Source organism: Arachis ipaensis, chromosome B09 (assembly GCF_000816755.2).
Source record: "Arachis ipaensis cultivar K30076 chromosome B09, Araip1.1, whole genome shotgun sequence".
NCBI classification, from domain to species: Eukaryota; Viridiplantae; Streptophyta; class Magnoliopsida; order Fabales; family Fabaceae; genus Arachis; species Arachis ipaensis.
The window spans coordinates 77,205,501-77,266,761 of record NC_029793.2 but is presented as its reverse complement, the minus strand read 5'-3'; the positions used below and the strand labels follow the sequence as shown (position 1 = coordinate 77,266,761).

The 61,261-nt window shown below is 37.4% G+C and overlaps 1 protein-coding gene and 2 pseudogenes across 3 annotated transcripts; all 3 read right to left on the bottom strand.

Annotated features, from left to right (window-relative positions):
- On the bottom strand, positions 5,585–10,688 carry LOC107619224 (inositol phosphorylceramide glucuronosyltransferase 1). Of its 3 annotated transcripts, none has more exons than XM_016321473.2 (10): positions 10,277–10,688; positions 9,545–9,665; positions 9,208–9,393; positions 8,904–9,067; positions 7,986–8,093; positions 7,766–7,903; positions 7,553–7,687; positions 7,019–7,286; positions 6,767–6,890; positions 5,585–5,949 (listed from the first exon to the last, which is right to left on the bottom strand). In XM_016321473.2, the coding sequence occupies exons 1-10, from the start codon at positions 10,511–10,513 to the stop codon at positions 5,820–5,822; spliced, it is 1,611 nt and encodes a 536-aa protein (XP_016176959.1). In that variant the 5' UTR covers positions 10,514–10,688; the 3' UTR covers positions 5,585–5,819. The 3 variants fall into 3 exon arrangements, with proteins under 3 accessions (XP_016176959.1, XP_016176960.1, XP_020966816.1); XM_016321474.2 differs by having other exon boundaries at positions 5,765–5,949; positions 9,208–9,288; XM_021111157.1 differs by lacking the exon at positions 7,986–8,093 and having other exon boundaries at positions 5,765–5,949.
- On the bottom strand, positions 16,735–20,070 carry LOC110266871 (annotated as a pseudogene).
- On the bottom strand, positions 21,110–23,280 carry LOC110266870 (annotated as a pseudogene).

The following is a 61,261-nucleotide window of genomic DNA, read 5'->3' as shown; positions in this document are numbered from 1 at the left end:
ACTCTAAGCTTGCTCAACTTTTGAGGTGGAAAGAATTTGGCCAAGAAAGCATTGACTAACTTTTCCCAAGAGTTCAAGCTTTCTTTAGGTTGTGAGTCTAACCATATCCTAGCTCTGTCTCTTATAGCAAAGGGAAAAAGCATAAGTCTGTTGACCTCAGGATTCACACCATTGGTCTTAACAGTGTCACAGATTTGCAATAATTCAGATAGGAATTGATGTGGATTTTCCAGTGGAAGTCCATGGAACTTGCAATTCTGTTGCAAAAGAGAGACTAACTGAGCCTTAGGCTCAAAATTGTTAGCTCCAATGGTAGGTACAGAGATGCTTCTGCCATAAAAATCAGAGGTAGGCATGGTAAAGTCACCAAGAACCTTTCTTGCCTCTCCTTCATGATTAGGCTTAGCTGCCATGTCTTCACCTTCCTGTTCGAAATTTTCTGAAAGGTTTCTTCCGGAGTGTTGATAAACCCCATTTGTAGGGTTTATCTTGTATTGATTTTATGGGATTTTATCACCTTTTACCCACATTTATTCAATGAAATAGCATGGTTTCATGATTGTCTCCCAAGTTGTGCTTAAGTGTGAAAACATGCTTTTTAGGCTTTTAATTGTTAATTTTAATTCACCTTTGATTCCACTAGATGCCTTGATTTGTTTGTTAAGTGATTTCAGATTGAAAAGGCTAGGAATGGATCAAAGGAGTGAAGAGGAAAGCATGCAAAGTGGAGGAATCATGGAAAAAGCCAAAGATTTGAGAAACATCATCCACGCGCACGCGCACGGTACGCGCACGTGTGGATCGCAAGAAATTCAAGGGACGCGTGTAACGACCCAACTCCCAGTATGCCATGGTCATACAAGAAGCTAAGTGTTACTAACTTATCCCTCTTAATTATTAACTATTATTTACTATATGAGCCTGTTCCTTGTTAGAGCGATGCCAATTTTACGGGTAACTTTTTTTTTTATATCGTATCGTTGCGGATAACAAGGTAAAATAAACAAGCATACATTGAGAGTAATAGAAAAGCGGCATAAAGAAACATAGAAACAAAACTGATAATATACATCAGGTACACTATAACAAAACATGCAGCGTTTACACAAGATCAAGTCAGTTTACATCCTCGTCATCCTACGTAGCTAATATATACACGACACTCCCAGGGCCTAGGCCCATACAAAAAGCCACTAAACTGGCACCCAGGCTAGCCTAACCACTATATAGCTCCTAGCTCTCGGGTGTACTAACACAAGTGAGAGACTAACTAACAGATAATGTCAGACTAGAGTGTCATCAAAAGAATGCCCCTTCCGCAGTCAAGCTATATCTACACGTGGCCGTTCGGAGAATCGCCGTGAGGCTCGTCCATCTCCTCATCCTGCTCTATCTCTCTCTCAGGATCCTCCTCCTCCTCATCGTCCATAGCTACAACTATGTCTTCAGATCCACCAAAAATACTGCTGTCACTATGTACAAAACCATTCGCGAGCACAGGTCCGTTCGCGTATATAGGAGCTACCCCACCGTCTGGTAGTGCCAGCTCATCAGGCTGTGGAAAGTCGGGGATCGGCTCAGGGGGAAAATTCCACTCTGGTGGTATCACAGGTACGTAGTCATCAGCTAACTCAGGCTCATCAGGAATGATAGGCTCAGGTACCGCCTCATTCAAAGGTTGAGCTGGTATAGAGTGCCCGGGATTATCAGGAAAAGGATGTCCAGGTGCATCAGGATGTAACCAGGATAAGGGAAAGTCGTAAGGAGCATCGGGGTCAAAATGCGGGCTAGACAGAGGATGTTGAAAAGCTCGATTAGGTAACGCATATCGTCTAATACGAGGCTCCAAACCCATAATGAAGTAACTGTGATGTACCGGATCCTCGTAGACGTAAGGGTCCTCGAACTCATAGAAGATCACGCCCGTCTCCATCTGAGGGGGAAGGAAGGGAGAGAAGGGGTAAGAACTGGGGAGTTCTTAGTAGGGTCGGGGTTATTAGTTACGTTCATTTATTTGATTCCGATTAGTAGATAGATATTAGAATACAGTAAAGTAGTAAACAGTAGTTAAAATAGATAGGAAAACAGAAAACAGAACACAAACAGAAGAACACAAGGAAATAAAGCACAGACATAACACTCAAGCAGACAAACATAAAGAAATAGTTCACTCACAAGAAGGAAAACAACAGAGAATGATGGGCAGACAAGAATGATGCATGTCTAGCCCTAGTACAGGCCATGAGCTCATGTGTCGGTTAGCACCTGCACTTAAAGTTGTCTTTCTAAAGCTTTTACAGAAAACTGCCTTTTTCGTATTATTTTATTATTTTTATTAAAATATTATCAGCCAAATTATACAACATTCACACATATCAAACACAAATAATCAAGATTAATTTCGTGGCACCCTACCTGGTTTTGCTGCCCCTAATTCAGTTAGATTTTCAGGTGGTCCTTAAGCACTTTTTCCTCCTAAATCACATCAAGAAAACACATATTTAAGCATGTTTCCTTGAAACTGAATCAAAAGAGAGATGGTGCAGCCAACTCACCTTGATCCCAGCCTTGATAAATCATACAATCATGTAGAGAAAGAAGAGAGGATCATTTTGGTCGGATTGGAATTTTGATTTGAGTTTTAGTTCAGCAGAAATCAAGCTTTGAAGATTTAGAACTAAGAACATTTCTCTCTTTTTCTCTCTTCCTATTCTCGTCCACAAGGTGAAAATTAGCCAGCCTTGGGGGTTTTGGGGGTGTAGGGTGAGTTGTGATTGGTTGGCTTGGAGGTGGATTAAAATAATATTAAAATATCTCAGATGTATAACTACTAAAACTAGGTGTATCGGAACACTTGTGAAAATATCTCTAAAAATTATTTTCTGAGCTACTAGCATAAATGACACTAGTAACATATTTATTATGAGAATAAAACATGTATAATGAGGCCTTAGCATTGCTAAAGTCATCAGAGAGTGCTGGTGCTAAGCTGCACCAGTAAATTGTGTACCCGGTTAAACCGGTTTTCTATTTTTAACTAAAACTGACCAGGTAACCTTATAATATTATTCAAGAAGCTTCTAATAATAATATAAGGATAATATCATCCTGTTATCTCTCTTCTCTCATAAATCGATTCCGGTTTGTCAAACTGAGACTATTTACGAAAAACCGAATTAAAACTCCTAACCGATACGGTTCAAAAACTAGGTTCTTCGCGACTGCATCATCGAGCTTGCCTCGGGAAAGGTTCTAACTTAAAGATGACATAATGACAATGAAGATTGAGATACTTGCTGATATATCAAAGGTTTTCCCCTTACTAATCTTCCGGAGAAATTCGTACTTTCTGAAAAGATCTCGCGTACTCGAAAATCGGGGTTGTTACAACGCGCACGCGTGCTGTACGCGTACGTGTCGGTCTCCGCACGTGATTTTTTAATAGAAAACGTGCCCAGCAATTTTTGAGAGTTGTGGGGCCCAATTTGCAACCAACTTTGGCGCCAAAATGCATAAAAGGACCAAGGATTGAAGGGAAAATCATCATTCACATCTAGTCATCATTAGTTTAGTTTGATTTTTTGAGGAAAAGTTAGTTTTAGAGAGAGAAGCTCTCACTTCTCTCTAGGATTAGGATTAGGTTAGACCTAGCTTAGAATTTCTTAGATCTAGGTTTAATTCATGCTTTGATTTACTTTTTCTTTTGTAATTATTCTTCTTCTACCTTTCCTCTCTCTAGTTTTGCATTTAATTCATGTAATTCTCTACTTTTATATTGATGCACTTTTGTTTCTTCTATTTTCATTTCAATGCAATTTATGATTCTTGTTCTTTTATTGTTGAATTGCTTAGTTCATTTTACTTTCCTTTTATGCCTTCTAAGTGTTTGATGAAATACTTAGTTAGATTATAGTATAGAATTTTATGCTCTTGGCTTGAGATGGTAATTTAGGAACTCTTGAGTTACTAATGTCCAAGTGATTGATGATTGGGAGCTATTAACTCTAGTTCTCACTAATTGAATTAGTGGAGAGTTAGGACTTATGGACTTGGATTGATATGGCTCACTTGACTTTCCTTTACTATTAGTTAGGGGATGACTTAGTGGGATTGATCCTTGCCAATTCTCATGTTGTGGTTAGTGATAGGGATAGAGATCCTTGACCACCAAACCTTACCAAGACCTTTTTAGATATTAGTTTACTTCCTTGCCATTTATATTTCATGCCTCTTATCCCAAAAACCCCAAAACATACCTCATAACCAATAACAAGACACTTTGTTGCAATTCCTAGGGAGAACGACCCGAGGTTCCAATACTTCGGTTTATTAAACATCCATATTACAAATGTCATAATAATATTATTAATCATAATAAATTTTAGTTACAAATATTCAAATTCCATACTATTTGAACTACTTATATAAGTCTCTTATTACTATTCTTTCAAATAACATCAAATTTAGCACAAAAATTTATTTCTGAACTACACACCATCTCAAACTTACTCAATGGAGATAATTACGCTGAATGTGAAAAGTGTAAGAAGAAAGCATATGAAAAAGGAGATAACTACATTTGTGACATATGTAATCAAACACCACATTATCCAACAATAAGGTAACTCTATATATTTTTCATAATCCCATCTATCAAATTATTAGTTACTAACTCAAAACTTATTTTAGGTTCGAAATTCAATTAAAGGTTTCAGATCAAAGTAGTACAACAACTTTTGTACTATTTGATGGCGAAGTAAAAAAATTGTTGGGTACAACTGTTTCAAATCTAATGGCACTCCAGAAAAGTAATGACATTGAAACACCACCCTAATTAAAAAATTTGTGCAACCTCACTTATATTTGAAGTCAATGTAAATGATTTTAATCTTAAAGAAAGTTCTAAACAATACACTCTTACCAAGACATTTGTTCCAACAAAAAACACTGAACCTCAACACTCATTACAACAAATAAAATAGGTAATACTACAAAAAATCACTTATTTTAGTTATTTTAGACATCATTTTTATTTCTAATTTAAATTATTCGTTGATTATAGGAACTAACTTCGACAACACTAATATCATTAGATGAAGATCACATACCATCAAGAGATTAAGGAGAAAGAAAACTATATAAATTCAAAACACATATTCGGAAGAAGAACATACTTGCAAAGATGGAAAAAACAACACAATAAATAGTACATATAACTCAACAATTCATAAAGAACATGTCTTCACAAGAATCTACACAGAAAGAAGAAAGTAACAACTCTAACAACAACCAATAAAAAAAAGGAGGACGAGCGCCACATCAGAAGACTAAGTTCATCAACTAAAACAAATGCAAAAATCAAACCACCAAATAAAAATGTCATTTTGTACATACAACTCTGATATCCAAATTTTTTGTACTACAAATTATTTTAAATAAAATACCTTTTAAATTTAACTTTAGTTTACACATTTAATTTAATTCTACAAAATATGACAATTTTTAATATTTATTATATACTATCATTAATTTACCGTCCTGCGCGTCGCGCGGGTCTCATTCGAGTTTTAATTAAACTTGCCACTAGAGTAAACACTACGTGTACTTTACAACAAAATCTAAACATCCACCAAGCTTGAGCATAATTAAGTTACATGAACCAATTGTCATGGGACTTTGCCAAAAATGACTTGAATTTTATCTTGGTGTTTTCTACGGCTAAATATCGCACTTTGTCGCGAATCTTTGCATAGCCAGTCCCGAATCCAAACAAAAGTAACGATTGTCTACGGCAATTTCACTAGTCCTTATAATACAGATCAAGGATGCACATCTTTTGCAATATCATATTCTTCAATGCCCTTCAAAAATGATCTAATAGCAAGATGTTCGGAAGCGTATGTCATGAAAGATGCTAATATTATTACCCCGACAACAATCAAACCTAACCTGTTTACAAATAAGAATCAATAAAAAGAGGAAAACCAAAGATAGACTGAGGGCAATTTATTTTTCATGAATAAAATTAAAATTACAGGACAGAAATGTGGGTAAATAATCCACTTCAAGCTTAATGCAAATTAAAGAAAGCAGCAAACTACAGCACAAACGATAGAAATTGAGAATCCGTTGTCTAGGAATACACACTATCATTTTTGAACAGTTACTAGTCTCCCTTTACTGTAAGAAAAGAACAGCGAAGAAATGCACCTCTTTCTAACCACCACTTCAGTTAAATGTGATAAAAGTGAGAAGAAATGAAAATCGTGAGCCACAAAATAAGTAAAAAGATGACTACTTTAGATGGTAATAACCTTACAGTAATGTTCCTCCTTTCATTTCTTAATAATGGTAATGAATGATACATATTAGGGGTTTCACATTTCAAGTTTATTGGATGTACGTAATTTATTCAACAAACCAAATAATATAACAGATGTTAGTTTGAGAATTACTCCCTTTGTCTAAAAATACAAGTCACTTTTGGATTAGACACATCACTTTGTGATGTATTTATGTGTCTAAAAATACATTCTCCAAACTGAGTCTTATTTTTATTTCAATTTTGACATTTTTTAATTACTTAATAGACAATGATAACGAAAACACAATGGGAACAAAAACTATTTTCAAAAATATAAAGATGGAAGATGAAAACTAACCGAAAAAATAAATTAAAATTCAATAACTAGGCTAGTCATGTTCCTTCCAACTTTAGATTCAGCAGTAAGATATCTTTATTAGTAAATTGTAATGAAAATCTTACCTTAAAAATAAAGCAGTTACCCCAAAAAGAAAAGGCATGGATGGACCAGCAATAGCCAAGATGGTCATCCCTAATCCATAGAACCATGTGGCACCGTCACACGATGACATATGTCGCTGATTGCCTGTGAATATAGATGAGTTTAAATTAATGATAACAATGAAATAGAAAAGAATGAGTACCTTGAGGACACAGCTAATCACATGAACAAAGATGACAACCCAAAATAAGTTTCAGTGCCAAAGAATATACCTTTTCCCAAATCACCATCAGAAACTTCAGCATGAGATGACGAAGAAGGTAGTCGTGATGCCATGGTCTTTCCCCAGTTAGAAATCAAATGGAGATAACCTCCAAATAATATAATGAAGATTGTGAATGTCCATTCGTACATCAAAAGCAAACCAGTCCATGGAGTCACTTGTCGAGGTACTAATAAGAAAGCTAGTCCAAGAGACACCACTGTAGCCATAAAGCAGACACAGACTGAAACGCCACCCAAGTAAGCAGGAACTTTGTACTGAGCACCATTAAAGAGTTGTTTAACACAATAAAAAAAATGGTATATAAGTAAACATACATAAGGATTATAATTGTGCACATCTAAGCAAGGACTAGGTTCCTCTTACGTGAGACCATCATGTGACCAATTTATCAGATGAGAAAAACAGATCATGTGGAGCATCCAAAATTTTTATGCCTACTCATAGGGTCCACATGAAAGGCTTCACATGACAGGTTCCGAATACCGAAAACTAACACAATAGAGTAGAAAAAGAAACTAACCTCATGGGTGGAACTGATGGTTGAAGTAGAAATGCTAATATATGCAACTGATCCACCTGATTTTATTTTATGATAATGGTGTCTGACATGATCAAATAGTGAAGTTCTACAAAAGGAACCAAAGCAACATGGATTCTGCAGAAAGATTCAAGATTCTAAGACTAATATGAATTCCTAAAGCTAGGAGAGTGGTAACAAACTATGATGACTGACCTTCTGATATGAATGATAGCAGCAAAAGAGTACAACACATATTGGAAATAGAAAAAGAAACTTCACAATAAGACTATCTTTAGGATTTTGGCCCCCTCTAGTTCCGGGAAGGGATTCCTCAAGCTTTTCCCTTATGTTCTGCACCATCAATGGCAAAAAAAAAAGCAAATATTTCAGCATGCTTTTTTCATAAGAAAAATTATCAACATGATTAATCTACCTGCCACACATCAACAGGTTTCACAAGCCAAGATGCCCACCAATCCCAAGGCTTGATAGGGCCGAGCGTATAGTGAATCACCCGGAGTTCATTCTCATCTACCATCCACTGAATATATTTGACTATAATAAGATGGCTATACCAAAAGATGAAATGCAAAGGAACTTAAGCATTTAACTACATATATTTTGATGTGTATGAAATATTCTAGCATCTAATTTGAGCCAAGTGTTAAATATTTAAAATAATAACACATAAGAACCTGAGGTATTCAATTCTTAATAAAAACATGTTCATCCACCTCTTAAATGCTGTAAAATACAAAAAAAAAATGAGCAAGAATATTTTGAATTGGTCAAAAGCTAGTGTTCCTTACAGACCATACATGCAGGAAACCAAGTTTCTAGCAAGAAGTGAAACAAGATGAAAAATGTCAAGACATGAAGACAAAGGAAAACCTAAGAATTATTAGTGGATCATTATAAATAATTCCTATATCATTATTAATATCATTCACTACAATGCATAGCTTATAAAGTGTAGCTTCAGCATTTATTCTAATTTCCATCATTAACTCCAAGAGATAGCAAAAGAAATCCCTCTAAACACAATGAAAACTCTTCAGTTATTTTAGTGGAGGCAGTTTCATGTCTTCAAGAAATTTTCGGATTTAAAAATTAAATAAAAGAGTTCTCATCTTCCTTTAAATTATTCAGACAATCATTAAATTTTATAATTTCATTAAAAATGATAATATTAAGCATCAAACAAGTAGACGAGTAGAACTCTTTTAGACCAGTTAGGCATTGATCCAATAAGGGCAAATGGTGTTTATGTTGTCATCTTATGCAGTAATATTTCACTATTCCTCATTAATTGAAAGGAAAAGTACTATCCTCATTACCTATATTCTAGTACCTTATTAGCCAACATGTAAAGACCTACGTCTGCATTATAAACAGTGGAAAGTCGCTCCATTTCAGGAACTTTTCTATTATTTAATGACTCTGAAGGCATATTTGGCTCAAAAACATGTGCATTAGGAAATTCCAAGTAATACGAATTGAGAAATCCCTGATCTCCTGTACAAATAGAACAACAATTTAAGAAAAATGTTCAACCTAAGGATCAGAGCCACATATATTCTTCGGAGTTCGAAAAAGAAATGAAAACGAACAAAACAAAAATCATTTTTTACATTAGCAAAACAAAAAACTTTTACCTCCAGTATAAGATGGCAGAGTATTCACTTTGTTCATCATGTCATTAAAAAGTGAGATAGACGGTTCTACCACCATGACACCTGAATTCATCCTCTCAGAATGCTTCAAATTACCACAAAATCTTGCACATTTGAAAAGTTCTTCAATATTTTTAACCACAATTGTGTCCGCATCAAGATATACAACTACAATAATGTATCAAACATGCATAAACCTTAGGAGTTTCATCAAATTAATATAAATGAAAATTTTACAATGACCTCCAAAGTTTCCAATATGTATATGCAAAACCAACACCAAATGGAATATCGACAACAATAACAACAATTATGCTACCTTTCTTGTAGTCAGTCATGTTAAATATTTTTAGCTTCGTATATACACCCCAAAATCTCGATGGACGTATTTTATTTGGATTTGATAGTAAACTAATCTTCTCAACTATCCACCCATCAGCCTACACAAAAAAATCAATCATAAACACCTGATACACCAAACTCCAAATATAAAAACTTAACACACGAACACAGAGTATAAAATTTTTATGCACTCAAAATGTAAGAAAACTTTACTCTCTCCTAATTACAAAAAACTAGAAAACTATATATGTACTCCTGACCTCCACAAATAAATTTCCTTTTACCAGCTTATAAAAAATATATTAAGAAAGTATTTAAGTTAAAAGACTCTAAAAAAAATATATTGTTGAGTGACAGAAATTATACATAAACTATCTCACTATAAACATGGTAGGGCACAATGGTGTATCAATGTAGTCAATCTGAGATAAGGCTTTGTTGTTGTTTGTTTTTGTTGAGTGACAAAATGTCTTAGTAAATTGTGCAATAATTATTAGAAATTGGAAAGAACTAAATCTCTAAGATGAAATATATTATTGGACTGGACAAAAATGTTACAATTAATGTCAAATGAGGCATAATGCCGACATTTAACGTCAAAATTTCGATAGCATCAATCTCAACCATCCTGAGCAGCAATATTTTCCTTCCTCTAATAACAACATAAATGCAAATCGTAGTAAATGCAAATAATAAAGGATAGTGTTACCTGGAGGAGGTTGCAAGCATAATCAGAGACTCCATCGGAGACCAAAACAACCATGTCCTTCTTGGATCCAGTGTCACGAATCGATTTCCCGAGAACTCGAACGCCAAGCGAAAATTTGTCACCATACAACAGAGTAGCGTATGCCTCGTTCGTCTTGCGATGTCCATCGGAAGCTCCCAATCGAATGAAGAGTAACAGAATTAACAAACACAACCACGATGTATTGAGTGCTTTCATGGTGAGACGATTTTCGCTGGTGGCAAAATTTTCTGAGAAAATGTTGAAATACTTTTTTTCTAAATTTTCTCGAGAAAAAAAAGGTTTCTCGTGTCTGGAGTTCTTATGCGAAGTTCAAACGGTTGGAAAGCAACTGAATTTTTCTTCTTTTTGGATGCACTTATTTCTGAACCATTGATTCATATTACGATTTTAAATTAATATTCATTTTTTTATGGAATGTCATTGTAAAAATAATTTTAATGTATATATATTATATACAACAAATGATTTTTCCTTAGATGGAAAGATAACATAATTTTTTGCAATTTGTAGAGGGACTAATTTATATTTTGTAATTATTAGAATATTTTGCACATTAAATTAAACAAAATTCATTAGCATGAGAAATGTTACCTATTTCGCATGCTAGTCTAAATCTAAAAACCTAAAAAGTTTACGTAATCAACTCTCATCCTATTTTTTGATATGTTAGGAAAAATTTTTGAAAATATAGAAAAGAGAACATTCAAAGGCATACAATAAAAAAAATCTAAAAAATAGGAAAAAAAACACACGAAATCATATAATAAAAAATATCTAAAGATATAGAGAAAAAAATCTGAAATCATACAATAAAAATCATTCGAAAGTAAATAAAAAAATATATCAAAGTTTATTTTTGTTAATATATCTATAAAAAAATCCAAAATTCTAGAAAAAGAACGGTAGAAAATATAGAAAAAAAACAACTGAAACCACACAATAAGAATTATTCGAAAGCATAGTTATTAAACTTGGATCGAACCAATCAGTTTGATCGAAAAACTAATGAACCAAATCTCAAACTGGTTTGATTCATGTCGAAGATTGTTTGTGCTATTAAACCGGTCAAATCTAATCAAACTCAAAAAAATCGGTTAAATCTAGGTTGAATCGAATCAACCGACCTAGCAGGCTACCAAAATGCGCACGCATATACCATTCACTTGTAGCCTATTTGTCCGTTATGCACCAACCTTTTGATCCACCATATAGCCTTTTGAAAAAATTCAACATGTTTTCAAAAATAGGTAGCACATGGGGTATGAACCATTATCTCCCTTTGTACGGTTCCGGCTTTTTTGGCTACTTTGCGACTTATCTTGTAAAATTTGAGAATCACGATTCATCATGATTTAGTGAAGCAAGTCCACATAAAAAAATAAGTGAAAATAAATAGTAAAACGGGCAATAAATAGGTCAAACTTACTGCAGAGGCCTATTCACACTCATTTTTTGTCCACATTATTCTAAAGACATTTTTAGAGTCGAGACTGCAATTAGTGGTGATTTTACGCATGCTGAGATAGAAGTTAGCATACCGAAGACCGTCAAATTGGTGATAATATAATTACCACCTTGGTAATTATCTTTTTAGGACTAACCTCAGCCGTTTATTATTTTACCACGTGGTAACATTCAATCCAAGGGTGAACTTCAACCTAGTATTCTGCAAATACCTCCTAGAGATCCCAAATTCTCTTTATTCTCTCTTAAGTAACACGGTCTCCTTTACCTCCAGAGTGAACGAATTCCCTCTCTCTTTTATCCTTTCTATAGTATTTTAAACCCCAAGTAACTAAACTATGGTTATTTGTGGATAAATTCAACACGCAAGCGCTGACCAAACTTCCTAGTTTTCATGTTGTTTCTTTCCTCATTCTTTAGCCTCTTGACCATTGGGTTTCAGCACCTTTTACCATCATTAATATATGTTTTACTTCAGCCTTTACTTAAATAGAAACACTAAGTTAAAGTTAGAAAAAGTTAGTAAAAGTAAAGAAAAAGATAATCGAGCTTTAGAGAGAGAGAAAGAGTGCATCTTCAACCAAGTTTATCATTTTTTTAGCACATAGTCATAGCATTCATCCATTGTTCTTGGTTGGTTCTTTAAGGATTCAAGCATTCTAAGTCCAAATTCTTGTTTTTCTTTGCTTTTCTTGTTTCATCATACAAATTCTAACATAGATAATCATCATTCCCCACCCTTTTCTTTCTGTTTTGAACCTGAAGCTAAGGGGGTTATGTTGTTCTCTTCCATCTGTAGAAAATTACTCTTGAAGAACTTAAGGGAGCACCCCAAAAGCTCTCAAAAATTCAAACTCAAATTGGTTGAAATTCATTACTTTTTCCAGCATGATTTGGCCAAAAGGACCTAATTTTTATTAATTGTCTTCTTGCTTTTGTTTAGTGACTTTTGGTGTTTAAAGTGTTTAAAGACTGATTTGAACAAGAGGTAAGGGTTAGGATTGTACGATCCAGAACTTTTGAAATGTCTTATTATAAACTAATTTCAAATTATATTTTTATTTACAGTTTTTATTTCAGAAATTATTTTATTAAAGATAATTAAAGGCAGTTTTGATTGATTGAATTTGAAATAAATTGAGGTTTTTATCCAATTTTACAGTTATTGGATTATTTTCTATATTCAACTTATAAAGTTGGTAGTTGTGAAATAATAAGGATTTCTATATGATTTAGATTAAATAATTAATATTTTAAATATATAAATAATATTTTAAAGTAATTTTTAGAAATTTAACTTGGATTTCAAATTAATACTCTATGTTCCAATTTTATTAAAATTATCCTACTCAAATTAAATCCAAAATTCGTAAATCAAAACCCTAATTTTTTACCTAACCCTAACCCTAGCTACCTAACCCCCACACACTCACACAACACATATGCACACACCCAACACACATAAAACGCAGCAGCTACTGCAAGGAAAAGAAAGAAAGAATAAAAGAAAGCAAGAGGGAAAGAAGGAAGGAAGAGAGGGAGATTCGAGGGTGAGGGAGAACCGATGGAAGGGCGCCGGAGCTAATGGGCCGCGCTGTCGTGTCGCCTTGGCCGTCGTTAGGAAGCAGAGACGCGCGTAAGGGAGGAGAAGCCGCCATTGCCTCGTGTCTATCGTCATCTTCGCAAGGTCCTTGTCGCCGCCATTGTCCTCGCCGTGAAGCACGTCGCTGCTACTACAGCTGTCCGCGCCGCCGTCGTCGCCGAGGGGAGCTAGCATTGCCGTCATCCATGAGTGAAGCAGAGGAGAGAGGTTTGCGAGGAAGGGAGGGCCGCGACTTGTCCAACTGCCACCCCCAGTTGCCTTTCGTGTCGCCGGCATCATCTTCGTTTAAAACGCCGCCGTCGCTGCCAGCTTCCACCTCCGTCGAGGCTAGTCATGGATGAGAGAGGACGAAGCTGCCTCCGCAGCCGGCAAACGCCACTGCTGCCATCAGATCCACTGCCGGTATGGGTTTTGAGTTTTGTTTTCATTTCTTTTGAGTTTCCGAGAGGTTTATCTTCTCTGCATGTTTGTTACAGTTGCAATCACTGGAGTTCTGGTCACTACTGTTGCTTGGGATGGCTGCCGGGACTATCGCCAAACTGGTTCAATGATCGCCGCTGTTTTGTTTTCTTATTACAGTAAGTGTTTATGTTTCGAAAACCCTTTCGTTAGTATTCTGTTATGTTTGGTTATAAACTCAACGGTTCAGGTAACGTAGGGTCCTGCTCTAAATGTTGCATGTAGCGTTAATGTTGTTGTGGTGGCTGCGAAAATGGTTTGAACTGAGGTTGTAGCTTCTGCTGACCACGGGCTGAGAGAACAGATTTTCTATTATGCGTTTGATTTATAGGTTTGCTTATCGAGGTAGGGGCTTTTTCTAAAAACTTACTCTTGTAATTGAAATTGATATAAATTGATATGGATGTGCAAAAAGTATTTTTAGTGATTATATAAGTCTTATGAATTGTCTGGTTTGTCTTGGATAAATATGGTTGTTTATTGGTTAAATTATTGCCTGATTTTGTTAAAGTGGAGGTTGCTGAAATTGGTTTGATTTTGAAATGATTTTAATATTTGAAAATCTAAATTTTGCTTTATTGGAAACTGATTTAGTCTTGAACCTGTTGGAAAGGGTTAAAGATTGGTTTGGTTGAGACCCGAAAAGGGTGGCAAAGTCCAAGTTTTAAGGGAGGTGATGCCGAAATTTCTATAAAATCTAAGACTTTGTTTGAAACGTTATATTGAAAATAATGAATTATGCTTGAATTGAATTATTGATAAATGAATTATGTTTGAACTTATTTTATTAAGAAAATTATTATATTTTGAATGTAATTTATTTAAAAAAATTATGTTTTAAAGTAGATTTAAAGATGAAAATACTTATGCTTTGGAATTTGACTGAGTAAGCAGAATTGGAGGAGTTTTAGTAGATTTAAAAGAAATTTGAATAAGTCACCAAAAAAAAAGAAACTTGAATTTCGATTAACTAATTTCAATTATTGACGTTTTAGGAAAAGTTTGAAGTATTCTTTAAAATTTTGATTTAACAAAATTGAAACAATTTCTAAGCATTTGGAAATGCTTTAGATTTAAGAATGAAATTGAAATTGGTTTTCGGTTTCAAGGACTGGGTTTTGGTTTAAGTAAGTTGAATTTGAAACTAGTTCGGAATATTTGGATACATGACTTGGTTTTGGTTTAAATTCTATTTTATTTATTCAAGTCAAGAAGCTAAGGTTTTAGAGGTTTTCAATGAATTTAAGGAAATGGATTAGGTTATTCTCCCCTAAAGTCTTGAGACTCTGCTGAGGAATTTTATGACCAAATCCTGATTTAGAATGAATGATTTTGAGTCTTTCAAAAGATATTTTAAATTTGGCATGGTTTTGAAGTTGTTTGGGAGTTTTGGAAAGATGTTGCAGAAAGTAGCTCTATTTTGAAAGAAAATTGAATTGAGAAAAAGTGCTCCTTAAATATGTTTGTTATGTAAAACTCACAAAATTAGTAGATAATTAGCCAATAAGTTAATCATTAATAAAAAATTAAAAATGGAATTTTATAGTTTATTGAGGTAGAATTAATTAAAACATAAATTTTGACATTAATTTTAAAAGATTTGGCCCAAAATTGGGTCGAATAGGCCAAACCGGTTGAACTGGGTCCATATTGGGCCCAAGGCCCAACCCATTCACCATATATAAGTGGCTTCAACCACTTTTCCCCTCAAGCAAAAAGGAAACACGCTGCAAGAGAGAGAAAGAGGGGCACGGATTCCATGTGCCGAAGGTGTTTGGCACACCAGTGCATATAGCACTTTTCTTCGGCTAACTGGTGCACCTTTGGATGTTGTCCGTCGGATCTCTCTCATTTTTTTACTCCAATGGTAGAGGTCACCCTTCCTCTTCCCTCCTTTGATTGGTTAGTGGATATCTTGTGTCAGAGGGGATATTTTACAAATATATTTTGTTGCTGGCTATTTTTGTTAGATCTGAAAACTATCTGGGTTTATATAGAATTAGTTAACGATTTTTAAGATTAAATTATTTGCAGTTAATGATTCTACGTTACGTTTAAGCAGAGACGATGGAGTTGGGCTGGGAAGGAAGAAGTTTCATCGTTGACCTCGTTTGACGCATACTAGAATCGTGTGGATGTTTACGTTTCTGTCACTGACCATCAATAGAGTTGCAGGAAGTTCCCCCCACCCCACGCCCTCGCAGAATTACACTGCAAAGCTGCCTACTCTCTGAATGGCACATCTGTCGCGACTCATTGGTTCGGAGGATGACGATCTGCACAATGTCATCGCCGGAAGGGGTTTCGATCGCCGTTGATAAGAAGGAGTGTTGTTTCGGGTAGACGTATGGCTTAGCCGGAGACGATCAACAAGGAAGGATCCAAGTGGCATGGAGAAGGTGGGCTAGAGAATGAGGAAGGAGAGGCAGAACTCTTTTCGGGTCGGGCGGATGATAGATGCCCAAATGCACGGGTTTGGATTTTCACACTAAAAATAGAATTTGTCCGTTGCAAGTATAGTCCAAACCCAACAATTGAACATCAATCAAATGTTAAATTCAAATCAAATAACCGAGATCAAGAGTAATTCAACCTCGGGTCATCTTCCCTAGGATTTGCAATGAAAAGTACAATCATTGGCTGTGAGAGAGAGAGCATGAGGAATTGTGAATGCAAGAGAGCAAGCAATGTAAATAGCAAGGAATTGAAACAAGCATGCAAGGAATTGAAAAGGGGTTAAGTACGAAAATCATCCCTAAGGTCTGGGGTACAAATCAAATTCGTCCCCGACCTTTTTTTGTTATTAAAATCATCCTGAACGCTCAGAAACACTTTAAAATCATCCTCCCCTCCTTAAAACAAAATTTTTGGACACTTTTGCCCTTTTAGCTCACAGTATATCTGTGCAGCCTCTGAAACTCCATCGGCAAGGAGTGAAGTGGATGGGATCATGGATCCAATGTGAAAGTGCAACAAGCATGACCAAGATTTGAAGCTTCTTCACAACCCTCACAATTTGAGTGGTGGTTAACCCAAACTTGCCCTTCTCTCCCAAAGTGGACCCAAAGTGCCCCGAATGCTTGGTCCTCAACTTGGCCCGGAAGCCAAACACGGGTCTGATGCATAGCTTTTTGTTGAGATTGATTAACATGTCAAGCTCTTCCTCTTACTCCAGAACAATCACGGTGTTCAAGGCAAGCTTCCTTGCAACCAACGCAAGGGAAATGTACTCTGCGTCTTTGAATCCGTTGCAAACAATAAGAACCAAATTTCACGATGTCCTCCACGATGAACAAATCCTGATTGCACTTCACTGGGTAGACCCCCTGATAGTGAGAGCCGTATCCGCGAGACTGGATCACATAGTCGAAGGTCGATTGAAGGGATTCGAGGCGGTTCTTGAGGATTTCAGAGAAGCGAACCATGAGAGGCAGCTGTAGGCCGAGACTGCCACATGAGATGGAGTCGGTGGCTTTCTTCACGATCTTGAGCAGATCAATCTCCTGGTGACCCAGCGTTGCGGAGCCATGGAGGTACATCACCTCATTTCCGGAGTAGTTCACCGTAAAATACGGAGCAGCCAACCCTAAAATATGAAGCCCTTTTGCGGGAATAAAACATGAGGTGTCAAAGGGTTCAGGGGCAAAATTGTCATTAAAATTTTTTTAATGCACTTGAGGATTATTTTAAGGTGTTTCTGAGCGTTCGGGATGATTTTAATAGCAAAAAAAGGTAGGGGATGAATTTGATTTTCGCCCCATACCTTAGGGACAATTTTAGTACTTAACCCAATTGAAAAGAAAGCAATTAAAGGACACTTGGCAAGAATTGGGTAATCTAGGTTTTCTATCCTAGTTGTGGACCAAAAACATGGCAATTGTGTGGAAGCAATACAAACTAGTCAATCCTCCTTGAAAATTAATCATAAGGTGTAATTGATCTCAATCCATAAGTCCTAGTTAACTCACTAATTACTTAGTGAAAGACTAGCGTCAATGGAAACCAAATCAATTAACCATTCTCACACAATGCGGAATAGACATCCACAACTCAATTCCACCCAAACACCCAATTTCTCAACCAAGAGTGTGAAAACTAATCATGCAAGGAATTAAACATCAAAGCAATAAAAATCAAAGTAATTAAATGCAAGGAAAGGAAATGGCAAGAAACCTCTTGGCAAGTAATTGAAGGCTAAGGCTACCTATCCTAGTCATTGACCACAAACACATGATGATTATGAAGAGTTAATCCTACTTAGTAAACCTTACATCGAAGATAAGTCAAATAGGCATAGTTAATTTCAATCCCTAAGTCCTATGTCAACACTAAGGGGTCACATAGAGTCAAGAGAGACCAAATCAACTAACTACTCTAATGTATCAAGCAAGAATGGACATCAATGACTCAAGGATCACCAAAGTCAACAATTTCAAGCCAAGAGTGAAAAAAAGCTATGTAAAAACTAAGCCAAGTATTTTATCAAACACTTAGTGTGCATGAAAATAAAATAATATTAAAATGTATTAAAAATAAATTCTAAAGCTACCAAAGCAAGAAAATAGCAATAACAACTAAAGGAAGCAATAAATGACATGGAAACATAAATTTGTATTAATTGGAATTAAAATAACAAAAGTGTTCATAACATGAAAATAACAAAATAAAGAAAATAACAAGAGAAATGAAGAAGAGCAAAGAAGTAATAACAATAAATGACAAGGAAAAGTAAATAGAAACAAGAATTAAAAGTAGAAATTACAAGAAATTAAACTAAATAACCCTCATTCTAGAGAGAGGGGGAGCTTTTCTCTCTAGAAAACAAACTATATAATGCTAAACTAACCCTAATTTCTCCCCCTCCCCCTTCACATGGAGTGAGGCCTTCCTTCATATAGCACTTAATCAGCTTCAGAAAGTCCCAAAATTGGGCCCTGGAGGCCCAGAAATCGCCTCCAGCGATTTGCAATAAATGAGTCACACGCCGAGACGTGTGCGAACGCACAGGTGTGTGCGTATGCACACATGCTGATTTTCTTCTTGTGCGTACGCACATGTTGTTATGCCTACCCACACATGGTTTTGTGGCATTTGTGTGTATGCACAGGTGGTTGTGCGCACGCACACTCCAATGTGTGCTTCTCCTTTGTTTTCTTCACGCTTTCTCCCTTTGTACATGCTTCCTTCCACTTTTGCCTTGCCAAACTTGCCTCTAGGACCTAAAATCACTCAACAAACATGTCATGGCATCGAATGGCATAAAAGTGGGATAAAAGTTATTAAATTAAGCACAAAATAGCATGTTTTCACAATTAGGCTCCATTTAGGGAGGGAACACAAAAGTATGCTATTTTGATGAATAAAAGTGGGTTTATGTGATGAAATTCATTCAAATCAAACTAAAATATACCAGAAAATATAGACTCATCAATTCCCCCACACTTAAACAATAGCATGTCCTCATGCTAATCACAATCAAAGGAGAAGGGTAAGGAGGGTAAGCAATTTATTAAATGCAACTACTTATATGCATGCAACTATACTAAATGCTATCTATCTATATATACTATAATTCCTATTGATTTTGGCAAAAACAAGCAATAGAATCTCAATCAATTCAAAATAGACTTAGGGCCAAGACAAGGAAATGATGCAATGTGATCAATGTCCAAAGATTTGATTTGAAATTTTCAAAATCTAACAAGCAACTTGCAAGAAGATACAAGATAAGGATTGGGAACATAGAATTGAGCAATTGAAACCCTTATCAGATGTGTTTACACTCTAATCGTTCAGTGTGTAGGGTTTAATCACTCAATCCTCCTTTAATCATGTTTCTCAAAGATTTGCAAGTCATCTAACAATCAATTAATACTTGATGCATGAATGCAAATATCATGAGGTCTTTTGTGGGTTGTAATGGGGCTAAGGTAAGGGTAGGATTAATATGGTTAAGTGGACTAGCAAATTGGCCTTTGATTAGCTCAAGTATCCCACCTAATCCTATATTAACCTATTTACACTCAAGAAACCAACCTACCTTCCCATTCATTTCTCTTTTTTTTTCATTCACTCATGCATCCTTTTTCCAATTCACACACATATGCATCCTTTATTTACATTCTTATTTTCTCTTTTTTTTTTCTTTTTCTCTTTTTTTATATATTCTTAACATCAAAAAGAGATGCATATATTTCAAGTATAGAATGCATGAGTGTTTACCCATTTTTCCAAGTATTCTCAATGAACATCCAAAATTACTAACTACCAATGCTTCCCACAAATTTTCCCATACTTGATTAACACACACACTCAAACCCAAGCTAATCAAAGATATAATACATGGACATTAATGGTTTTTTGCTTAGGGCAAAAGATGTGCTTCATATTAGAACAAAAGGGGAATTAAAAGGCTCAAAAGTGGTTTCTACCATGCATATGCAACCTAAGACATTTTGTTGTACTCTAAAAGTCATAAATGAAACTTGTCTAACCTATTGTGTGTGTCACCGTCAGAGCTTGAGCGTGCTTCTTTGTCGCCTATTGTTGTTTGTGTTTCGAATAATGGTGGTTTAGAAGGGTAGGTAGGTCTATTTAATTCCAAAGTTTCTAGTAAATGCCAACAGTTGTATGCTCCATTTTTGGAGTGTGATGCGTTTATCCTTGGGGCATTGTGGGTGGAGTCACGGGTATTCGTTGTAGTCGTCAAACACGCGACGAATCTTTCACCCGTGTGGTACCTTCGTATGCGGGATAGTTTTCGGGTCTGTTCCGTAACCAAAAATGAAAGTTCTGAGAGCCATAATACTAGAGAATTTCCTTTTGCAATCACTTATTCTGGGATGATTAAGGTCAAATCTATCCAATACTCCAACAGGCTTCCATTACGACGCAAAGTCTAACCATGCCTTCTCCCCCCATCAATACAACAGGGCCATTATTTTAACCGAGATCAAGAGTAATTCAACCTCGGGTCATCTTCCCTAGGATTTGCAATGAAAAGTACAATCATTGGCTATGAGAGAGAGAGCATGAGGAATTGTGAATGCAAGAGAGCAAGCAATGTAAATAGCAAGGAATTGAAACAAGCATGCAAGGAATTGAAAAGGGGTTAAGTACGAAAATCATCCCTAAGGTCTGGGGTACAAATCAAATTCGTCCCCGACCTTTTTTTGTTATTAAAATCATCCTGAACGCTCAGAAACACTTTAAAATCATCCTCCCCTCCTTAAAACAAAATTTTTGGACACTTTTGCCCTTTTAGCTCACAGTATATCTGTGCAGCCTCTGAAACTCCATCGGCAAGGAGTGAAGTGGATGGGATCATGGATCCAATGTGAAAGTGCAACAAGCATGACCAAGATTTGAAGCTTCTTCACAACCCTCACAATTTGAGTGGTGGTTAACCCAAACTTGCCCTTCTCTCCCAAAGTGGACCCAAAGTGCCCCGAATGCTTGGTCCTCAACTTGGCCCGGAAGCCAAACACGGGTCTGATGCATAGCTTTTTGTTGAGATTGATTAACATGTCAAGCTCTTCCTCTTACTCCAGAACAATCACGGTGTTCAAGGCAAGCTTCCTTGCAACCAACGCAAGGGAAATGTACTCTGCGTCTTTGAATCCGTTGCAAACAATAAGAACCAAATTTCACGATGTCCTCCACGATGAACAAATCCTGATTGCACTTCACTGGGTAGACCCCCTGATAGTGAGAGCCGTATCCGCGAGACTGGATCACATAGTCGAAGGTCGATTGAAGGGATTCGAGGCGGTTCTTGAGGATTTCAGAGAAGCGAACCATGAGAGGCAGCTGTAGGCCGAGACTGCCACATGAGATGGAGTCGGTGGCTTTCTTCACGATCTTGAGCAGATCAATCTCCTGGTGACCCAGCGTTGCGGAGCCATGGAGGTACATCACCTCATTTCCGGAGTAGTTCACCGTAAAATACGGAGCAGCCAACCCTAAAATATGAAGCCCTTTTGCGGGAATAAAACATGAGGTGTCAAAGGGTTCAGGGGCAAAATTGTCATTAAAATTTTTTTAATGCACTTGAGGATTATTTTAAGGTGTTTCTGAGCGTTCGGGATGATTTTAATAGCAAAAAAAGGTAGGGGATGAATTTGATTTTCGCCCCATACCTTAGGGACAATTTTAGTACTTAACCCAATTGAAAAGAAAGCAATTAAAGGACACTTGGCAAGAATTGGGTAATCTAGGTTTTCTATCCTAGTTGTGGACCAAAAACATGGCAATTGTGTGGAAGCAATACAAACTAGTCAATCCTCCTTGAAAATTAATCATAAGGTGTAATTGATCTCAATCCATAAGTCCTAGTTAACTCACTAATTACTTAGTGAAAGACTAGCGTCAATGGAAACCAAATCAATTAACCATTCTCACACAATGCGGAATAGACATCCACAACTCAATTCCACCCAAACACCCAATTTCTCAACCAAGAGTGTGAAAACTAATCATGCAAGGAATTAAACATCAAAGCAATAAAAATCAAAGTAATTAAATGCAAGGAAAGGAAATGGCAAGAAACCTCTTGGCAAGTAATTGAAGGCTAAGGCTACCTATCCTAGTCATTGACCACAAACACATGATGATTATGAAGAGTTAATCCTACTTAGTAAACCTTACATCGAAGATAAGTCAAATAGGCATAGTTAATTTCAATCCCTAAGTCCTATGTCAACACTAAGGGGTCACATAGAGTCAAGAGAGACCAAATCAACTAACTACTCTAATGTATCAAGCAAGAATGGACATCAATGACTCAAGGATCACCAAAGTCAACAATTTCAAGCCAAGAGTGAAAAAAAGCTATGTAAAAACTAAGCCAAGTATTTTATCAAACACTTAGTGTGCATGAAAATAAAATAATATTAAAATGTATTAAAAATAAATTCTAAAGCTACCAAAGCAAGAAAATAGCAATAACAACTAAAGGAAGCAATAAATGACATGGAAACATAAATTCATCAATACAACAGGGCCATTATTTTAATTGATTATATCGTGTAGGCATGGGAATGCGAGCTACATATGCAATGGGCGTATTGCTTATTTTGCCTACACCGTCAAAAGGCATTCGTTGGGAGATGGAACAAAGCCAAAATGGCTAATAAATTAGATGCCTTTAGCTATCCGGTTCCCTTCCCAACGTACGTATTAAACGGTTTGTCCAAAGATTGTGCCATACTCAGTTAAGCATATATATGTATATACACAATGTATTGTCCCATACCCCCATTTGACATATACATCTGCTCGTCTGCCGCTACCCAGGCTCTTGGTCAGCGCGTCATAAAGTTTGGCATCGTGCACAGTACAAGGAAGTTAGTCACGGATGTTGCTTTCTAATATCGTGCGCAGTATAGTACTCTCTATTTCTCTTCCAGTTTCGGGCACAATTACCCCCAAATCTCATTGCGTTATTTTTAATTTTATTGTTTTATTAACCAACATTAATAGGAAATCTAAACCCTAAACAATAAATTCTTAATCATAAACCCTAAACCCTAAACCCTAAACCCTAAATTACAAACCCTAATCCATAAACTATAAACCCAAAAACACTAAACCCTAAACCCTAAACCCTAATCCCTCAACCCTAAACCCTAAACCTTAAACCCAAGACACTAAACCCTAAACCTTAAACAATCAACCCTAAATCTTATACCCTAAACCATAAACCATAAACCCTAAAACATAAACCCTAAACCCTAAACATTAAATTATAAATCCTAAACACTAAACACAAAACACTAAACCCTAATCCATAAACCCTAAATCCTAAACCCTAAACCTTAAACCTTAAACACTAAACCATAAACACTAAACCCTAAACCATATACCCTAAACCCTAAACCCTAAACCCTAACCCCAAAACCCCAAACCTAAAACCATAAACCGTAAACCGTAAACCGTAAACCCCTAAACACTAAACATTAAACTCTAAATCCTAAATCATAAACACAAAACTCGAAACCCTAAACCCTACATCATAAACCCTATACCTTAAACCCTAAACCCTAAACCCAAAACCCTACACCATAATCCCTAAACTCTAAACCCTAAACCCTAAACCCTAAATCCTAAACCATAAACATAAAACCCTAAACCCTACACCATAAACCCTATACCCTAAACCCTAAACCATAAACCCTATACCCTATACCCTAAACCCCAAACCATAAACCATAAACCCTAAACCCTAAACCCTAAACGCTAAATTAGAAACCCTAAACACTATACCCAAAACACTAAACCCCTAATCTATAAACCATAAACCCTAAACCCTAAATTTTAAACCCTAAACACTAAACCATAAACACTAACCCATAAACACTAAACCCTAAACTCTAAACTATAAACCCCTAAACCTTAAACTCTAAACCCTAAACCCTAAACTATAAACCCTAAACGCTAAACCATAAACCCTAAACCTTAACCCATAAACCCTAAACCCTACCCTAAACCCTAACTCATAAATCCTAAACTCTAAACCCTAAACCCTATAAACCATAACCCCTAAATGCCAAACCCTGAACACTAAACCCTAAACCATAAACCCAAACCCTATTCCCTAAACCATAAACCATATATCCTAAACCCTAAACCATAAACCCTAAACCCTAAACCATATACCGTAAACCTTAAACCCTAAACCCAAAACCTTAAACTCTAACCCCTAAACCCCAAACCTTAAACCTTAAACCGTAAACCGTAAACCGTAAACCCCTAAACACTGAACCATAAACCCTAAACAGTACAGACTCTGGCATTTTGGTCATGCAATGGATGGCAATGGGACGGCGGTTCACGTACGCGGTGTTGCCAATTGTAAGTTAACACATGAATAAAATTAAAATGCTATTGCACTGTGTGTTTCTAATCTACGCTGCAATGACCATTGCAGCTTGACGAAGAGAAGACCAGAATCAAAATGGCCATTGCACTATTAACGGGAAGATGCAACGAGGAAAGGGGTGCATTGCTTGCAAAGGCAGCGGATTCGGTGAAGATGTGGGAACCGTTTCCAAGCTACGTGTGAAGTGGCCCAATACAACGTTTCTTGTCATGCACTGTAGTTTTTTTTTTTTGGTTGTTGGATGTAATGGTACAAGTAATGTTATGTGAAATTGTTGGGCCTAATCAATGCATGGACAGTCTTCGTGGGCTAATTATATCATAGGCCATATATCATACTAATGTTATTTAATGTTGTTTTCCATCAACCAAAAAATGAATGTTATCTTCCAAAAAATACATAAAAAAACTCTAAACCCTAAACCCTAAACCCTAAACTCGAAACCCTAAACCCTACACCAAAAACCCTGTACACTAAACCCTAAACCCTAACTCCTACACCATAAACCCTATACCCTAAACCCTAAACACCAAACCCTAGACCATAAATCCAAAACCCTAAACCCTAAACCCTATACCCTAAACCATAAACCCTAAACCCTAAGCCCTAAATCCTAAACACTAAATCCTAAACCCTAAACACTAAACCCAAAACACTAAACCTTAATCCATAAACCATAAACCCTAAATCCTAAACCTTAAAGCCTAAACACTAAACAATAAACACTAAACCCTAAACACAAAATCCTAAACTCTAAACCATAAACCCTAAACTATAAACAATAAACTCTAAACCCTAAACCCTAAACCAAAAACCCTAAACCCTAAACCATAAATCCTAAACCTTAATCCATAAACCCTAAACCCTAAATCCTAACCCATAATCTTAAACCCTAAACCCTAAACCCTAAACCATAACCCTTAAACCCCAAACTCTAAACACTAAACACTAAACCCTAAACTCAAACCCTATACTCTAAACCATAAACCCTATACCCTAAACCCTAAACCCTAAACCATAAACCCTCAACCCTAAACCATATACCCTAAACCATAAATCTTAAACCCTAAACCCTAAACCCTAACCCCTAAATCCCAACCCCTAAACCCTAAACTGTAAACCCTAAACACTGAACCATAAACCCTAAACCCTAAACCCGGGTTTAATATTTCCATGCGATGTTTGATTTATCTGTCATCCGATGATTTGCAGATAATGGAGTTGATCACGCTCATGGTTGCATTAGAGGGAAAACCCATGGAGATCACCCTCGAGTGGTGTGGTGCATGCATCTGAAGTTTGCGGTATTGCCAAATTTTAATTTTGTAGTTTACTTGAATACATAACTGTGATTTAACATTCCCTATTTTAACATGAACCATGAACCGTTGACATACATGGGGACTTGTTTGATCCACTAAATACTCCCTGAGTAACCAGGCCGATGTCATGGACGCCGTCCACCCTGAGATTTTGGCGCAGCGATACGGCAATGACCACATGCACCCGACGGAAGACCTGCACCTTGTAAGTTACCGACCGATAAAATTGTCGTATGCAAGTTCTGAACCTAGGTGGACTGAATCATGACTATGTTATCACTTTTGGCTTTTTTATCAATCGCAGGTCTATATGCCAGTTTTGGAAGAAGACTGTGACAAGCACGGGTTTTTGGCTATGGTGGACCTGTCAGAGAAGCAAGTCTCCCAATTTGACACGAATGCAACTAAAGAATCAAAGGCAAGAAGGAGACGTGTCATACAATGCATCGTAAGCGACGCACATAGGATAATTCAGCGTCCTATCCAAATGCGCTAATCTTTGTATCTTGGCGAATCTGTGGTAGCTGACTGCGCTGGATGGAATCATTGCAACTGATGTGTATAAAGAGTTACGCTCTAAGAGCACTGTCGAGTTTGCTAGTTTGGAAATCATGGCCGCACAGGGGTGCCAAAAAACAGCAGCAGTACAGACTCTGGCATTTGGGTCATGCAATGGATGGCAATGGGACGGCGGTTCACGTACGCGGTATTGCCAATTGTAAGTTAACGCATGCATACAAGTAAAATGCTATTGCACTGTGTGTTTCTAATCTATGCCGCAATGACCATTGCAGCTTGACGAAGAGAAGACCAGAATCAAAATGGCCACTGCACTAACGGGAAGATGCAACGAGGAAATGGGTGCATTGCTTGCAAAGGCAGCGAATTCGGTGAAGACGTGGGAACCGTTTCCAAGCTACGTGTGAAACGGCCCAATACAACGTTTCTTGTCATGCACTGCTTTTTTTTTTTGTTGTTGGATCTAACGGTACAAGTTATAATATGTGAAATTGTTGGGCCTAATCAATGCACGGACAGTCTTGGTCGGTTAATTATATCATGGGCCATATATCATACTAATGTTATTTAATGTTATTTTCCATCAACAAAAAAAGTTATTTTCCAAAAAAAATATAAAAAACATAAATATACAAAAAAGTGTAATTATGAACAATTTACCTGCTACCATCGACTGCATCAATCCGTCCATCCGTCCTCAAGGCTGACAATACGAAGTGATTTTTCACTGACCCAGATGATGGAATAAATGATAAGATTAAATTAAGAACTGAAATTTAAATTTTGAATTAGTTGGGTTTATCGCCTTTTTAGTATTTCGGTTATTTTCTTTGGTAATTACACCAACATTAATGCCCAACTAATGCGCGTACGTTTCGAAGAAGGGAACCCATTGTAGAAGACTCCAAAGCATCCAACAGTAAGAACCATCAACCATCCAAGAAATCACAGGCGAAGTATCACAATGCTGTCGGTCGTAGATTTCCATTTTTTCAAATTCATAATCCCCAACATGGAGAATCAAGTTGTAAGTTTTCATTTTTTGTTCTAATCCCATAACCCCAAGACCCGCATGCAAGACCACATCATTATCGCTTTCTTAATCGTGCAGAGAATGCCATGGACCTTCTCCAACCTTATCCAAGAGACCATGAGCAACCCCAGTGAGATAAGCACCACAAATGGTCAGTCGTGGAGCATCTCGTGGGCATCGAGGAGGAGCATCCGCATCGAATTGTCTTCACTGGAGGGTGGCGGGACTTTTACGAACACTACCATCTTCAAATCGGTTCCATGCTGCTATTATCGTATCACCAACTAAAGTTTTTCTATGTGGCTATCCATGGCACAAGTTTCTGCGAGATCAACTACGGAAGATAACAAGATTATTTAAGGGGTTTTCTATATGCTATATGCACTCGGGTAAAGCGTGTGTTTTCTGCTGTTTTACGTTGTACCAGAAACATACGACACAGAAGTCTTCCAGCAAAACCTGCACATGGCAACTACACAGTCCAGTTCTACGCGATAATCCCGGTGAACAACCCTGATACACTGGTATAGATGCGAATTTCAATTCCTTTACTACCTGCAATCATCAATCCATGTATGACACCATATTTTTTTCACCATTCGCTATAGATGCTCCCGCCACGGTTCTTGCAGGATTATGGTCGGTCCCTACCACGACTTCTGACCCTAACCACGCCCACAGGATAGTATCATCGCGTGGTCTGGAATATGGAACTAATGGAAGGATCGTGCTTCATGGAGGAGGGACACTGTCAAGGAACACTACGGCACAAGGGATGAGTGGCTGGTGCTGTTCCGTTATCACAACATTCAAAACACCATGTATGTCATGTTCTTCAATGGGCATAAAATGGAAATCAACTACTTGGACCATGACAGACCGGGGACGGAATGCACTTGTATAATGTATCAGACGGTCCCCAAGACAATGCACATAGCCGATGGGTTCAGATCGACCAATCCATTCTTTATCATACCAATCGTACACCCATGACATCCCATTTTCTCTTAAGTGTGCTGACAATTAACATATATGTCCTCACCGAATTACATTATGTTGGACTATAATTGGTAATTCTATGATCTATACTATAAATGTTTATTTTTAAAGGCAACTATTTCTGGTACTATTGTTCTAGTCAATTATTTCATTGCACAGTGATCTAAAAAATATGTTTTCGCTTCCAGCCAAATGTCCCACCTCTGCCGGAAGTCTACGAGGATAGCCCAATTTCGATTACCAACAAGAGGGGCGCGTGGACCGTTCAGTATAGGCACTATTCTGGGAGGACGAACGGATGTTTTGGAATAGGCTGGTTTGTCCTAGCAACTGCATGCCAACTAAGACATGGCCATGTGTGTGTCTTCGAGCGGCTGGCGCTGCAAGACTACCATCTGCATATATATTTAGAACTCTTGTATCCTAAACCCCCCAACCACCACCCCTCACCCCCATCCAAGTACACTCGATCCATGTTTTCTTGCCTCTGTTTGTAAAGTACAATGCTACAAGCTGCATGTCAATATATCTATATCTTTAATCTATATTTTATTTCCAAGCAGACAATTCTACCTTGCCCTCCTTAACCTATGCTTTAGATACTAAACATGATAATCCTTATTTTTGTTAATGTGCACATAGCATAACAATATATCTATATCTTTTCTTTTGTCAATTAGTGCCAATGGCTTTGAAGTTTGAATGACTGAAGTAGTCGTCGGCTGGTGTTAACATGGGGCATGGTCAAATTATTTTCGTTGGAAAAAATGCATTAGTCAGTTGTTTATGTGTAGTGGTTTTATACGTGGTGGAAGAGAGTTAATAATGATGGATGGATTGTTGCTGACGAATTCTTTATCATCCAAGCTTTACTAAACCACATCACCCTCTACTATTACGACTGAGGAACTTTCAATTTTTCGATCCACTTTACCTAATTTTTGTAATTTTGAATTTTGAAACTTCACAATGATTTGTTAATCTCCTAAAAATGCTAATTAGTAGTAGTTATTTATTGATTCAGAGTTGTTACCGTGCTTCATTAGTGCATTTAATTCATCACATCGGGTGGTTTAATCAGGTGTTTATTCAGGTGTTTTAAATTACATCTAAAAGCCATGATCCCTTACAAAGCTTTTCAAAATCGCAATTGAACCACATTCAGTTTCAAATAAGTACACAAGCTACTACACAACGTAACCAGTTACAATTGTCTATTGCAAAGAGGCAGATAAAGGGAGTTTTTTTAGGGGAGGTGCATCTGACCTCCAAATCAATGACCTCTCGCAGCGTCGTCATCCGCGAGTGGTGTCCCCGGCTGGTTATGGGCTTCTACCGACCGCGGAGGTGTAGCACCAGCACGGCGGTGCAGCACTGCATGCTTTCTTTCTAGGCGAGCTACCCATCTGTGGTGTACAAGGTGGCCTCCAAGGCAGAGCTACCCATCACGTTTGGTACTCACTATGACGAACGTCCTAATCGGGGGTTCCTTTATAGCTGTGCGGACGTAGGAAATCCGGCCGCTATATTCCGTATAGGGATGACGGAGTTCTTCTGAATTGGGCTAAATGTTACATACTAAATATCCATATAAATGCTACATACAAAATATCCACTTAAAATACATACAAAATATCCACTTAACATAGAATCGCTATAAAGATGCCCCTAATTACCATGTCCGGTTCAACAAAAAGGTCGACAACGAACGATATATAATACATTAGGTTTGACAGTGGATTTGCAACTCTTCGCACGACACCACTTCACACCTCCACTTCTGGAATCAGTCGTTGGTTCCTCTCTATGGTTGTACTGAAAATACACTATTAAAATCAGTTAATTCTAGAGCACAGCCACATACCAACGAAAGCCAACATAGCAAAAACTTTTTTTTAACATCGACAACATATAGAGATCATCAGGTATATGTAGTTTTACAAAATTAACTCTGTAGTTCAAATAGTGGTTCTATACCAAGATGAAATGCAGACAATATTCGATGTCCGGCTACCGCCTACCGGAGAATGTGAAAAGTTTCGACCAACCTACCATTGCAACACACAGCGGTGATGACTATAGGCCCACTTTGCTCAATTGGCGAGAGACATGACTGGCCCGGACGTGTTGGTCCTAGCGAAGTTGCTGTTAACAAACCCAGCCTGCGTGTCACTGTTGGAGCATCGGAACGAGGGAATCTCCGCAGTCGCATATAGGTCCCTGGATAGGTTTTCATAGAGCTGACACCAATGTAAAACCAAATGATTAGAACCATTTAACAGGACATAAATGTTAAGTAGATCATCTATAAAATGACTAACCCACTATGTCAGTGTCCATCGAATCCATGTCATCTGCAACTGCGCTGGATGACTCCATTGTGCGGCGGTCCAGACACGTCGTCCTATTGTGTCCCACCTCCCGGCAAAAACGATATCGCTGGGTTTTCTTTCCATCGTTAGCACCGTTACCCTTTGTATTGAGTCTGGGAGGATTCCGTACCGGGGCTCTGTCACCCTCAGAGGGTGGCCCCTCAAGTGGAAAACTGGTGTCCACTACATCTTCGTTCTCGAAGTGCTTCAGCATCAGCATGGCAACGTCTCTTGCAAACTGGAACTTTTCTGTGCTGTGACATGCAATTTTGCACACTTTCCGGTACCAATCCATCAGGCACCAGTGTTGCGTCAGTTGTACAGAATCCTAAATCACGCCCATCGACTGCACCGACACAAGTTTTGCATCCTTGGTCCATCTCGGCAATATCAGAGAACTTGGGATCTCATGAACATTGTTAAGAACAAGTACTACAATTATATGTTCGCAGGGGACCCCGAAACATTCTATTCTCATGCCCGTGCATCAGACCTCGCTCATTTCAGACGTTGCAACAACACGCCAATCCTTACCCGGAGTGTCGTATCAAGAGACGGTGTGGATAAAATACGAACCGTTGTCTTCAGAATCAACCACCCTCATTGCACAAGCCCTGTCAAGAATGGGAACAAACAAATAGAATATTGCCCGAGTGTAGTTCTCGACTACACTCCGCTCCAACTGTTTCAGGTCGGTGGTCATAACAGGGTCACCCTTTGCACACTCGAAATCAGCCTCCACTTCCTTTCCACGCACGAACATCAAGCATCGATGGAAATGACATAAAAAATCAGTGTAACTGTTTCGAAACTTAACATATCGTGATATCATAGCGTGTAAGCCCTCGCACCTTGAGGTTGTGCAAAATCTGGCAAAGAACTTTCCTCGTATGTGTGCTGTGGCCTAACTGTGCCTTCTCTCATACATGTCTTTTATCGGCGATGCCAAATTTCTCCACCATCTCAAACCACTTTCTCTGGAATGTTCCGACCTCGTAGTCGCCAAGCATGCAATCCCTAAACATCTTGGTGAATTTAGGCTTTCTGATGTTGCTCATGGCATTTCGGAGTAGATGCCAAGCACAGAGTCGATGGTGAGCCTTTGGAAAAACTTGCTCGATCGCAGACTTTATTTGCCTGTCACCATCGGTTATTATGGACACGGGAGCCTTCCTTTTCATTGCAGTTTACAACTGTTGAAGCAACTAGACATAGGGCTCTTCTTTCTCATCTGCCACCAGTACAGCGGCAAAGACAACCGTTTGGTTGTGGTGATTCACACCAGAGAATACTACAAGAGGTGAAAGGTAAACATTTTTCTTGTACGTTGCATCAAATGCAACCACGTCTCCAAATACCTGGTAATCAATTTGGCTGGTGCCGTCACACCAAAACAAATATTGTAGCACGCCCTCCCCGTCAACAACTTCTTTGTAGTACAGTGCTGGATTATTTGCCTTGCACTCTCGGAGATACCTTAAGCACGATTCCGCATCTAGGCCACCCTCCCTTCATTGCCTCGCATTTACATTGTGTATGTTCCTTATTGTGTACGGGACATTATGACACCTGCCGGCTAGGCTCGCCATAAAACTGTGGATTCGCGAGACGCCAATGCCCCCTTTGCGCATGTCGTTCATCTGCTCGATGTCCGCTTCGCTCATCCTCCGATGGCTTGGGAGCATGGAAGAAAATTGCAACTCAAGATTGTGATGGTTATGCACGTTTGAAAAGTATGCAACGTGTCAACGTCCTGATTCATCGTCCATGCGAAGTAGCATCCTTGCAGGGCATCCACACCGTGTCTCGGCCCTTGGCCTCTTTTGCCGGTTAGGCATTGGGTAGAACTTCGGGGATCGGTACCCTTGTCGGTGGCACACGAACTCCTGCTGTATCCTTACTTCGCCACATTTTGCGCTTCTGGAACGTCTTGCGCCGAAGCCATGGTGCTTTGCATATTGCTGGTAGAACACAAATGCAATGTCAACATCTGCGAAATTAAAGCGGAGAACCTCCTCCTCGCTCAAGTTCAAAAAATCAATCAAACCTATCGATTTGCCAGAATCAACAGCGTACAAGTCATCATCCGCATAATTGTCAGACATTCCTCCGATGCCGTCCAAATTGTTGACAACATTGTTGACATCGGCCTCTGCATGATGGTCGTGTTCTGTTTCATCTTCCTGTAAATCGTACTCGTCCGACTCTATCCCTGCAAAGCCTTTGCCCTCAACCGATCCAACTCCATCGTCTGCTCCGTTGCACATTTTTGTTTCCTCTGTTACACACACGCCCCCAGTGGTATCTTCATCCCCGGCACCCCTGTGCCAAACAACAACAATGCGGTAATTTAGTGAAACACGAAAAATTGGGGGATGTCCTTCAAAGAAAATTGTAAAACTATGACGAAACAAAGGGAGATATTTGTAAATCAAGTGAAGGGTGATAATACAACGGGTACCTTCTTTCCATTGACGGAGAAGGCGAAGCCATCAATTGCCGAAGACAACCGACAATGCAGATCACGTACCGTCATTGTCAGACGTGAGGCTGTTTGTGTGCTTGGATCCGTCTAAACAGAATCGTTAACACTGAACACTTTCTCAATCCCAAAAAAAAGGAAGTTTCATGGTTCAAAAACTGTAAATCTTGTCGGATGAGTCACTGGAAAAGGACGCTGCCGAAGCCACCATGGCTGAGTGGGGGGGGAGAAGAAGTTAGCTAAGAAGAAGTTAGCTGAGCCGTTCTCGGTGGTGGAGATAGGAAGGGACGGTGTGATTATGATGGAGGAGAATGGGAGGAAGAGAACCTGGGCTAGAGGAGAAGTTAGCGGCAGTAATAGTTGTTAACTAAACTCTGAGTGTCCAACTAATTGTAGAATTAAGTTAAATGTATTTATTTTAAAAATTGAAAAATTGATCCCTCTATTTTATATGAAATTGTAGAAAACACCCAACAAAAACAAGCATTTATTCTCGCACTACCTGGCTGACCGGTGTGCCAAACACGTTTTTGGCATTTCGGTGTGCTAACAGGGAGCGCGTACCGAATCCGTGCCCGAGAAAGAGTAAGGAAACGGTGGTGAGAAGAGAAGTGAAAGTTACTATTTACTTCTATTTTCAATCACCCGTAACTTTTGATCCAGAGCTCCAATTGACGAGCCATCAGCAGCCACGCGTTTGTCTCGGAATTCTCTACAAAACTCACTAAACAATTTGGTAAGAAAATTATGTTTTTTTACCCAGTTCTTCCCTTTTCAGTTCGTGATTTAGGTTTTGGAAATCGAAAGATTTTGTAATTTTGATGGTTTAGGGATACTCTAGCAGTGGATAATTGTTGAGTTTCACCCTAATTTTAGTGGATAAAGTAAGAAACCACTTAACCCTCTATGAATCATTAATTAGAAAAATCTATGTTAATTGTAGTGAATTTGGATTGTATTAGATTGAATTGGGTGTTTCGAAGTTAAATTGGTGGACATTGGAAGCTTGAAATTGAATAATGGGAGCTGGAAATTCAGTTGGTGAGGAGTTGGAGCTTTGGAGCTTGAGAAATGGTGGATGATTGAGGTGTTTTGAGCTTAGGAAGGAATCGGTCAAGGTATGATTTCGGTTTCTCATAATTAAAATATAATGTAAACGTGAAAACTTAGGTTAGCTGACTATAAGATAAGATTGGATTGCTGATGCTGTTGATGATTGATATTTGTGGTATTTATGAGGATTGGTGATTTTGAGGTGAATAATTATTGATATGTGTGGTTGTGGATTAGTGACTTGTGTTAGAGTTTTTTGAGTGAATTATTGAAATATTTGATGAGTTATTGAGGGTGATTGTGTTGAGTAATGAGGTTTATTGGAATGTGTGATATATTGATGATGAGTATATGAATTTGTATGAGTTGAGTTCTAAGTTTATGAGGTATAAAATAATTGATGATGATTGTGTGATATGGAACTGAAATGGTTGGATGATTGATTAATGGTGAATTATGAATGAGAAGTGTAGAAATGTGATATGTATATGATGAATCTGGCCTTAATCAATGAATAATTTGTAATGAATTTAAAAATGAAATTGTTTTGAGCTTGACCTGGCAAGGTTCGTGGTGGTTTACTGCTTGCCCAGCGTCGAGATGTATGTGGGGTTTGTGGTGGTGTACCGCCCACAGGTTTTAAAAGTGAATGTTGTGTGAGGTTCGTGGTGGTGTACCACCCACATGTTTTTAAAGAGATTGTTATGTAGGGTTCGTGTTGGTTTATCACCCACGTGTGTGTGTTATTTTCCAATTGGAGATCTTGCGAGGTTCGTGGTGGTGTACCACTCGCGATGGTGGGCTTCATGGTGGTGTACCGCCCGCCAGGTGGGGTTCGTGGTGGTGTACCACCCACCGGTTTTCAAGAGGATGATATCCGAGTTAGCTACCGGATGTGTCGTGTTCTGGCAAAGTAACCGACACGTGATCTCACGGCCAGTAGGAAAGGCATGCATCATATGCATTTATGTGACTTATTTGGTTTTGTATTACTTGGGTTTGCTTACTTGAATATCTATGCTTATTTGCTATATTTGAATATCTACTTGTGCTTGCCTTGTCTGTTTTATTTGTCTGTGCATCGGTGTTTCAGAAGATTGGAGAAATGGATGATGAGCTTAGGGGTTAAGTTAGGATTTGATATGTGACGAACTGATTTCTTGCCGGTAAAGAATTTTATAAAAATAATCACGTTGTAGGTATAGTTTCTAAACCAGCAAAGAATCCTTTCGTACAAAAGTTTCGTTGTCACAAGTAACAAAACCCAATAAAATTTATAACCGAAGTATTTAAACCTTGGGTCGTCTCTCAAGGAATTGCAGGGAAGTATGATTTATTATTAGTTATGGGAAAATGTATATTTTTGGGTTTTTGAAATAAGGAACAAGTAATTCAAATGGCAAGAAAAATAAATTAATAATTAGAAAAACTCTTGGCAAGGTATGAGAACTGGAAATCCCATCCTAGTTATCCTTATCAAGTGTGATGAGAATTGTTTATTACTCCCACTTAGTTAACCCTTACTAAATAAAGGAAAGTCAAGTGGACTAATCAACTTGATTCCTCAAGTCCTAGTCAACTCCTATGGAAAGACTAGCTTTAGAGGGATCCAAATCAATCAGCGATTTCCAAATTCTAATCAACCGCTGAGTTTGACAACTCAAGTGTAACCAATTACTTATCCCAAGCCAAAAGGAAAAAATCCAAATTATTTATATCATAAACAGAAGGAAACAATCATAATCTGAAATGCCTCAATTTATATTAAATAGAAAATCAAATTAAACATAGGAATCCATAAACCAAATTGGCAACATCAAGTAATCAACTAAAGTAATAGAATGAATAAAGGTAGATGAGAAATTAAATTAAATGGCTAAGTGAGCTATAAATTGAATCATTGATTAACCTAAGCTCTTACCTATACATACACTCTTTATACTTTTAGAATCATGCCTAGCTACCCATAATTTTCTCACTTTTGCATTACATACTCATGCATCAACTTTTCTCTTAACTTGTATCACACATGCATTGATCTTTTATTAACTTAACATTGGAATAATTTTGTCCCCTTATTTATTTATTTAATTATTGAATATTTTTGGATTTTTTTTAAATAAAAGTAAACCTAACATTATCAATGCACATGGGTTTTTAATTTTTCTAGTCTTACATGAGTAGGTACCCAAACTCCCAATATTTTATCAATTGTAAAAACATAACACATTCCCTTGTAAAAACATAACAATATTGGCTTTTTCTTCTTTTTATTTTTTTATTATTCAATATGCTTTTTCTTTTTCCTTTTGCTACCTTTTTTTGCTTCAAGAATCGATTTTTGGATTTTTCATATTACCAATAATACTTTTCCTTTTTCATCATTATTTCAAGAGCCAACATTCTTAATTTCAATGTAGTGCTTGATCTCTTCAATGTCATGCCCTTGTCTCTGTTGTTCTTCCCTCAATTGATCCATGTTGGAGCTTAGTTCTCCTAGAGAGTATGCAATTGGTCCCAAAAATTTTGGGGAGGAAAATACATCCTTGAGACATCTCAGGGATTTCTTGTTGAGGTGGCTCCACATGCTCTTGATGTGGTCCATGTGCTGGCTCTCTAACACGCTCCATCCTTCTTTTAGTGATGGGCTTGTCCTTCTTCTATGACAATTTCAGCTGAATTGCATAGGTGACATATGAGTTCCTCTTCCTTGAGGTGTCACCAGTCTTTGGTGTCATACTTAAAAATGGTAGAAATCACAAAGCAAAGCCTTTGTAACACCAAACTTAAGAATTTTGCTCGTCCTCGAGAAAATGTGAACAATGGGGAAGAATAGAGTAGAAGAAGGTGGAGTAGGTGGAGATTCTGTGGGACCTACTGGTCCTGAGAGGCTAGGGAATTCAGAATCCCTACCCTCTGCATTGGCGTTGAATTCCCAGCGTCTGCTCCCTGGCTGGCATTCAACGCCAGCTTGTTGCTCCCAATAGGGTGTTAAACGCCCACTCTGGCTCCTTGTCTGGCGTTCAACACCAGTAAGGTTTCTGCTCCAAGGTGTTCTGTTTCCAGCTCTGACTGTTTCTGTTTCTGTTCTAACTACTGCACATAATCACAACCATTAAAAAGCAAGGGAAAACTCTAAAAATAAACTAAAATAAACTCAAATAAACAAAAGAAATAAGAACAGAAATACTTTACTCATGGTTGTGTTACCTCCCAACAAGTGCTTCTTTAATGTCATTAGCTTGACACTCGATTGCTGACTTTCTTCCTCTTCTTCCAGTTGGTTAACAAAAATGACTCCATAGGAGAAGAGGAGGATATTAGTGCCCTCAGATTTGAATTCCTCCTAACAAGCTTTCTTTGAGTGTGATGAGCTTGATTCTTCTTGCTTGTTAGGGTAGGGGTTGTATTGTTTCTCCATCCCCTATGTATCTTCCTCTTGGGACCTTCCTCATTGGTGAGTGGTAACTGCCCAACACCAAACTTAAGTTTGATGTCTGGAAAAACTGTATGAGCTTTCACCAAGGGAGGAGGCTTCACTATTGTACACTGCATGGCAGTACCTCCTTTGTCAGGGGGTAGTGGAGGTTGAAGGACCTTGATAATCATGTAATCCTTCTGTAACCTCATCACTAATTTGTCTCTCTCAGCATCAGAGAGGTTTCTTCCAGTAGATAGAGACAATGGCTCCAACACCTTAGCAAAAGTAATATTGAACTGCAGCTTTTCATAGCCTTCCAAGGATTGTGAGCAATGCTCATCCTTGGTCTCTTTTTGGAGCATTTGAGGGTGTGGTACTTGAGCAGTGCTCTTCTTTAGTCTCTTCTTTATTTAGTTCCTCAATAATGTGTATCATCTGAGGCTCAGCCTCCTTGGTACTAATGAGGGCCAAACACTCTTCTCTTGGATTCACTTCTGTGTCTCTGAGAAGAGTGTTAGGGTATCTCTGCAGTTTCTGAGGAGGGTTCCTCTGAATGACTGCATTGCACTCCTTAGTAAGAGCTACTATCTCTACTTCCCTCCAATCACTCTTGTTGTTCAGTATTTCCTTCATGAACTTAGCATATGAAGGCATTTGTTCGAGAGCCTTTGCAAAGGAATTTTGATCTCCAGCTTCTTAAAAGCTTCTAAGAATTTGGCAAATTGCCTATCCTTTTCGGTTTTCTAGAGTCTTTGAGGGTATGGTAACTTGGCCTTGAACTCAAGGGCCATGAGTGGTGCAGGGTGAGTGTCCATAGTGCCTAAAGAAGGGTCACCAACCTGCTTAGGAGAGGTGTTCCCAGCACTTACACGTGTCTGGTCTCCTTTTGGCTGGCATTCAATGCCTGGGCTGCCCCCCTTCTGGGCGTTGGACGCCCTGGCCGCCATCTCTTTCTGGGCGTTCAATGCCCCTGATAGTACCCTGGGCTGCAGCTTGTTCATCTGCTGTCATTTCTTCCTATCCCTGCCTCTTACTGTTCTGAGGCTGGGTGTTTAGGGTACTCCTTAATTGAAGAGCTTGGCACTCTTCTCTTATCTGCTTAGATAACTACTGCCTTGTTTGACTCAGCTGGGCTTCTACATTCCTGTTAGAAATCTGTGTTTCTCCCAAAGCCTCTTGCAGTTCCAATAGTTGCTGGGCAAGGGCGTGCAATTGATGAGTCAATGGGCCATCTTGTTCTGGAGGGTTAGGGCCAGTGAATATTGCCTTAACCTTTCTTTTTATAGAAGTCTCAACAGATGAGTACAGATGTTGATTAGTGGCAACTATCTTAATAAGCTCGTGATCCTCTTCAATGGTCTTTCATATGTATGGAACCACCAGCAAAGTGGTCCAGAGACATTTTAGCCATGTCTGAAAGTCCATAGTAGAATATGTCTAATTGTACCCATTCTGAAAACATTTCAGTGGGAAATTTTCTTAGCATCCTTCTATACCTCTCTCGGGCACCATAAAGGGATTCACTATCTTCTTGTTTGAAGCCTTGGATATCCAGTCTCAACTGGGTCATCTTTCTTGGAGGAAAGTATTGATTTAAAAACTTGTCTACTAACTGTTTCCAAGTTTTCAAGCTAGATATGGGTTGGTTATCTAACCACCTCTCTTGGTGCTTTACAGCAAAAGGAAAGAGAAATAGTCTGTAGACATCTTGGTCTACCCCCTCATTGTGTACTGTGTCAGTAATCTTTAAGAAATCTGCCAAGAACTCTGTAGGTTCTTTCTGTGGAAGTCCAGAATACTGGCAGTTTTGCTACACTAAAGTAATGAGTTGAGGGTTTAGTTCAAAGCTACTTGCTCTGATGTGGGGTATGCTAATACTTCTTCCATAGAAGTTAGAAGTGGTGTAACGACCCAATTTCTGGTACGTCATGATCATACTAGAAACTGAGCGCTACCAACTTGTCTTCCTAATTATTATCTATTTATCATATGAGCCTGATTCGTTGTTAAAAACGTAGTTAATTTGCGAGGTACTTTTTTTTTAAAACGTTTGGATTAATAGACGGAATCATTCATAATCAACTCACAACTGATAACAGATAAAATAGTTATAAGCAACCACACATAAATACATCACAAGTAGATAGCAACATTCAGTGATCCAGCCTTTATTAGAGTATAGACCTTTAGTTAGAACACCCCTAGATATAGCTAAATAATAACTATATACATATATATATACATACAATATCCCAGGTCCTGACCTATTCAAGAAGTCCCTAAACTGGCACCCAGGCTAGCCTAAACTCTATACTCACCTAGTCCCTCTAAACTACTAAAGCGAGGGAAAGTACGTTCTAAGTCTTCAAAACTCAAGTCAGGTGGAACGTCATCAAAAGATGGAACATTATCTACTACTCCTCTGCACGATCAACATTGCCATATGATGTCTCCCTGGTACCTCATCAAGTAGCCACAAAACAAGAGTCTCGTACACAGGATTTAGGTTAAAGTTCGTGTACAAACGGGGTGCAAATGTTAGCTGGTCTCACAGTATATACATATAAACAGGTAACAGAGTTCACTCTAGACTCAGAAGACTACCTAGAGCGGAATCCTTTTTGCGGAACGATCATCAATGAACTACGGAGGGGTACTCTTGCTCCCGTCTGAGGGGAAAGGAGAGAGAAGGGGTAAGAACTGGAGAGTTCTTAGTAGGGCCGGGGTTATTAGTTAAGTTCATTAATTTGTATTGCTTAGCAGACATATAGCAGAATATAGAGACGCAGTAAACAGAAGACAGATGAATAGAGAAAATAGAGTAAACTGAAAATAGATCACGAACAGGAGAATATAAGAGAGTAAAACACAAACACAGAGAAGAGAATACAAATAAGGAAAACATACATTCATACAACAATCATAACAGAGGAAATGCACAACCAAGTATGATGCATGTCTGTCCTATGCAGGCCATGAGCTCACGTGTCGGTTTACACCCTGCATCCCGACATTACCTAGGAACTAGTCCTAGATATGGCTTTATCTCTGTAGGTGAACTTCGCCCTACAGAAATAGCACCTCTGTAAGTGAACTTCGGCTTACAGAAATGGCGCCACTGTAAGTGAACTTCGGCTTACAGGTATCACAACTCTCTGTAGGTGAACTTCGACCTACAGGAGCAACACGCTGAGATACACAATTGATATTCACTGTAGGTGAACTTCAGCCTACAGGAATAACAACTCACTGTAGGTGAACTTGGGCGTACAGGACCTCTAGGGCCAATGGAAAAGCAACAGATGAACATACAACAGAACATCATGCCACAAGGCTTAACTCTTTATTCTTATACTCTTCTCCTCTATTCTCTTTGTTATATTACTCTTTTCTCATTGTCTCTTTACTCTGCTCTGATTACTCTGTTCTCTGTGTGTCTCTACTCTGCTCGAATTTTTCTGTTTAACGTATGTATTTAAAACTTATGTAAATTTCGGTATGAATAGTTATTATGTCCCACGTTTAGGTTCATTAAGTCTATACTGGAATAGTTTAACTTTTCATATTATACCTAACCCTAGTCGCAACTCAAGGACTAACTATGTTGCCCTAGTTCGTTCACTAATTTCTGTCTGTTTTTCTGTCAGTAGAACTTTATAGACTTTTCCTTGATTTTTATCTCTTCTTTGAATTTTTATGTTTCCTTTATCTTTTTCTCACTAATATGTTTTTACCACTCCCTAAGTGTTTTATGAAGGTAATTATCAGATTCTGCGCATAAAGTTGTCTTTCTAAAGCTTTTACAGAAAACTGCATTTTCCGCATTATTTTATTATTTTTATTAAAATATTATTTTTAATTAAATATTATTATTTAATATTTTNTCCGGTAACTTTTAATATTTCAACTTTAACCACCCTAACTTTCAGAAATTACCAAATAACCCCTCAAACACCAAAATAATTACAACCTTGCCCTTTTTAAGATCTAAAAGGTGTTCTTCAATGTTCTTCATCACACTCAAAGTGTTCTTCATGTTCTTCATAAATTCTTCAAATTCTTTCTCTATTTTTACCCGTTTTTTAGTCTTTTCAGCAACCGATTTTTACTATAATTAATAATAAATTTGCAGCCACTAAAACCCCATATTTTCTACATGATTTCAACACAAATTGAACCTCAATTTAAGACTAGGGTTTCGTTTTTCCAGCTTCCCTAAGAACATGAACTTTAAAGCTTGAATTTCATCAAATTTCATCAAAATTTCACCAAATTTTCACCAAGAATCCATCATATATGCAACCAATTTTTAGCACAGCCAAATCATATAACATTCACACAACTCAAACACAAATAATCAAGATTAATTTCGTTACACCCTACCTGGTTTTGCTGCTCCTAATTCGGTTAGACTTTCAGGTGGTCCTTAAGCACTTTTTCCTCCTAAATCACATCAAGAACAACTTTAAATCCAAAAACCCTCAACTAACCATATCTCCCTCAGAACGTTAGGAGGTGATTTCTAACCTTAGACTTGCTGGAAAGTCACGTTTCTTGGCCCTCAAGTCAAGTTAAGCATGATTCCTAAGGAAAAACATCAAGAAAACACATGTTTAAGCATGTTTCCTTGAAACCGAATCAAAAGAGAGATGGTGAAGCCAACTCACCTTGATTCCAGCCTTGATAAGTCATACGATTATGTAGAGAAAGAAGAGAGTATCAATTTGGTTGGATTGGAATTTTGATTTGAGTTTTAGTTCAGCAGAAATCAAGCTTTGAAGATTTGGAACTAAGAACTTTTCTCTCTTTTTCTCTCTTGAGAATTTTGGCCACAAGGTGAAAATGAACCAGCCTTGGGGGTTTTGGGGGTGTAGGGTGAGTTGTGATTGGTTGGCTTGGAGGTGGATTAGAATAATATTAAAATATCTCAAGTGTATAGCTACTAAAACTAGATGTATCGGAACACTTGTAAAAACATCTCTAAAAATTATTTTCTGAGCTACTAGCATAAATGACACTAGTAACATATTATTATGAGAATATAACATCTATGATGAGGCCTTAGCATTGCTAAAGTCTTCAGAGAGTGCTGGTGCTAAGCTGCACCAGTAAACTGTGAACCCGGTTAAACCGATTTTGTAATTTTAACTAAAACTGACCAAGTAACCTTATAATATTATTCAAGAAGCTTCTAATACTAATATAATGATAATATCATCATATTATCTCTCTTCTCTCATAAATCAAGTCCGGTTTGTCAAACTGAGACTATTTACGAAAAATAGAATCAAAACTCCTAACTGATACGGTTCAAAAACTAGGTTCTTCGTGACTGCATTGTCGAGCTTGCCTCAAAAGAGGTTTTGGCTTAAATATGACATAATGACAATGAGGATTGAGATGCTTGATGATACAGCACAGGTGTTTCCTCTACTGATCTTCCGGAGAAATCCGTGCCTGTAAAAAAGATCTCGCGTACTCGAAAATCGGGCTTGTTATATTCTACCCTCCTTAAAGAAAATTTTACCCTCAAAATTTAACATGCGCATAACAAGTTATATATTATCTAGCACAAACAAAATCATAGTGTGATACTCACCTCGAGTGGAAGAATTATATGCATTTGTGTTGCCATCGGTTACGGTAAAAACCCTTCCTTGTTGTTTTGGCTTTGCAGGATCTCGAACAAACCTCCTTGGGCAAATCCTAGCTATGTGCCCAGGTTCTCTGCAAGCATAACAATGGTTTATCCCATACTAACATGGTATGTTACCATGATCTTTTCCACACCATGAGCATACTGAAATATCCTGAATTTCCTGAGGTTGACCTCCTTCTTCCTCTCCCAGATTATTGTTGTCGTAGTTGCCATTGTTACGAGCGAGAAAGTTACCATTTTGTTGATTCCTATTTTGGCGATGGAACTGACCATTGAACTTAAAGTTACAACCTTGGGGGGCTAGATCTTGAATAAAGTCTCTTTCTGAGGTTTCCCTACGATCTGCTCGAGCTATCACCACCTTTTTCGAACATTCTTCCACTAATTTACTTTTGTTCACCAGTTCAGCAAAATTTCTTATCTCTAGCGGAACAACAGAATTAATCAGTTCTTCTCGGAGTCCCCCTTCAAACTTCAAACACTTCCATTCCTCAAATTCTGCTGGGTTCCCTTGACAAATCTTGGAGAAACGGCACAAGTCATCGAACTTACGGGCATACTCAGCAATAGTCATATCCCCTTGCTTCAGCTGGATAAGCTCCATCTCCTTGGCATCACGTGCTGCTCTCGGAAAATACTTCTTATAGAATTCGTCTCTAAAGAAATCCCAAGGAATGTCACCTTCATTCTGTTGCAGCAGTTGCTGTATCCCCTCCCACCAGTACTCAGCCTCTCCTTCGAGCATATAAGTAGCAAACTCCACATGTTAGGCTTCCAAAACATGTTGTGCTCGTAGTGATTGTTCGATAGCTCGAAACCAGTTGTCAGCATCGGTCGCAACGAGTGTACCTTTAAACTTAGGCGGTTTAACCCTCAGAAAAGTCGCAAGGGTCATAGGTCTTTCAAGATGCCCCAAGTTATTCTCATCATTCCCACTATCTTCTCCATGTTCATTCTCACTCCCGTTTCTCACCCCAAGACGTTCAACAGCCCTAGCCGCTGCTACTGCAGCCTCATGCACTGCCTCAGCTACAGCGTTCATGGTAGTCATAAACATTTTCTGTTCTCTCTCTCGGTTATGACTAGGGGTTCCTTCCCTCGCTCTCCGTCTCTGTGGTCTCATTGTAGTCCTGTTCACACCAAACAATCGTTATTAAGATGATCAGTCTTAACACTTCAAGTCAAGTGTGATCATTCCTAGAATGAAAACACAGAGAAAATCATGCAACACATATCACATAAATATCCTATAAGCATGAGACACACAATAGAGTATGCAATGAAGCATAGTCAGTCCACTCCCCAGGCTCTATTGGGAACGAACTGCTCTGATACCAAGTTGTAACGACCCAATTTCTGGTACGTCATGATCATACTAGAAACTGAGCGCTACCAAATTGTCTTCCTAATTATTATCTATTATTTATCATATGAGCCTGATTCGTTGTTAAAAACGTAGTTAATTTGTGAGGTACTTTTTTTTAAATGTTTAGATTAATAGACGGAATCATTCATAATCAACTCACAACTGATAACAGATAAAATAGTTATAAGCAACCACACATAAATACATCACAAGTAGCTAGCAACATTCAGTGATCCAGCCTTTATTAGAGTATAGACCTTTAGCTAGAACACCCCTAGATATAGCTAAATAATAACTATATACATATATATACATACAATATCCCAGGTCCTGACCTGTTCAAGAAGTCCCTAAGCTGGCACCCAGGCTAGCCTAAACTCTATACTCACCTAGTCCCTCTAAACTACTAAAGCGAGGGAAAGTACGTTCTAAGTCTTCAAAACTCAAGTCAGGCGGAAAGTCATCAAAAGATGGAACATTATCTACTACTCCTCTGCACGATCAACATTGCCATATGATGTCTCCCTGGTACCTCATCAAGTAGCCACAAAACAAGAGTCTCGTACACAGGATTTAGGTTAAAGTTCGTGTACAAACGGGGTGCAAATGTTAGCTGGTCTCACAGTATATACATATAAACAGGTAACAGAGTTCACTCTAGACTCAGAAGACTACCTAGAGCGGAATCCTTTTTGCGGAACGATCATCAATGAACTACGGAGAGGTACTCTTGCTCCCGTCTGAGGGGAAAGGAGAGAGAAGGGGTAAGAACTGGAGAGTTCTTAGTAGGGTCGGGGTTATTAGTTAAGTTCATTAATTTGTGTTGCTTAGCAAACATATAGCAGAATATAGAGATGCAGCAAACAAAAGACAGATGAATAGAGAAAATAGAGTAAACTGAAAATAGATCACGAACAGAAGAATATAAGAGAGTAAAACACAAACACAGAGAAGAGAATACAAATAAGGAAAACATACATTCATACAACAATCATAACAGAGGAAATGCACAACCAAGTATGATGCATGTCTGTCATATGCAGGCCATGAGCTCACGTGTCGGTTTACACCCTGCATCCCGACATTACCCAGGAACTAGTCCTAGATATAGCTTTATCTCTGTAGGTGAACTTCGGCCTACAGAAACAGCACTCCCATAAGTGAACTTCGGCTTACAGGAATAGTCTAAACACAACAGAACAACTTTCTATAGGTGAACTTTGACCTACAGAAATAGCACCTCTATATGTGAACTTCGGCTTATAGAAATGGCGCCCCTGTAAGTGAACTTCGGTTTACAGGTATAACAACTCTCTGTAGGTGAACTTCGGCCTACAGGAGCAACACCCTGAGATACACAATTGATATTCACTGCAGGTGAACTTCGGCCTACAGGAATAACAACTCACTGTAGGTGAACTTGGGCCTACAGGACCTCTAGGGCCAATGGAAAAGCAGCAGATGAACATACAACAGAACATCATGCCACAAGGCTTAACTCTTTATTCTTATACTCTTCTCCTCTATTCTCTTTGTTATATTACTCTTTTCTCATTGTCTCTTTACTCTGCTCTGATTACTCTGTTCTCTGTGTCTCTCTACTCTGCTCAGATTTCTCTGTTTAACGTATGTATTTAAAGCTTTTGTAAAATTTGGTATGAATAGTTAGTCTGTCCCAAGTATAGGTTCATTAAGTCTATACTGGAACAGTTTAACTTTTCATATTATACCTAACCCTAGTCGCAACTCAAGGACTAACTATGTTGCCCTAGTTCGTTCACTAATTTCTGTCTGTTTTTCTGTCAGTAGAACTTTACAGACTTTTCCTTGATTTTTATCTCTTCTTTAACTTTTTATCTTTCCTTTATCTTTGCCTCACTAATATTTTTTTACCACTCCCTAAGTGTTTTATGAAGGTAATTATCAGATTCTGCGCATAAAGTTGTCTTTTAAAAGCTTTTACAGAAAACTGCCTTTTTCGCATTATTTTATTATTTTTATTAAAATATTATTTTTAATTAAATATTATTATTTAATATTTTATTATTATTTATTATTTTATTAATATATTTTCGAAAATTCCTTGCCTTTACCTTTTCACTTTCAAAATTAACTTTTTACCCCGGTAACTTTTAATATTTCTACTTTAACCACCCTAACTTTCAGAAATTACCAAATAAACCCTCAAACACCAAAATAATTACAACCTTGCCCTTTTTAAGATCTAAAAGGTTTTCTTCAATGTTTATCATCACACTCAAAGTGTTCTTCATGTTCTTCATAAATTCTTCAAATTCTTTCTCTGTTTTTACCCGTTTTTCAGTCTTTTCAGCAACCGATTTTTACTATAATTCATAATAAATTAGCAGCCACTAAAACCCCATATTTTTTACATGATTTCAACACAAATTGAACCTCAATTTAAGACTAGGGTTTCGTTTTTCCAGCTGCCCTAAGAACATGAACTTTAAAGCTTGAATTTCATCAAATTTCATCAAAATTTCACCAAATTTTCACCAAGAATCAATCATATATGCAACAAATTTTTAGCACAGCCAAATCAAACAACATTCACACAACTCAAACACAAATAATCAAGATTAATTTCGTTACACCCTATGATAAGAAAATAAAACAAAAAGAGATAGATAAAGGGTTTTTTCCTACTAGACCTCTAAGAAACCTGTTCTTAGCAACCTAGGTCACCGGAAAGGATTCCCTACTAGACCTTCAAAGAACTTGTCCTTGACAACCTAGATCAGAGGGATGAAAATTGAATCACTCAATTTTCTCCATGCAACAAGCGAAGCAAATCATTCACCTCACTTAATCACACTAAAAAAACGTGCATAAAGCACTAAGGAAATTTTATTCATCAAAGTTATTCCAAATGGTCTCACCAGAGGTGTTTAAATATGATCCTAACAAACTAACTAAAAGATAAGATAACTAATTTAAATCAGATTTGATCTTATTAGATTAGATCAGATTTGATTTAAATTTAAAAATCCTAAAGATATGATAACTAATTTAAATCAGATTTGATCTTATTAGATTATATCAGATTTGATTTAAATTTAAAATCCCTAAAAATACTACTAAGCAAATCAGGAGTAATTCAAATCTTTCAACAAACTCTAACAACAAAACAAACTAACATAAATGCCTAAAAATTCGAAAATTAATAATAAATTATGTCTCTAATTGAATTTGAAAAGCATTATTGGGCTTCTTGCTGTCCTGACTTAGCCCAATGGGCTTTATGAGTTCTCGCCCTTTCAGCACCACTGTTTTTGAGACGGACTCTTGGTCTTCCAGATGTCCAAGACTGGCATGGCACAATTCTTCTAGAATTCAGATCCTTGAATATGACAAGATTATCATTCCATCCCTTAGCTCTAAGATTACGAAAATGTCCTCCTGACCACATATCATTCTCTCCCTCTTCAAAAAGATTCGTCCTCGAATCTTGCATGAGATGCTCTTCGTCCCTCCAAGGAATCCAAACCCAATCTCCAGGTTTAAATACCATGGTTTGATGACTCTTCTCTACCCACTGAATTGTGGCTATGTCCTTCATGTGTGCAAGTTCAATCTTTCCAACCATAGTTTCACCATCTTGTTCAAAGTGTGCAATTTGTCTTCCTTTCTTTTCATCCATATTAATGCCTCCATAGTTGATCAGTGAATCTACAAAGCTTGGAAAAGTTGATATAAAAACACTAGGAATTTCATTGTTAGATGTATGAGAAACTAAGGATTCCATAGAATTCAATGATACTAATGCACTCTTGTCTAAGATAGAACTTTCTAGATCTCTCTCACAAGTGTGTTTATTGCTATCAGTTTCTTTGTCACTCATTGACTCCTTTCGCTCACTATTCTCATATTTTCTCTCAAAACTCTCGCTTTCAATCAAACATGGATTCCTTTCACTCAAACACTCAATCTCTTTCTCAATTTCTTTTCTCTCATATTTTTCAAATTGCTCACATCCCAAGGACCCAGTTGAGAAATTCTGCACGGTTGAATCTTCCAAGGACACATCACCCTCTACAGCATACTCAACAAATTCTTCCATCTCTGGCTTTGAAGAAGAATGAAAGGTAGGCGTAGAAGAATTCCTCTTGTTATGGAGATCTATCATTTGTTGCACTTGCTCCCAGTTAATGGCCAATTTGACCAAATCATCCATGGTCGTGTAACGGTAATGTTGGACTGTATCTGCAAGTTCTTTGCGTAATCCAAACAAAAATCGGTCCATAAGAACCTCAGGACTCCTTTTGATATTAGCCTTGTCCATCAAATATAAAAACTCCTTGTGGTACTTCATCACTGATTGTGAACCTTGTTGCAACTTACAAAATCTTCCAAAAAATTCATTGTGGTAAGATGATGGTACAACTCGATTCCTCATGTGGTATGATGATGGCACAAACTGTCTCCTCATGATTTTCTTCATCTTCTCCCAGCTGCAAATTGGACTCTTTCCGTACCGTCTTCTGGATCTTCCTAATTCAGTCCACCATATACGGGCATCATCGGAAAAATTAGCTTGTACTAGTCGAACCTTCTTTTCCTCTGAAAGGATGCAAGTTGCAAAAAACGACTCTACCTTTCTTTCCCATTCGAAATAAACTTCAAGGTTGTTCCTCCCTTTAAATGCAGGGGTTTTCAACCGAAAACCCTTTTTCACATATGAGATTCCGTCATCATCACTTTCATACTCAATCATATTTTTTTTTGTTTTTTTTTCCAGACACTGATTTAAAGATAGAATAATTGCAAAAACAAAATTAAAAAAAAGAAATTTTTTTTTTCGTTTTTTTTTGTTTGACTCTAACGTGAATTTACAGAAATTAAAGAAAAAAAAGGAGACTAAACAAGACCCATGGAACGTGTAGATAAATAAGAATTTACCTACGACCTGTAACTGATACCAGATGATAAGAAAATAAAAAAAAAAAGATAGATAAAGGGTTTTTTCCTACTAGACCTCTAAGAAACCTATTCTTAGCAACCTAGGTCACCGGAAAGGATTCCCTACTAGACCTTCAAAGAACTTGTCCTTGACAACCTAGATCAGAGGAATGAAAATTGAATCACTCAATTTTCTCCATGCAACAAGCGAAGCAAATCACTCACCTCACTTAATCACACTAAAAAAACGTGCATAAAGCACTAAGGAAATTTTATTCATCAAAGTTATTCCAAATGGTCTCACCAGAGGTGTTTAAATAGGATCCTAACAAACTAACTAAAAGATAAGATAACTAATTTAAATCAGATTTGATCTTATTAGATTAGATCAGATTTGATTTAAATTTAAAATCCCTAAAAATACTACTAAGCAAATCAGGAGTAATTCAAATCTTTCAACAAACTCTAACAACAAAACAAACTAACATAAATGCCTAAAAATTCGAAATTAATAATAAATTATGTCTCTAACTGAATTTGAAAAGCATTATTGGGCTTCTTGCTGTCCTGACTTAGCCCAATGGGCTTTATGAGTTGTCGCCCTTTCAGCACCATTGTTTTTGAGACGGACTCTTGGTCTTCTAGATGTCCAAGACTGGCATGGCACAATTCTTCTAGAATTCAGATCCTTGAAAATGACAAGATTATCATTCCGTCCCTTAGCTCTAAGATTATGAAAATGTCCTCCTGACCACATATCACCCTACCTGGTTTTGCTGCTCCTAATTCGGTTAGACTTTCAGGTGGTCCTTAAGCACTTTTTCCTCCTAAATCACATCAAGAACAACTTTAAATCCAAAAACCCTCAACTAACCATATCTCCCTCAGAATGTTAGGAGGTGATTTCTAACCTTAGACTTGCTGGAAAGTCACGTTTCTTGGCCCTCAAGTCAAGTTAAGCATGATTCCTAAGAAAAAACATCAAGAAAACACATGTTTAAGCATGTTTCCTTGAAACCGAATCAAAAGAGAGATGGTGCAGTCAACTCACCTTGATTCCAGCCTTGATAAGTCATATGATTATGTAGAGAAAGAAGAGAGTATCATTTTGGTTGGATTGGAATTTTGATTTGAGTTTTAGTTCAGCAAAAATCAAGCTTTGAAGATTTGGAACTAAGAACTTTTCTCTCTTTTTCTCTCAAAAATTTCGGCCACAAGGTGAAAATGAACCAACCTTGGGGGTTTTGGGGGTGTAGGGTGAGTTGTGATTGGTTGGCTTGGAGGTGGATTAGAATAATATTAAAATATCTCAGGTGTATAGCTACTAAAACTAGATGTATCGGAACACTTGTAAAAACATCTCTAAAAATTATTTTCTGAGCTACTAGCATAAATGACACTAGTAAAATATTATTATGAGAATAGAACATCTATGATGAGGTCTTAGCATTGCTAAAGTCTTCAGAGAGTGCTGGTGCTAAGCTGCACCAGTAAACTGTGAACCCGGTTAAACCGATTTTCTGTTTTTAACTAAAACTGACCAGGTAACCTTATAATATTATTCAAGAAGCTTCTAATACTAATATAATGATAATATCATCCTATTATCTCTCTTCTCTCATAAATCGAGTCCGGTTTGTCAAACTGAGACTATTTACGAAAAATAGAATCAAAACTCCTAACTGATACGGTTCAAAAACTAGGTTCTTCGTGACTGCGTTGTCGAGCTTGCCTCAAAAGAGGTTTTGGCTTAAAGATGACATAATGACAATGAGGATTGAGATGCTTGATGATACAGCACAGGTGTTTCCTCTACTGATCTTCCGGAGAAATCCGTGCCTGTAGAAAAGATCTCGCGTACTCGAAAATCGGGCTTGTTATATTCTACCTTCCTTAAAGAAAATTTTACCCTCAAAATTTAACATGCGCATAAGAAGTTATAGTATTATCTAGCACAAACAAAACCATGGTGTGATACTCACCTCGAGTGGAAGAATTATATGCATTTGTGTTGCCATTGGTTACGGTAAAAACCCTTCCTTGTTGTTTTGGCCTTGCTGGATCTCGAACAAACCTCCTTGGTATAACAATGGTTTATCCCATACTGACATGGTATGTTACCATGATCTTTCCCACACCATGAGCATACTGAAATATCCTGAATTTTCTGAGGTTTACCTCCTTCTTCCTCTCCCAGATTATTGTTGTCGTAGTTGCCATTGTTACGAGCGAGAAAGTTACCATTTCGTTGATTCCTATTTTGGCGATGGAACTGACCATTGAACTTAAAGTTACGACCTTGGGGGGCTAGATCTTGAATAAAGTCTCTTTCTGAGGTTTCCCTACGATTTGCTCGGGCTATCGCCACCTTTTTCGAACATTCTTCCACTAGTTTACTTTTGTTCACCAGTTCAGCAAAATTTCTTATCTCTAGCAGAACAACAGAATTAATCAGTTCTTCTCGGAGTCCTCCTTCAAACTTCAAACACTTCCATTCCTCAAATTCTGCTGGGTTCCCTTGACAAATCTTGGAGAAACGGCATAAGTCATCGAACTTACGGGCATACTCAGCAATAGTCATATCCCCTTGCTTCAGCTGGATAAGCTCCATCTCCTTGGCATCACGTGCTGCTCTCGGAAAATACTTCTTATAGAATTCGTCTCTAAAGGAATCCCAAGGAATGTCACCTTCATTCTGTTGCAGCAGTTGTTGTATCCCCTGCCACCAGTACTCAGCCTCTCCTTCGAGCATATAAGTAGCAAACTCCACATGTTGGGCTTCCAAACCATGTTGTGCTCGTAGTGATTGTTCGATAGCTCGAAACCAGTTGTCAGCATCGGTCGCAACGAGTGTACCTTTAAACTTAGGCGGTTTAACCCTCAGAAAAGTCGCAAGGGTCATAGGTCTTTCAAGATGCCCCAAGTTATGCTCATCATTCCCACTATCTTCTCCATGTTCATTCTCACTCCCGTTTCTCACCCCAAGACGTTCAACAGCCCTAGCCGCTGCTACTGCAGCCTCATGCACTGCCTCAGCTACAGCGTTCATGGTAGTCATAAACATTTTCTGTTTTCTCTCTCAGTTATGACTAAGGGTTCCTTCCCTCGCTCTCCGTCTCCGTGGTCTCATTGTAGTCCTGTTCACACCAAACAATCATTATTAAGGTGATCAGTCTTAACACTTCAAGTCAAGTGTGATCATTTCTAGAATGAAAACACAGAGACAATCATGCAACACATATCACATAAATATCCTATAAGCATGAGACACACAACAGAGTATGCAATGAAGCATAGTCAGTCCACTCCCCAGGCTCTATTGGGAACGAACTGCTCTAATACCAAATTGTAACGACCCAATTTCTGGTACGTCATGATCATACTAGAAACTGAGCGCTACTAACTTGTCTTCCTAATTATTATCTATTATTTATCATATGAGCCTGATTCGTTGTTAAAAACATAGTTAATTTGTGAGGTACTTTTTTTTTAAATGTTTAGATTAATAGATGGAATCATTCATAATCAACTCACAACTGATAACAGATAAAACAGTTATAAGCAACCACACATAAATACATCACAAGTAGCTAGCAACATTCAGTGATCCAGCCTTTATTAGAGTATAGACCTTTAGCTAGAACACCCCTAGATATAGCTAAATAATAACTATATACATATATATACATACAATATCCCAGGTCCTGACCTGTTCAAGAAGTCCCTAAGCTGGCACCCAGGCTAGCCTAACCTCTATACTCACATAGTCCCTCTAAACTACTAAAGCGAGGGAAAGTACGTTCTAAGTCTTCAAAACTCAAGTCAGGTGGAAAGTCATCAAAAGATGGAACATTATCTACTACTCCTCTGCACGATCAACATTGCCATATGATGTCTCCCTGGTACCTCATCAAGTAGCCACATAACAAGAGTCTCGTACACAGGATTTAGGTTAAAGTTCGTGTACAAACGGGGTGCAAACGTTGGCTGGTCTCACAGTATATACATATAAACAGGTAACAGAGTTCACTCTAGACTCAGAAGACTACCTAGAGAAGAATCCTTTTTGCGGAACGATCATCAATAAACTACGGAGGGGTACTCTTGCTCCCGTCTGAGGGGAAAAGAGAGAGAAGGGGTAAGAACTAGGGAGTTCTTAGTAGGGTCGGGGTTATTAGTTAAGTTCATTAATTTGTGTTGCTTAGCAGACATATAGCAGAATATAGAGACGCAGTAAACAGAAGACAGATGAATAGAGAAAATAGAGTAAACTGAAAATGGATCACGAACAGAAGAATATAAGAGAGTAAAACACAAACACAGAGAAGAGAATACAAATAAGGAAAAAATACATTCATACAACAATCATAACAGAGGAAATGCACAACCAAGTATGATGCATGTCTATCATATGCAGGCCATGAGCTCACGTGTCGGTTTACACCCTGCATCCCGACATTACCCAAGAACTAGTCCTAGATATAGCTTTATCTCTGTAGGTGAACTTCGGCCTACAGAAACAGCACTCCCATAAGTGAACTTCGGCTTACAGGAATAGTCTAAACACAACAGAACAACTTTCTATAGGTGAACTTTGGCCTACAGAAATAGCACCTCTGTAAGTGAACTTCGGCTTATAGAAATGGCGCCCCTGTAAGTGAACTTCGGTTTACAGGTATCACAACTCTCTGTAGGTGAACTTCGGCCTACAGGAGCAACACCCTGAGATACACAATTGATATTCACTGTAGGTGAACTTCGGCCTACAGGGATAACAACTCACTGTAGGTGAACTTGGGCCTACAGGACCTCTAGGGCCAATGGAAAAGCAGCAGATGAACATACAACAGAACATCATGCCACAAGGCTTAACTCTTTATTCTTATACTCTTCTCCTCTATTCTCTTTTTTATATTATTCTTTTCTCATTGTCTCTTTACTCTGCTCTGATTACTCTGTTCTCCGTGTCTCTCTACTCTGCTCGGATTTCTCTGTTTAACGTATGTATTTAAAGCTTTTGTAAATTAAAATTTGGTATGAATAGTTAGTCTGTCCCAAGTATAGGTTCATTAAGTCTATACTGGAACAGTTTAACTTTTCATATTATACCTAACCCTAGTCGCAACTCAAGGACTAACTATGTTGCCCTAGTTCGTTCACTAATTTCTGTCTATTTTTCTGTCAGTAGAACTTTACAGACTTTTCCTTGATTTTTATCTCTTCTTTAAATTTTTATCTTTCCTTTATCTTTGCCTCATTAATATTTTTTTACCACTCCCTAAGTGTTTTATGAAGGTAATTATCAGATTCTGCGCATAAAGTTGTCTTTCTAAAGCTTTTACAAAAAACTGCCTTTTTCGTATTATTTTATTATTTTTATTAAAATATTATTTTTAATTAAATGTTATTATTTAATATTTTATTATTATTTATTATTTTATTAATATATTTTCGAAAATTCCTTGCCTTTACCTTTTCACTTTCAAAATTAACTTTTTATCCTGGTAACTTTTAATATTTCTACTTTAACCACCCTAACTTTCAGAAATTACCAAATAAACCCTCAAACACCAAAATAATTACAACCTTGCCCTTTTTAAGATCTAAAAGGTTTTCTTCAATATTTGTCATCTGATGAGTGGATATTTTATACGCTTTTTGGGGTTAATTTCATATAGCTTTTAGTATGTTTTAGTTAGTTTTTGGTTTATTTTCATTAGTTTTTAGGAAAAATTCATATTTCTGGACTTTACTATGAGTTGTGTGTTTTTCTGTAATTTTAGGTATTTTTCTGGCTGAAATTGAGGGAGCTGAGCAAAAATCTGATTCAGGCTGAAAAAGGACTGCTGATGCTGTTGGATTGTGACCTCCCTGCACTCAAAGTGGATTTTATGGAGCTACAGAACTTGAAATGGCGTGCTTCCAATTGCGTTGGAAAGTAGACATCCAGGGCTTTCCAGAAATATATAATAGTCCATACTTTACTCAAGGATAGACGACGTAAACTGGCGTTCAACGCCAGTTCTCTGCCCAATTCTGGCGTCCAGCGCCAGAAAAGGATTAAAAGTTGGAGTTCAACGCCAGAAAAGGATCCAAACCTGGCGTTGAACGCCCAAAATGGCCTTGTGCACGTGAATTGCTTAAATCTCAGCCCCAGCACACACCCAGTGGGCCCCAGAAGTGGATCTCTGCACCATCTATCATAGTCTACTCACTTTTTGTAAACCTAGGCTACTAGTTTAGTATTTAAACAACTTTTAGAGACTTATTTTGTATCTCATGACATTTTAGATCTGAACTTTGTACTCTTTGACGGCATGAGTCTCTAAACTCCATTGTTGGGGGTGAGGAGCTCTGCTGTGTCTCGATGAATTAATGCAAGTATTTCTGTTTTCTATTCAACATGCGTGTTCCTATCTAAGATATTCATTCGCACTTCAACCTGAATGTGATGAACGTGACAATCATCATCATTCCCTATGAACGCGTGCCTGACAACCACTTCCGTTCTACTTTAGATTGAATGAGTATCTCTTAGATCTCTTAAACAGAATCTTCGTGGCATAAGCTAGATTGATGGCGGCATTCATGAGAGTCTGGAAAGTCTAAACCTTGTCTGTGGTATTCCGAGTAGGACTCTGGGATTGAATGACTGTAACGTGCTTCAAACTCGTGAGTGCTGGGCGTAGTGACAGACGCAAAAGGATAGTAAATCCTATTCTGGTACGATTGAGAACCTGCAGATGATTAGCCGTGCGGTGACAGCGCACCTGGACCATTTTCACTGGAAGGATGGATGGTAGCCATTGACAACGGTGTGTGAACTTTAAAGCTTGAATTTCATCAAATTTCATCAAAATTTCACCAAAATTTCACCAAGAATCAATCATATATGCAACCAATTTTTAGCACAACCAAATCATACAACATTCACACAACTCAAACACAAATAATCAAGATTAATTTCATTACACCCTACCTGGTTTTGCTGCTCCGAATTCGGTTAGACTTTCAGGTGGTCCTTAAGCACTTTTTCCTCCTAAATCACATCAAGAACAACTTTAAATCCAAAAACCCTCAACTAACCATATCTCCCTCAGAACGTTAGGAGGTGATTTCTAACCTTATACTTGCTGGAAAGTCACATTTCTTGGCCCTCAAGTCAAGTTAAGCATGATTCCTAAGAAAAAACATCAAGAAAACACATGTTTAAGCATGTTTCCTTGAAACCGAATCAAAAGAGAGATGGTGCAGCCAACTCACCTTGATTCCAGCCTTGATAAGTCATATGATTATGTAGAGAAAGAAGAGAGTATCATTTTGGTTGGATTGGAATTTTGATTTGAGTTTTAGTTCAGCAAAAATCAAGCTTTGAAGATTTGGAACTAAGAACTTTTCTCTCTTTTTCTCTCTTGAGAATTTCGGCCACAAGGTGAAAATGAACCAGCCTTGGGGGTTTTGGGGGTGTAGAGTGAGTTGTGATTGGTTGGCTTGGAGGTGGATTAGAATAATATTAAAATATCTCAGGTGTATAGCTACTAAAACTAGATGTATCGGAACACTTGTAAAAATATCTATAAAAATTATTTTCTGAGCTACTAGCATAAATGACACTAGTAAAATATTATTATGAGAATAGAACATCTATGATGAGGTCTTAGCATTGCTAAAGTCTTCAGAGAGTGCTGGTGCTAAGCAGAACCAGTAAACTGTGAACCTGGTTAAACCGATTTTCTGTTTTTAACTAAAACTGACCAGGTAACCTTATAATATTATTCAAGAAGCTTCTAATACTAATATAGTGATAATATCATCCTATTATCTCTCTTCTCTCATAAATCGAGTCCGGTTTGTCAAACTGAGACTATTTACGAAAAATAGAATCAAAACTCCTAACCGATACGGTTCAAAAACTAGGCTCTTCGTGACTGCGTTGTCGAGCTTGACTCAAAAGAGGTTTTGGCTTAAAGATGACATAATGACAATGAGGATTGAGATGCTTGATGATACAGCACAGGTATTCCCTCTACTGATCTTCCGGAGAAATTCGTGCCTGTAGAAAAGATTTCGCATACTCAAAAATCGGGCTTGTTACAAGTGGGGTTTGTATAGGACCCCAGAGTTCTTCTGAATTTCTCATTCTCATTCGGGTTCATGATGAAGAAAGGTAGAAAAGGCAAAATATTGTAAATTTTAATTAAAATATTTTGTTTTTACTTTATTTATTAATTAAATTCAAAAATAAAGGTTAATTAATTAAAAAAATTAAAAATTGAAAATTAATTAATAAATTTTGAAAAAAGAAGAGAGAAAAATAGAAGAAGAAATTCAAAAATTAGAAGAGAGAGGAATTAGTTAGGAAGTTATGAAAAAGAAGAGAGAAAAAATAAGTAACTAATTAAGAAAGATTTGAAAATAAGATAAGATAGAAGATTAGAAAAGATTTGATTTTGAAAATGTTTGAAAAAGTCAACAAGATAAGATAAGAATTGAAAAGATTTGAAAAGGATTTAATTTTAAAATTTAGAAGAAGATAATATAGGAAAGATAAGATAAGTTAGGTAAGAAAGATAAGATAATGAAGTTAAGAAAATATAAGTTTTAAAATTAAAAAGATTTGAATTTAAAATTTGAAATTTGAAAATTAAATTTTGAATTTGAAATAAGATAAGATAAAGATTTGAAAAAGATTTGAATTTTGAAAAGGTTTAATTTTTTAAATTTTAAATTTGAATTTTAAATTTTGAAATTTAAATTTGGATTTTGAAAACGGTTTAAATTTTGAAATTTAAAATTTGAATTTTGGAATTTAAATATTGAAATTTGAAATTGATTTTTGAAATAAGATAAGATATGATTTTTGAATTTTTTGAATTTTAAATTTTTTAATTTTAAAGAAAGATAAAAAGATAAGATAAGATTTTGAAAAAGATAAAATTTTTGAAAAGATTTGAATTTTGAAATTTAAAACCAAGATATGATAAGATAAAAATTTTAAAATTAAAATTTGAAATTTTAAGTGAAATTTTCAAAAATAATTGTAAAATAAAGATAGAAAAGATCTTCTTTAGATTTTTTGAATTAATGAAGAAAGAGAAAAACAACCAAAAGATACCAAACTTAAAATGTTTAGATCTAAGACACTAAATTTTTGAAAATTGAAAGGAAAAACACCAAAAGATACCAAACTTAAAAATTTTAAGATTAAAACAAGAAGAAAAACAAGAACACTTTGAGGATCAAGAAGAACACCAAGAACAAAACTCAAAGAATTCAAAGAAAATAAGAACATGCAAAGGACACCAAACTTAAAAATTTTTGAAATCAAAGCATATAATTTTTGAAATTTTAAAAAGGTAAAATATAAAGAGACACCAAACTTAAGTATTGACACAAGACTCAAACAAAAGAAACTTTTTTTTTTGAAAATTTTTTTGAAAAATACACCAAGAAATTCGAAACTTTTACCAACAACAAGAACTAAAGACTCAAACAAAAGATAAAGATTAATAAAGAAAAGAAAATATTTTTGAAAGCTTTTTGAAAAGAAAATAAAAGACTCAGATAAAATAAAATTAAACTTGTAAAGAAAAAGAAATTTACCTAATCTAAGCAACAAGATAATCCGTTAGTTGTCCAAACTCGAACAATCCCCAAAAACGGCGCCAAAAACTAGGTGCATGAATCCCCACGCTTCGTACAGCTGAACCAGCAAGTGCATTGGGTTATCCAAGTAATACCTGAGCGAGTCAGGGTCGATCCCACGAGGATTGTGGATTGAAGCAAGCTATGATTATCTTGCAGATCTTAGTCAGGCGGATAGAAGAGTTATTGGTTAGAATTTGGTTAAAAGCATAAAAGTAATGAAAAATGGAATTACAAGGTTTGATTATAAGTAGTGATAAGAAGATGGTTAAGGCTTGGAGATGTTATGTCCGTCTGGATTAACTCTGGTATTACTGTCTTCTTCAATTGTGAATGATTTCTTCTATGGCAGGTTGTATGTGATCAACCCCGTATGGTCCCGGTCGCCAATCTCCTCCAGATTTGAACCTCAAGGTTAGTGCGAATCCATTCTGATTAAGGGTGAAGCTGCTTCAGTCCATTCTCCTTAATGATCCTACTCAAAACGCCACAAATAAGGTCGAATCCTCCGAATCAGAGAACGCTGCGCCTTTAGATTCTACCCTCTACCACAGAGACCCTAATCTCCTTATACCTTGGCTGAACTAGTGTCTCGAGAAGTCCCCGATGAAGTCATGGATTAGCCGTCTAAGAGATGTATAATCAAGCTGGCGGTTTGATGCTTTCCAATTACATATTCAAACGAACCCAAGAAGAACACGAGTGGTTGTCAGGCACGCGGTCTTAGTATGAAGAACGAAGATGATTGTCACGGGTCATCCCATTCATCAAGTTGAAGAACGAAGATACATCTTAGAATTGAATCAAACACGGATTGAAGAGAAATAGTAATACTTTTATTAATCTATAAAACTCATCAGGGCTCCTCCCCTCAACCTAGGAGGTTTAGAAACTCATACTGATAGAAAACACAATGATAAATGAAAATATGGCATAGAGGTTTATATGATTATGTAAAATACCCCCTTAAATACTAAACTAATGACTAAGGATTACATATAAAAGGGTAAAACAGTCTTTTAATGCTAAAATCTACTTCTGGGGCCTACTTGGTGAATGTTTAGGCTGAGCTTTAATGAGATCCACGTTCTAGGAGGCCTCTAGGGAGTTGAATGCTGGCTAGGGGTCCTCTTTGGGCGTTTGGACGCTGGTCTCCTCCTTTGGGCGCTGGACACCTGGAATGGGGCAGGAGGCTAGCGTTGGACGTCAGTTTTGAGCCTTTTATTCTGAAGCAAAGCATAAACTATTATACATTGCTGGAAAGCTCTGGAAATCATCTTTCTATAGCCGTTGAGAAAGCTTCATTTGGACTTCTGTAGATCTAGAAAAACTCTTTTGAGTTCAAGGAGGTCAGATCCAGACAGTATCTGCAGTGCTTTCTCTATCTCTGAATCAGACTTTTGCCCCAACTTCTTAATTTCAGCTAGAAAATACCTGAAATTGCATAAAAACACACAAACTCAAAGTAGAATCTAAAAATGTGAATTTAACACTAAAACCTATGAAAACTTAATAAAACTTAAACAAAACATGCTCAAAACTATATGAAAATGATGCCAAAAGGCATATAAAATATCCACTCATCAAAGACACATATTATTATAGCTATGAATACTAGAGTATTTTCCTCCACTTCTTAGCATTTTTCGTGAGGGATAGAATTTTACTATTTTTTGTTATAACTAGGATTCTAGTATATAGTTTAAATGGGCCAGGACTTAGAAGGTGTTGTTTCCGTAAGTGTTTG

Bases quoted from the DNA above. Each gene is read 5' to 3' on its own strand.
- LOC107619224 (XM_016321473.2), bottom strand. From the start codon at position 10,513: ATGAAAGCACTCAATACATCGTGGTTGTGTTTGTTAATTCTGTTACTC. The intron at 9,394-9,544 runs GTAGCATAATTG...ACATTATTGTAG, and splicing joins CATGACTGACTACAAGAAAG to TTGTATATCTTGATGCGGAC. The intron at 8,094-8,903 runs GTACTAGAATAT...AAATATATTCAG, and splicing joins TTTACATGTTGGCTAATAAG to TGGATGGTAGATGAGAATGA.